We start from the raw sequence: 72,089 nt of genomic DNA on the forward strand, positions 1-72,089 counted from the left end.
TTTCCACAGAGACAGACACCAAGAAATCTATTTCCCCCTAACACACACACCACACACCCAGAAAAACACCACAAGTACATAATATGAATGTACCTGAAACACCAAGAACAGGTCATCTCCAGCTGAGCTAACAAATCAGGACAGCTGACACCATGCTGAATCACCACAGAAAGAATGGCAGACACAGGAAGATACAAGAGACCCAGAAAGGCCATAGCACAAAAGGAAAATTAGGAAGATGGCCCCTATTGACACTCCAAACAAAATTTTTAAATCACAATACTGTGAATGCTGATGCCATACAGTCATGCAGCCGCTGAGCACATAACTATTGCAATGGCAGCTGCCAGTGCTCCTAAGCTCCCAGACACGGGAACACCAAATCCGCGAAGGCCGCAAATCCACAACTCTGCCTAGCTGTAAAAACAAACACCTGAATGCAGCATTGGCACTTCCCAACTCCCTCCTTCTAACACCAGAATTTAGAGTCAAAGCCTCAAACCTATCTAGAAGTGCCCTACCATGTGGCACACAGACCAGCCAGTCACTACCCTCGTGAACTAAAGACCAACCACCTGCCAGTTCCTCCAAACTAGCCTACTAAGAAACAACCTGGCAAAATTACACCTCAACAGAAAGACCTCTCTGTGTCACACAAAATAACCCCAACAGGTAAGTCCCTCTCTCACACACTGTACATTAGGGAGCAAACACCTTATACATCCCATCTCCCTCACAGCCAACCCACTCTGCCCACGGTCGTGCAGACAACTCACCAAATGGCAGCCCAGCGCTAACTACTGCTCCACACAGGGGACTGTTGTGCTGCCAGGCTGTTAAACCTCCACAGAAGAGCCCAAACTGCTCCTCTCCATTGCAGTCTCTGCTTAATCAGGCAACAAATCCAGCACCTGACAGACAAATAGCCTGTCCTGACTAAAACACAGACACAGAGAAGGTTAACAAGGCAAAAAATTATCTTACTCAAAATAAACCAAACTTCCTAACATTAAAATCACAATGAAGAAGAATATTTTTAGTAAGAATTAATATACTCTGAAGAGAATAATCTTTTCCTGAAGAGACTACTCTACTGTTCCCCTTTCCTCACAGAATTCACTCCAGAGTGCCACAACATCCAACCAATCACGTGACTGCTCCACCCCATCACCTTAGCAACCTCCCTAATCATTTTTCTTTCTTACAAGCTCTATCTATTAACCCTTTCTTACCTCCTCTTATAAAATTGTCAATCCTTATTCTACAGACCCTTGATAACACCTCATATATTCCCCTCACTATCTGTCCCCCCTCCCATTTTACCCACACCATCATTCAATAAATATTACCAGCCGGTGACATCAGCTCAGCTAATGTTATATCACACCAGATGAATCTGGTGTTCTTCTATATTCTAAAAGTTATATATTTAAGGGGAGCCTGTAGCAGTATAAGTGAGGGTGTGGTTGCAGAACCTCAACAGACACAGTCACTCAGAGAGGTGAAAGTAAAACAAAACACTTTCAGCCTACCTGGATACGTCCCACTGAATATTGACCCCACGGTAATTAATGATTACAAAAAATTGTTAATAATGATCCACTGATCTGGAGAAGTGAAGAAAACAAAATTAAAGAATGATTAAAGATTCTTAAATGTAAAATACGGTTAATCTTTAATATCTTTTACCTGAAGTTTATTTTCAAATCCTTTTTATCTCCCTCACCAAAGGATCATGGATATGAAATTCTTATAAACTAAGAAATGCAGTGTGGACTCTGAAGGGCAATTGCACCAGTTTTCAGGACTTGGCAAATCGGTAAATTACTTCTCAGAAATGATGCACTTAGATGTTGTTCTTAAAAACACTTGCAATTTCATTTTAGATGTAATGTCATACCATTAGATAGGAATTGTTCTATTTCTGTCTCCCACGTGCCAGATGATACTATGCTCCTTGATTATTTAACAGAAAGAACCGATAAAGGGTGGTGTTTTCTGCCTCCATCGTGAAATCTTTCTTTGATATATCAAACTCTTTATCAGATAAATGTAGGAAGCTAAGAGGCTGCAAACCAGCACACAGCACAGGAAATTTACAAGACATGCATTTTGTAAAAATCTCAAGCACAGTCAAGCTGATAGGTGAATTTAGTCTCTTAATTGTAATTAACATTGAATCTAAAGCTGAGTGAATTTTCTAATTTCACATACTCATGGAGCCTGCCTTACTTATGGAACTAGTACACTAATCACTAATCAGCCAAATTAGGAATGGAAGAACATAGAAAACTCAATGTAAAGGCTCAGTGAGCACAAGAAGAGTTGAAGCATATGAATGCAAAATAATAGTAAACCAGAAGAAGATAATCCAAGATTATCCTTCATGAATAATGATTTGATTTTAGTAATACCTTTAGTCAGTTTTCAGAGCAGATACTTTAACAGCCTCAATCAATCAAGATTAGTTTTTGATTATTATAATATATGAGGTGTGTGATTCTATAATGACCTACTTTAGACGCAGCAAATCTACTGGGACCTTTGAGACCTAGGGCTCCTTTTACTAAGGTGTGTTAGCGGTTTTAGTGCATGCATAGCGCGCGCTACAATGCCACACGTGCTAAACGCTAATGCCTCCATAGAGCTTGCATTAGTATTTCTCGGTTAGCACGCGCTAATCTTTAGCGCACGCTAAAAACGCTAGTGCACCTTAGTAAAAGGAGCCCGTAGTACCTAAGGCAGTGGTTGACAAATATAGCTCTACAATCCACCCAACAGGTCTGGTTTACATGTTAACCAACACTAAAAGATCCCCAGGCTATTAGAACATAGTTAAGTAACACTAGACAACAATTTTTTCCAAACATCAAAATAAACACAAATATAATTTCCCATTGACTGTATCATGTAATAATAATAATAATAATAACTTTATTCTTGTATACCGCATTACCATGGAAGTTCTATGCGGTTAACAAATGAAGAGACTGTACATTTACAGCCTGGGCCAATCAGGCCTTAGATTTAGCGGGGATGGGCCGGGAAGGGGCGGGCCCGTCTCATTTCCACGAGGCAGGCCCGTCGGCTGGACGGCAGCAAGACCCGTCCAGCCGACCAACATGTAAAGGTTAGTTTGGGGGGGTCGTCGGGCTTTCCGGCAGGAGGACTGGGCATCCTCCTGCCTGCGATTACCAGTTTGGGAGGGAGGGGGGGTTCCAGGGGGGTTCCGGCAGGAGGACTGGGCATCCTCCTGCCCGCGATTACCAGTTTGGGGGGGAGGGGGTTTCCAGGGGGGTTCCGGCAGGAGGACTGGGCATCCTCCTGTCGGCGATGGGACAGGCGGCCGCAACCGCGGCTGCTATACATATTGCAGCAGGGAGATCCCTTGCTGCCATAAGTATAGCAGCCGCGTCTAATTTAACCCGATTCTCTAACCGGCGTCTGTACCATGGACGCCGGTTACAGAATCGGGGTTTAGTGTAGGACCGATTCTGTATAGGACACCTCTCCTGGGCGTCCTATACAGAATCAGGGCCAAAGAGTCTAAAAATCTCAATGTTTTCCAAATAAAATGAAACATTTTGTTATTTTTATAAATTTTTGGAAGTCCAATACTTAGTAAATGTTTGAAATGAAAAGGGGCCATAAGATGTTATTCAAGAAGAAGACAGTCCGGCAAATTCTCCTTGAGTTCAGGGAAGATCCTGTAAATAACTTGACGCAAAATATAAGGTTGATGATACCTATAAAAATTTGGGAAATTTATTCCTCCCGTAGACTGAGACTTTTGCAAAGATATAAAAGAAATTGTGGGAGTTTTATTTAACCATATAAAATCTGATAAAATTGTATGTAATTTTTTATAAAAGGATGCCTGAAAATATATAGGTATCATACTCATCTGGTATCAAATTACAGGTGCAATCATCATTTTAATAGTATGAACTCTCCCCCACCAAGATAGATGTAAAGGTTCCATCGCTCACACATTTCCTTGGCCTTTATCAATAAAGTTCTTTCATTTACTAGTATAGTGTCTTTCAAATTTCTTTGAATAAATATTCCTAAATACCTTATTCCATCTTCTTTCCAAAGGAAGGGGAATGGATCTAGTAATCCCTTTAAGTTTCCTTTTTTTTTTTTTTAGGGAAAATGATTTTATTTTCAATATAGTGATTGAAATGTATCAGTTTTGAGAATTTATGGGCTCCTTTTATCAAGCCGCACTAGCGGAGTTAGTGCATCGGACATTTCATCACACACTAACCCCCGTGGCCGGCGAAAAAACTAACACTTGCTCAATGCAGGTGTTAGCAGCTAGCGTGGCAGGCGGTTTAATGGAATCAAATAACTCTGAATGCTCTAACATCAGCTTAGTATATAGTAAATATAATTCAAGTTTCAAGTTTATTAGGATTTTTATATACCGCCTATCAAGGTTATCTAAGCGGTTTTACAATCAGGTACTCAAGCATTTTCCCTCTCTGTCCCGGTGGGCTCACAATCTATCTAACGTATTTGTAGTCAATTAGCTATGCTAGATCTTTTTCTTCAGCAAGCAGTGTATTACGGAAACTCAAATAAGGCAGGGAGAGTGTTAGCAAATTATCTTAAAAGTGTAGGGAAAAGATTACGGTGATCAAAGATAATAGGAGCAATGTTTATACGAATCAACCTGATGTTTTGTCTCAATTTCTTTCATATTATAAAAAATTGTATTCATCAGATCTAGAGAAGGGAGAAAATTTTTTACAGTTTATTCTTGGATCTAAGATTCCAGAACATATCAAGAAGTCTTTAGATGCACCTATATCTTTATCTGAGCTCCAGGCAGTGTTGAACTCTCTTAGAGTTGGATCTGCTCCGGGTAGTGATAGTTATACTGTGGAGTTTTTAATAAACTTTTTAAACAGCATTACTACCTTATCTTCATCATGTAGGAATTGTGAGAAACACAATGGTATCTGTAATTGACTATAACATGTTTTAAAGCACAAAGTTTCTGATAGGCTGTGATAGTTCACCATGGCTGATTTTTGTTTGTACTCAGTGTCTAGTGCATATCGTTGCAGTGTTCAACAATAGTCAGCCAGCATTGATGGATTCCAGTTGCCCTGATATCTTTTTTTTTCCTAGTGGCAAAATCCTGGTGAAACCTTGTGTCATGTTTGTCGATGACCAAGATTTATGAGGGAAGAAGTCCAAGTGTGAATGTAGAAAGTGCATCTTCATGGTTTTGTATGGTCTAAGAAATTTGTCAACCAGTTGAATATGCTGTAGTTTGATGTTTTGTAACTGCCAAGAAAATTCTCAACAACATCCTTGAATGCTCTCCAGGTGATTTTCTCTGTTCAACAAACAGATCTTCAAATCTATCATCACTAATGACGTGTCTGATCTGTGGACCGACAAAAATGTGTTCCCTAATCTTGGCGTCAGTTATTCTTGGAAATATCTGTCTTAGATAAAGAAAACCTTTGCCTTCCTTGTTCATCACTTTTAGAAAATTTTTCATCAGTCCAAGTTTTATATGAAGAGAAGACAAAAATATCTTTGTTGGGTCAACAAGTGGTTCATGTACCACATTTTTCTGTCCTGGAACCAAATTATTATGGAGTGGCCAGTTGTTTTCCTTAAATGTAATGCAACTCTTTTGTACGGCTGTCCTATTCATAAATGACACAATACTTGGTATATCCAAGCTACATTCCAAGTAGCAAAGCTACTATTTTAAGATCACCGCAGATATTTCAACTGTACTTTGTGTTCTAGATATGCTTTAACAGCAGTTCCATGTTTACATATATTTCTTTCATGTGTGCAACATAGCCAATTGGTATTGATGGATAGACAGGTACTTTTTTGTTAAAATGGTACATGATACATAATTTTATATGTGATTTTCGTGATCAGCAGCCAAAAATCTGTAAGATATACCCAAAAGTGTTGAAGAAGCAAAAACTTTGTTGTCCAGTGTAATTATAGGGTTCATTTCTCTCCTCCCCCCCAAAAAAAAAAGTCCAAATAAAGACATAATGGGGAGATCGATGAACATCTGGGCGCAAAACATCTAAAGCATATAATCAAAACCCCACAAAAAAGTGCTTTAGCGCTAGTCACCAGAATCAAGATATGTTCAACGTGGGCATTCCATGGGCGTGATGTAGGCATGACATGGGCAGCATCAGGGAATTTGTGTCCTGCTATAGTACCAGATATCAAAATAATTTATTTGGGTAACCCAAAACATGCCCAGACATAGATCTGTTTTAAAAATGAATAAGGTACAGAACAATTTGTCTTTTGGCCCACTAACGATTTGGTTGTTTTGAAGATTGGAGTTTCAAGTTTATTAAAATTGTTAATCCGTTTATCATATTTTTAAGTGGCTTACATAAGTTTAAAATCTAACTTATACATTATAGGTGACAGAGACAGATGTACATTGACAGACAGTGGAGCAGGAGGGAGAACTACAATAATGAATAGGACGGAGAGACGTCCCATCTGTGAAAAGTAGTGAACGTTTGTCTGAACTTCTGGAAAGTTGCTGAATGCTGTATTATCTGTCTGTGTCCCTGTCTGATCCTTCACCTAACCAATCCTGCTCCTCTATTTGCCATCTCTGTCATCCCTCACTCATACCTGCCAGACACCAGCCACCCCTTTCTCACTCCTGTTAACTGCTTGTTGTCTCTTTGGCCACTCCCAGTCATTAACCATATTCTGTGTTGCTGCCTTGTCTGTGTGTGTTTGCTCTATGTGCTGTGAGCTGGAGAGTGTGTGCTGATTGCTGCAGCTGTGTGTGTGTCAGGAAAGTATGCGGATATGGGGAGACTGAGTGAGTACTGCTGTTGCTATGTGAATCTGAGTGCTATGTGCAGGGCAGGATTAACCAATAGGCCAAGTAGGCACGTGCCTAGGGCCCAAAATGGTCAGGGGGCCCAATGAAGGAAGGCATCAACATTGCTTTTTCCAAACGGCGATAAGCCCCTCCAGTATTGATAGGCAACACGGGCCTCCCACCCGATAGGCAACGCAGGCCCCACCCCGATCGGCAACGCGGTCCCCCCATTGACGGAAAGTAAGACAAGCAAGCAACGCAGGTAAGAAAGGCAACGGGAACTGTAATTGTGCTAGTGGTGCTGCTTGCCCAAAGCTTCCCTCTGATGTAGCTTCCTGTTTCTGCCTGGGCGCATGGTGGGGTGGAGCAGGGCAGGGGGCCCAGTGTACTTGTGTGCCTAGGGGCCCTCGACGAATTAATCCTGCCCTGGCTATGTGCCAGGGGTGGGAGAGTGATTGCCTGGGTGTCATCTGTCTGGGGAAGGGATCTCTACTTGTATGTGTATGTGCATACAGTAGTGTTTGTGAGAATAGTGGGGCACCACCTTTGGTGGTAGGTGATGAATGATGCAGGTGGAAGAGAGTGATGAAGGAGGGCCCTGCAAGAACAATTCCATCCCCATGCAACTAAAGGTCACCATCTCCTTCATATTCCTGACCGCCGGAACCTCCTAACAGCCAACACAGGCCTCATCCAGCTTGCTATCTCCAACTGCCTCACCCAGTTCCTCCAAGTGTTCCTCATTCACACCTTGGACTATATCACCTTGCCCAACACTCCCAGGCCATCTAATCATCTCTAAGCTTTCCATACAGGACTTGTATGTTTATCCCTTGCATTTTTTAATTCCATTACCGATTTATCTCTACCACCTTCCGCAGGAGGGCATTTCAGGCATCTACTACCTTCTCTGTGAAAAAGTACTTCCTGATGTTATTCTGAGTTGCCCCCTCTCCCCTGCAATCTAAATTTGTAGGGACAGGTAAAAATAAAGTGGAGAAAGCAGGTTAGAGAGAAAAGATGTCAAAGGAGCATCCTTGGTATGACATTAGCAGAGACACTCTACCTATCGTTAGGTGGGTGGAATGAGGTTCATATCTTGTATAGGAATAATGGGTGTTTCTCCATAAATGTTTTAATCTATTGGATATTTACAACACTAGGGAGTCACAGTTCTTCACACCAAGTCTCTGGAAAAGTGTTTCTATACACTATTGGCACCTTTGTATCCAATTTCTTCTGCAAGCTCCAAGGCCAGTGATTTGAAATCATTCTCCAAGTTCCCAAGTTTATAAAAAGTGTGATATCCTGCAATACAGTTAGAACCATCTAATCAGCTTACAATCTAATATCAAATTAACCTACTAGAAGATAGTGTTTCTTAAAATAACACAATACGTGAGGGTCATAGGGAGAACTACAATTTAAAATAGGAAAGATGGAATTGGGAAACACATAAGGATTAACTGATTGCCTTCCAGAAATTTCCTCCTGCTGGAAAATTAATCCAATTTTAATTATAGGCATCCTTAAATAAAAAGTTTTTAACTCTGTCTTAAATCTATCCAAGAAGTTTGTAACCTAATAAACAAAGGAAGTGAATTCCATAATGAAGAACCCTGTACTGAAAAAATTGATCGTCGGACATGTTCATGAATAATTATTCAATACGATGGTACATGTAACTGATTTTGATTCATTGATCTATGAGATCTTGTTGGAATTAAGTGACATGCTAAATAAATTGTTTCACCAAATTTAAGAACTTTGTATACCAAAGAATTATCTTATAGCTAATTTGATGTGGTAAAGGAAGCCGATGTTCTTTTTTCAATAAAGGAGTTACATGATCTTATTTCAGAGCATTATAAATCAAATGTACTGCTATATTTTGTGTAAGTTGTAACCTTTGCAGATCTTTTTGTGAAAGGCCTATATAAAGTGAATGACAATAATCAATCTGTTGGATTACCAATGAATGAATAAGAATGGTTAAAGCAGATGGATAGAAAAATGACCTAACAGATCTAATCATACGGAATTTATAGAAAGACCATTCAACTATTTGACTGAAATTAGAGTGAAAGAAAAGATTCCTTTATATTTGATGGCCTTTCCTCTAAGAAATTAGATCACAGGGTGGATGTCTCATCATCGTTGTAGTGCGGTTAAAGTTAGTCCAGTACCACCAATTTATGCCAATTTGACACAGTTTAAAAAGTATTTGAAAACACACCTACTCGTATTTCTCCTTGCCTGTCTTTCTAATTAAGAAAGGTAATTAGTAAAGTTTGGAAAGGTGAAACAGCATATTTTATTCAGCGTATGTGTTTTATGGACTGTTATATGCTGGTATTATGATTGTTTTTATTGTGATCTATCTTTGTAGGTGAAATATAAATAAAAAATATATATATAAATAAATTTGTTTTCAAGGAAAGGATAACCAACCAGATGGGTACCTTGGAACAACTCCCCTCCCCCTTCCCTGTAACAATTTATTTATTGTCTTTGCAAATTAGGAAATATACATACAGTTTTATGGTCAGCTGAAACTTGATGTAGAACACATCCAAGTGAAATTTGTGCATACCATAGGGATAGAAGTATAGTCTCATGTGTCTATTCATACATGCAAATAAGCTATTTACACATACAAATAGCACCTAAAGCTTTCTGAAATTGCTTGCTTTTTATCTAGCACACTTAGGGTTAATCCCATGGTCAGCACGCTCCCCTGGTTGGGTTTCAATCAGCAGTCAGTAATCTGTTTTATCCTTACTCAATTGAGAGATTAGACAACACAGTAATAGCTCTTGTTCTATCAAGAATGAGCTATCAGTTAAGGAGAGAGATTAGGTTTTTGCCATGCAACAAAAGACAAACAATCCCACCAGGGAGACATAAGAAGGGAAGCAACAGATGCTTTCTGAGCAGCTGGTAGAGTAAAGAGTCTTCAGATGATAGAACCAGGATGAGCTATTAAAATCACCTAATAAATGATTTAAATGATTCTTTTGTTTCACAAAGAAGTGCCTTAGCATCGAATTGGGAAATGTAGCAAGCCTCTAAAGTTTCTAAAGACTGGCATATTCCCTTGTTCTCTGTTGCCTGTGTTCTTGTTAAGAACAGGACTAATTGACAAAAAAAAAAAAAGAAAGAGAGGAATCAGTTTTTGAGGTGCATTCCATCTGTTGACCAGACAGGAAATCTCGGGAGGTGTGCTATCTGCTTGGTGCCAAGATCCGAGATACTATAGAAATAATGTCAACACTCATCAAGCCTAATGACTTATCCAATACTGCTCATCCATGTGTGCCTGAATAATACTGCTAAGTATTTCCCCAAATGTATCAAAAAGGACTTTGTGGCTCTGGAAGAAAAGGTGAAGTAGAAAAGCACACAGGTGTACTCATTCTTCCTAGTTAAGGATATAAGCAGAGGCAGAGAAGCTCAAATTCTTGAAATGAATTCATGGCTCTCTGAAGAGTGTCAACGGGAGTTCTTTTGCTTACTGAACCATGGAATGATTGTTTGGGGGCTGTCCAGGGACAGAATTTGTCCCCATCCTGGTGGTTAATCGTGGGATACCATTTCCGTGCCATTCTTTAAGGAGAGAAGGAAGAATCAGTAGAAGGATTGAGGTAGAGATAGACACTAAACAATGACATGGGATGGTTTACCGCAGTTATATGCAGGGACAGGGATGGGGATAAATTCTGTCAATATATCAGAAAAACAAAATGGGAGCTAGTTAGTCATACAAAAGTTCCTACCAAAGAAACTAACTAAAAAAACAATGCATGCTACAAATGTTTTTTGAAAAGGAAACAAAGGATCTCAGATAAATCCTGTCCCCATGTCAAATGATTGATACCTACCTATGAATGAGTGAAGTGTCTTCAGGAACAGAATAGATAACCCACTGAGGAGGGCATTAAACTAGAAATAGTGGGGATAAGTGGACAAAACCATCAGATTAATAACAATCATAATGGTAAGTACAAAATTAAGGGAGAATATTATTAAGATGTGGAAAATATGTCATTCTAATATAGCTTACAAATAATTTACCACAGGAGTTTTTAATGTGCAGTAACTCAGTACCACAGGTTAGTGACTCCTTCAGTAAATGAATAACACAACTTGTGAACAGCTTGCACTATTCAGCTTTCTGGGAGGTTTTCTTAAAGAACTGGAGCTGAAGATCCTACAGACCCCCAACAGGCCTACTTCTGACAATACCTGGTGGTCAATCAGGGCCAGGGCAGTAGTTATCCACTGTCACTCCTGCCCCTGTTGGCACTAGGTTCAAAATGGTGTAAATGTGTTCAAAATCCTGAGTGGTGTAGAATGGATACAAGTGAATTGTGTTTTTTTACTTCATCAAAACTTATAAAGATTAGGGGACACTCAATGAAGTTACAAAGCAATATTTTTAAAACCAATAGGGGGAAATTTTGTTTTCACTCAGAGTATAGTTAAGCTCTGGAACACACTGCCAGAGGATGTGGTTAATGTCATTGCTAGGTGACCACAATTAGGGCACCTAGCGACACTTAATATAGGCATCCTATATAGAATCATGGTCTTACTGCCTACAAAATAGGTATCGGTAAGTTCTCTAGTGCTAATGGAAACTCAGCTTTTTGCCAGCTGTGTTAAAAATAACCTTAGTACTTGAGAAAAGCACAAAATTAAAAAAAAAACCTTTACACTGGGATGTTTTTTCCCTTTGTCTCAAAAAGTACCCATAAAAAAATGAGTGTAACTATGTTCAATTTGAAAATTGCATACTGTATTTCCTTTTTGAAAATGGCACAAACTTCACAAATATAAATGACCAACAGATCTTGCCCTGAGGCAGTTTGTAAATTGCCTCCATAATAATCTTAAGATGTTATTATGGGGCTCATTTTCAAAGCACTTAGACATACAGGGGCTCATAATCATTAAAAAAAAAACCAACACGTCTAAAAACTGGCCTAAATCATTACTTGGACAATCAAAAAGCCAGATTGTCCAAGCACCGATAATCAAAGCTGGTTTTAGACGTATCTAAAACCAGCTTAGGCCTTTCCCTTGCCTCTAAACACCTAGAGCGAAAAGAGGCATTTTTAGAGGAGGGGAAAGGGCGGGAGGTGGGCTAACCTAGACTTAGTCGTACAGCAGGTATAACCAATAGTTTTAACAGGTTGCCTAGTCGGCACTTAAACGTTTTGACTTAGACCAAATCAAAACAGGTATAAGTGCCGAAAAGGGGCCGCTGAGCTGATCACTGCTGCCGTGATCAGCTCAGCAGCCCTAGCAACCAGCCCACCCCTCACCGCAACAATCGCGGGAGAAGAGATGTCTCATCTACCCTGCCGCAATCCTCCCCCGAAGTGCCGCGGTTCAGAGGGGGTGGGGGATCGCCATCACGGTAGGAGAGATAGCCAATCTCTCCTTCTGAGATGCGACCCCTCACTCCCCCGATCCGATATAAGCAGGAGGGATCCTAGGCCCTCCTGCCCATGACTCACCCCCTGACCGCTCCTCTGAACCCCCGATTGGCCCCCAAACCCTTGATCGGGGCCCCCCAACCTGTGACCTCGCGACACCCCCTTACCTAAAATCAATTGGCCAGATGGGTCCCAAGCCCATCTGCCCGGCAGTCCTGCCATCCGCCGATTGGCGGGCCTTAGGGTCTGATTGGGCCTGGCGCCTAAGGCCCCACTCACAAGAGGGGCCTTTGGTGCCTGCACCAACTGGAATTGGCCCAGTTGCCTTAGGCTACTCCCATGTGCCTAAGGCCCCATCCACAGAAGGGGCCTAAGGCAACTGGGCCTGGTGCCTGGGCCAATCAGGCTCTAAGGCCCACCATTCGGTGGATGGCGGGCCTGCCGGGTAGATGGGCTCAGGACCCGTCTGGCCAACTGTCTGTCCGTCTAACTGATTTTAGGTAAGGGGGGGTTGGGGTGGGGGGGGGGTGTCACGGGGTCGCAGGTTGGGAGGGGCCAAATGGGGTGTTCGGAGGTGGTGGTCATGGGGGGATGAATCATGGGCAGGAGGGGTTGGGCTCCCTCCTGCCCATATCAGATCAGGGGGATGGGGGGGCTGTGGGACACGAGGGGTAGGGCTCCCTCCTGCCCATATCAGCTCGGTGGGAAGTTGGGGGGGGCAGATCAAGGCAGGAGAGATTGGGCATCTCTTCTTCAGCGATTGCGGTCATCCCTCTACCCGAACTGCCATGAACCGCGGCAGGAGAGACTGGGCATCTCTCCTGCCGCGATCGTTATGGTGGTGGGTGGATTCTATAATCGGTTACAGAATCCTATAACCAGTTACAGAATCCAGCTTTTAGGTGAAGGACTGGCCCCTCCTTCGCCTAAAAGGTCTGGTTTTGGGCGTTTGGGGCTTAGGCTGTTTTGGGGTTGATAAGGTATTGTAAATGTAGACATAGTGGTGGTATTGCCGTTTAAACTTCTGAACATAGAGGTAGGCCATTCTCAAAAAAAACCCTCATTTTTGACGTTTATTTTTTTGAGAATGGACATTTTCCCTGCTTCTATTTTTAGCATTTAGGGCTTAGGCCCAAAGGGGACTTAGACATTTTTTTTATTATGCCCCTCACAAAGTAAAACTAAAACCTATGCTACTTTTAGGGGCATTTTCAAAACACTAACACAAAAAATGGCATAAATCAGCCCATGCACATTTTTCTCGCCAAAATATCCAAGTGCCAATTTTTGAAACTGTTTATTTGGATGTCTTGTAAGATCCTAGCCACTATGCATCCAAAACTAAAGGAGGGCATGTTGGAGGTGTGTCATGAGTGGGCTTTGGGTGGACTGTAGGTGGGCTTTAGGCAGACTTAGATTTAGACATCTTGTGGTAATAATCAAACCTTTCCCAAGACATCCTGGAAGGAACTTAGACGTTGTGAGCTAGACCTGTTTTAAAAGCATCTAAATGCCAGAAAGTTAACCAAACAAATTAGCTGACCACTAGAGGGATTAAGTTGTGACCCTCCCCGCTCCCACATTCCCCCACTGACCCTCTCCTATCCCCACAAAATCTGGATGAAACAGTAGATACCTCTCTCTAGAACAGCAACGTCTGGTATGGGAAAGTCTAGTAGAGCAATGCACCTAGCGGGCTAGTGAGCCATAGAGAGGAGGACCTAGGCTCTTAAGTCACTCTGGCCACTACATTTATGGTGGAAAGTGTTAGGTCACCAAAACCCACCAAAATCCTACTATACAGCCATATACGTGCCACCTGCAGACATAAGGGCTATTGGGGTGGTAGACAGGTAATATAATAGGTTTTATGGGAGTTTTGGAGGGCTCACCATACATTATAAATGGGTTAGGGTGAGATATACTTCTGGCACCCTTTATGTGAAGTTCACAGCAGTGCCCTCTAAGGTGCCCCACTGCTCTATTGATATATCTTTGTGGCCAGTCTATTATAATGCTGGCCCTTCCCACATCCAAATGGTCTAGATTTGGACGTTTTGAACATGGATGATTTTGTGGTCAAAAAATGGTGAATAAAGTTGGATCAGAAAAACCAGGAGAAAGTTCTCCACAATCCAAGCAGGAATAAACAAACCACAGTGGAGATATGCAGTAGTGTTGGTGTGCAATTTATTCAACATTCATAAAAAGTCTGTGCGATGGCCTGCCTCAGAAGCCTTATTCAAAATATTTGTGAATGTAGAGACTGGCACGGTATCTTCATTAGAATTCATAATACATGGATGAGGTGTTTCATTCATTGTAGGCTACACCACTCAAGTAATTGAATATTTTGAATAAGGCTCCTGAGGCGGGCCATATTGGCTGAAACACTTGTGTGTCGAGCCATTGCACAGACATTTTATGAATATTGAATAAATTGTACACCAACAATACTGCATATCTCCACTGTTGTTTGTTCGAACAAAGTTGGATGTCTTAATGTTGGAAGTCCCGGTAACCAAAATGTCTAAGTAGATGATTTTCAAAATAAAATAAAATAAAATAAATGGATGTCTTGCAGTGTTGCCAGTTTTGAAAATGGCATTTTTCCTTCTCTGACTTTGAACATCTTGTGGGAAACTTTCAAAGTCAAACTTAGACATCCTATTAAAAATTCCACTCCATGAGTGTCTAAATGCTTTGAAAATATACCTCTATATCAACTATCTCTTTGTTCCAATCTGTTTATTATATTTTGATTTGCTGACCATTGTGCCCTCCCCCATCCTTTTAGTAGTTGATACACTGGCAAGTATACAGGCAAAAATATGAAGAATTTAATTAGATATAAAGATATGCTTCATTTCCCCTCAGTAATAATTATATGCCAAGCTAATTTGTTTAAGTACATGCCAAAGATGTATGGACAGAAGATTCTCAATATGCAAAACAAATATAGAATAATTTGAAGTCTGTCTAAACATTATTACAATTTTCATCGAAGCAAGAATTTAGTGGTATTGTTGCTTTTATTTAAACACACACACTCACACAAAACAAATATCAATTACAATCTAGTGCTTCAAAACTGCTTAAAATCATTCATATATTGGATTACATTTAAATGTACAAACATTCATATGAAAGATACAGAATCTGCAAAAAGAAAGATCACATAAGCACAATAAAATATGAATGCAGCAGGTTATTAAAAATTGACTTGCTGATCAAAAATAATCTGTCATTCCCTGAAACACTTCTTTACAATAGCAAGAAGAAGATAAAGTAATTTTTCACCTTATATATATAGTGACATTGCATATTTTGCTCCAATTTTCCCAACGTGGACTGTCACATACAATTTTTGTGATGAAATTTATGGCTGGGAAAAGCACCACTTTTTCTGACTTATCTAAGTCTTAACAGAATTCAATGGATTCATCAGAAAATATAAAAACAGGCAAAATGCTAAATTATGTCCAGAATTACTTTAAAATGTGCTGTGATATGGTGGTTCAGTTTGCAGACAAAAAAAGACTCATAATATAAAGACTCAAAATGAATAGCAGGCAATTGTCACTCAAACTACAGTATGGGCCTCTTTTAAAATGCCACAGTAGTGAGTCCCGCACAGCAAATGTGACAAAAACCATTCCTATTGGCTGCATTGCATTTGCCGTGCCAGGACTTACTACTGCAGCTTTGTAAAAGGGGTCCTATATTTAAATAAAAAGATAAGACTGAGAGGAAACTCATCATGCAGCACTGGGCTTCTTAGCATTTAGTATGCATTAATTCTTTTAACATGCGTTAATATCCTAACGCCCGTGCAAAGGTCCTAGTGCTGCTTAATGAATTTCTTCCTTAATGGCTTGGATAGCACATTTAACACCTCTGTCTTCTAGTAATGTGTCTAAACTTAGCTACATAACAGTAAATTTTCAAAGATACGGCACATCTAAACACAATACTGAAAATGTTTAAAATTTAATTATGTATACCCATAAAAATTATCCTAGTGTTAAAATAAGTAGATGTATGTGTTCTAGGGAGATAGGCTTCCATCAAATCCAGGGAGGCCAGAAATTCCCTTGGTGCTACTAACGCAATGACCAACCACATGGTATCCACACTGAACTGTGGCATCTTCAAGGGCACATTTACAGATTTCAGATCCAGAATCAGTCTTCAGTTTTCTGAGTCTTTTTTTGGCACTATGAAGTATATAGAATATCTGCCCAAGCCCGATTCAATATGGCTAACAGCTTGTTTACTGTAGCATGGACTTTGACCTCCTTTTCTGCCTGTCCGGCCGATGAATTCACAAAGTGGTCCACCAGAGGGTAGTTGAATTCAAGTTTTATCCTTTTCAGATTATGTCCCACACCCAGCGGTCCAAGCTGAAGCATATCTAAGCCTCTCAGTAATCCATTAGTCACCCTCCTACATCGCTGGCATCATTGGGAATTCTTGGAGGTTGTAACAGAGCGTGGTCCGGAGAATTGAGAACGTCTAGAATTATCAAGCCTTTGTCTGTAACCCTGAAACATTCTCTGAGCAGACGATCCTCCTGAGTACTGTCAAAAATACCAGGAGCCATGAAAAGTATTCCAAGAAGACACTCAAGAATTCCAAGGTCTGGGGACGAGATCCAAGATGGCTGCACGTTAGTACTGGTTTCTCTTACCTCTGCCGTGGAGCCGGCTAATTCCTCTGCAGTTTTTCTATATCATGATTTATTCACGGTCTCTTCTTTTCCAATGCCTCATACCAAAAGGAAGGGAGTTCTGAGAATGGCTCCCTCTCAGCTCAGAACTTCCACACCAGTACAGCAACAAACCCAGGAGAGATTTTTGAGCCACCTCATAACCCCGTTGCCGGGAGAAGAGGGCCCTACTGAAGGTTTGTACGATGGAGCGTCAAGCTGTCCCCTCCGGTTTCCAGTGAGCCACCATGCCCAACGTCAGCATGGGCTGCCCTGGCAGTGACTCCAGGGGCAGAAGTCGCAGATCTGGATCTGAGCCTGGAGATAGGTGCGCCTGTGGGAAAGACGGTCGAGCAGCCAACTTTGGGAGTTTCGGCGAGTTCATTGCTGCTTTCAACCCCCCTGGTGGTGACATTAGAGACCATTTAGCAGGTCTTGCAGAGGCTCGACAGTATGCTGACGAAATCAACACAAGAGGTACTCAATCTCTCAGGGAATTTTTCTAAAACTATTGAACAGATTAAACATGATTCTGCTGAACAAATATCTTGTATTAAAACTGAAGTAAAAGATTTAAAGGAAATAACATCAACTTTGGTTAAAGATAAAAAAGTTATGTTCATTGCAAATTGGAACAATTTGAAAATTTTAATAGGAGGCTAAACTTACAAATACTAAATTTTCCTAAATCACCAGCCTTAAATCCTTGTGACTATTTTTAAAAATATCTAATGCAGATTCTCAAAATCCCTCAACAAGCTATTCCTCCTCTTAATAAGATATATTATATTCCAAATACTACGACTAAGGCCACTGAAGAAGGAAATTTGGTAACTGAGAAAGATTTGACTGCAATTTTGGAGGAATCACTTTCCGATGTGAAGGATAGGGGAACGCTCCTAGTCTCCTTTGTATTTGACCAAGATTTAAACTCAGTAATGAAACTTTACTTTTGAAATTCACACCAAGATTTCTCTGGACAAAGAATTTGGAACTTTCCGGATGTATCTAAGATAACACAAGACCGAAGAAAATAATTTCTTTCTATGCGTGAAGAAACAAAAAGATTGGGTGCTTCTTATCTTCTAGCATATCCCTGTAAATGTTTGGTCCACTAACTGGGGATTAAGTATACTTTTTTTCTACCATCAGAATTGAGAGCCTTTCTAGACCTTAAAAAGATCTCTGGAGATTTGTAATTCAGATGATCAGCTGGACTAATAATTGTGTGGGGTTGTTAATCATAGTCAGCTTTCCTAATAATTAATTTTCTTGATATATTTCTCTCCATGGAATTTAATGGATCTCTCCTTCCCCCCTTTTTTATTTTTTAATGTGGTCTAAGAAAGATAATAATTTGAATTCCACTGTTACAATGTTGTACTTTGACAATTTTACTTTCTGTATTTCTGTAACAAGTGTATTACTTGTGATGTATTGCAAATCTATAAAAATTCCAAGGTCTGTTATCCAGAAGTGTATTCGGTCAGCAATCAGCCACACTGGCCATAAGATCTATTACTACTACTATTTCTTATTTCTATAGTGCTACCAGATGCACACAGCACTGTTCATTAAACATGCAAGAGACAGTTCCTACTTGAAAGAGCTTACAATCTACTTATGACAGACACACTAGACAAAAATGGTGACATGCAGTTCATGTAGGGAAATGCAAAGGGATGAAGAGGTAGAGAGGGTCAGGGACTACAGGGGGGATGATAGACAAAGATGGTGCTTTATAAGTCGGTGTGGTTAAGATTTAAACACAGGTTTTAAAAAAGTGGGCTTTTAGCTTGGATTTGAGTACTGCCAGAGATGGATCTTAATGTACTGAGTCAGACAGGTTGTTCCAGGTATACTGTACAGTGCAACAAGGCAGAAGGAACAGTCAGGAGTTGGCAGCAGAGAAGAAGGGAACAGACAAGAGAGATTTGCCTGATGAATGAAGTTCCCAGGGAAGAGTATAGGGCGAGATATTGAGCATCTACAGAATCGATACACTTGTAGGTCAGTAAGAACTCTGGGATTAGCTCCATCAACACAGTCACCTTAAACATACTGTCAGGTCTCTCACTTCCATTTCTGTGCGAGACACCAAATCCCCCAGGAGGGATGGTTCACTCTGGGAAAGTAAAGGCATGGAATCCAACTTCCATTTCCCTCCCCCCAGCCTTTATCTGACTGGTCCTCTGGTTCCTGCTCATGAATCTTTGCCAGAGAGAGTGAATTTGGAGAGGACAGGTCCCCTTGTGGGGCCACCATTGCTCCCTCACCAGTTATAGGACTTTCTTAAGAGATCAGACTCCACAGGTGACCCTTGAGGAGAGGAATGCTGGCCCAGTGCCTAACCCTCAGTAAGCCTGGTTCTAAGAGAGAGGTTGTAGAGGCTCTGCATTAAAGATAGTTTTCACAGCAACCTATGAACTAAAATATATAATTTGCATAGATTTGCTGTTGAGGAAAGGTTCTGGTGTTAATTTAATTCCCTCTTGCTCCCCCCCAAGGCAGAGATTTTTGATTTATAGGTTCTTCAGCCAACCAGAAAAGGGCATTACTTTGGTAGGATTTTTCTGCCCTTTCTTTATTCTTCCAGGTGTAAGTACTTCTGAGAAACATTGCATCAGCAAAGCTGCTGCTCAGATTACTTCTGTCTCTATGCAGATAGAAAATGTTACCCAGGCAGAGGGAATGGTTCCATGTGCATGTTGTCTTCAGCCTAAATCTCGCATGAAGGAAATAAAGGAACTGAGAGAGGAGGTGGCAAGACTGAGCAGCATCTGTGAGAATGAGAGGTACATCGATGAAGTGGTTCATGAGGCATCAAAGATTTCCAGCAGTGGGGAAGAAGAGGCTATGCTGGGGGAAGACAGCTGGACTCAGATTATGGAACCCTGTGTAAGGTAGTGGTAGTTGGTGATTCCTTTCTGAGATGTACAGAAGCATCCATCTGCAGACCAGATATGATGTCACGAGAGGTATGCTGTCTACCTGGTGCCAAAATCCAAGATGTTATGGAGAGCTTGCCAAGACTCATCAAGCCTGATGACTATTATCAAGTGCCGCTCAGAGGGAAGGCCCCCGAGGGGCAGGCCAGGAGAAGTCTTTTCAAACCGCTGCATCTGCCAAGCTGGTTACCGCCACTGCTGCTGCTGCTACTTAAGAGAACCGGAGTTATGCCTGGAGTCAGGACTCACTGAATCGGTGAGTGATTAAAAAAAAAAAAAAAAAGTGAATTGATTTGAATCGTTTTGAATCGCGAATGGGGTAGCACTATTATATACCACAAGATGCCAGAGTGTGTCCTGCAGTAAGCCTTTTTAATCTGCAGTAAGTATGTGCTAGTGTTTACTGCAGCTTAGTAAAAGGGTCCCTTAGTTTGCTACTTGGTAATCTATTTGTGTTCATTTTATTTGAACAGCTGATATCATAGAAAAAGCAGTTTAGGGGATAGGGGATGGGGCTATACATTCTCAGCCTCAAGTCTGCTCCTTTCAGAAGAACTCACATTTCTTATGGCAGGCTCTAGGCAGAAGGGATTTTAATCAAAGCATAGCTTTTTTTTCTGAACTTGAAATATATCCCACTGCTCTCATTAGCAATAGGATTTTAAAAGGATGACATTTTATCTTTGTTTCAACTCTTTGAAAGTAGCTGAAATGTTAATAGGGAAACAAAAAAAGTATGTTATCTAGTCCTTGAATTGTTGCCTGACTCCTAGAGCTCTTTTAGAAGAGAGACTGCTTAAAAAGATATGGAACCACGGGGTACAAGGGGAGGTCCACCGATGGATCAAGGTCTGGCTGGCAAACAGGAAGCAGAGGGTTGGCGTAAAGGGCCACTACTCAGACTGGAAAGGGGTCACGAGCGGAGTTCCGCAGGGGTCGGTGCTGGGACCGCTCCTGTTCAATATCTACATAAACGACCTAGAGGCGGGAATCAAGTGTGAGGTCATTAAATTTGCAGATGACACCAAACTATGCAGCAGGGCTCAAACCAGGGAAGACTGCGAAGATCTTCAAAAGGATCTAACACAGCTGGAAAAGTGGGCCGAAAAATGGCAGATGAGCTTCAACGTGGGGAAATGCAAGGTCATGCACGTGGGGAAAAAGAACCCGATGTTCACATACAAAATGGGGGGAACATCACTAGGGGTCAGCAACCTGGAGAGAGACCTGGGAGTGATGGTAGATGAAACACTGAAGGCATCAGCACAATGCGCCACGGCCTCAAGGAAAGCAAACAGAATGTTGGGTATCATTAAGAAGGGTATTACAACCAGGACGAAAGAAGTCATCATGCCGCTATATCGTGCAATGGTGCGGCCGCACCTGGAGTACTGCGTCCAGTACTGGTCGCCGTACCTCAAGAAAGACATGGCGGTACTTGAGGGAGTACAAAGAAGAGCAACTAGACTGATAAAGGGAATGGAAAAACTTCCATATACCGAAAGATTGAAGCAGTTGGGACTTTTCTCCCTGGAGAAGCGAAGACTTAGAGGAGACATGATAGAAACCTTCAAGATCCTGAAGGGCATAGAAAAAGTAGACAGGGACAGATTTTTCAAATTAAGGGGCGCCACAAGTACAAGGGGGCACTCGGAGAAATTGAAAGGGGACAGGTTTAGAACAAACGCTAGGAAGTTCTTTTTCACTCAGAGGGTGGTGGATACGTGGAACGCGCTTCCAGAGGCTGTTGTAGACAAGAAAACATTAAATGGTTTCAAAGAAGGTTTGGATAGATTCCTAGAAGAAAAAGGGATTGAGGGGTATAGATAGGTATAGACCATTGCTCAGGAAATGGGCCTGATGGGCCGCCGCGGGAGCGGACCGCTGAGCAGGATGGACCTAGGGTCTGCCTCAGCGGAGGCAACTTCTTATGTTCTTATGTTCTTACTTTAAACCCTGCTCCAAGAGTCACTCACAATTTTCACGGCCACTCCTGTCATACCTCAAATAGTTACCAATTTATCATGGACTAATCAAAATCTATAAAGCTCAGAAAACTTGCCATGAAATTTTTATGGACTTTCAGAATGTGAGCTGATTTCAGATTATATTTTATGAATTCCTCAAATGCATGTATTTAGAAGCCAAGGAATGAGAAGGGAAGCCTCTGTCCAGCTACAGAACATGGAACATACTCTTTCTAATATAGTAGATGATGGCAGATAAAGACCTGAATGGTCCATCCAGTCTGCCCAACCTGATTCAATTTAAATTTTTTAAAATTTTTTCTTCTTAGCTATTTCTGGGCAAGAATCTAAAGCTCTACCCGGTACTGTGCTTGGGTTCCAACTGCTGAAATCTCCTTTAAAACCTACTCCATCCCATCTAAACCCTCCCAGCCGTTGAAGCCCTCTCCAGCCCATCCTCCCCCAAATGGCCATATACAGACACAGAGGCCTAAATTCTCTATTAGTACGTTTAACTTAGGCGTGCTTTGGACGTCCGGTAAACGTAAATACCAATTAACTATATTTAGGCGTGAGATAGACGTCCCGCAAAATAGACGTCCCGCAAAATAGACGTCCCTCGTCGCGCAAAATAGACGTCCCTCAAAATAGACGTGCGCAAAATAGACGCAGGTTTCTGAACCGTCTCTAATGGACCCGTGATAGACGTGAGTACGGGTTTGTTTTTTGTTATTTGTTTTTTTTTTAAATTATACTTTATATATACTCTTTATTATCACACATTCAGCATTGATAAGTATAGGATGATGAAAAACATAACTAAAACACTGTATCAGAATTGTACAATTTACCATTAATACAAGGAAAAGAAATATGTTATGTTTCAAAGGAAAACTAGAAAATGAAACGTACCGAGTGGGTGTTGAACTTACATTATCAGTAATGGAAGGTGGGAACCAGTAGATGTGTGCTACACAGAAAGCTATACAGGAATGTCATACTCACCTCCTATTAGAAGTGGAAAGGATAGGACTTTGAACACCATATAGACTTTTTATAAACTTCGTTTAACTTCCACAAAGACTGGCAGGAAAGGCACCCTAAGTCATCCAATAAGCTTTCTCTCGATTTCACAGAGACATTATTTCAGAGAGGATAGTTTAGAAGTGATATCTTGCTCCAAAGAACACTCTCCTGGTCTTAAAACATTCCTACTATCAGCTCATTCTTCACAACAAGAAACACAATCAAAACACAGATTAAACCTGAATGTGGCTTCCAGTTCACAGGAAGAGGAAATAGCAAGCAGCACAATGCTGATCTCATTGTGACATCATCAAGGTGCACCTGGAAGGTAGATATGCCACAAGTAAAAGACAAGCCGGGACTTGAACTCACAACCTACAGATGATCAATATAGTGCTTTTACTCACTAACCTACACTTGTGTCTCTGGTTCCCCTGTCAAAGCATACCTTAGTGATGCAATGATTACCCCTTGTCAAATCTTGTACCTAAAGCCATTTCTGGAGACTCCCATTCCCAAGTCCCCACCATAGCTCAGTGCTTAAAAGCACTGCCTGTATCTTCCAAAGGTCAGGAGTTCAAGTCCTGACTAAGGTTACCAAAGACATAATATTTTTTTTTTCCACCCACCCAAACATGCATAGCTAAGCATGTGAACCTCACTTCCCAATCTTCACTTATTTAATTTGTCATTGTGTTTGGTGGAGGTGGTTCATTCTGCTGTACTTTTTTGTATAACAGCGATATCGGCGTGGTTTAGGATGTAATTAACAGTGTTGATGTAGTGCGGAACTGCCACCGCAAGCACGCCCAAGCGGCACAAACACGTCATCGCGTTTTTTTGCGTTGTGACATCATAGAATCGGCTGTTCTTCATACGCAGTTATTTCCTCTAAAATGGCAGCTAGGAGACAGCCAAATTTCTCCACAGAGGACTCCAGGCTGCTGGCCAGGCTCTTTTTAGGGCATGAGCACCACTATTTTAGAGTGGCAGGCCATCGCAGGTCATACCTGCAGTTCAGGGACTCCTGGACCCGCCTGACCCGGCGGTTCAATCGTAGAGCCTCCTGTCCCAGGGAAGTAAGTATTCCAAGTCAGGCCCTCACAAATAATCATGTAAAATGTAATGATGGAAACCTGTCTCAATCAAATTGTTCATGTTTTTGTGGGCAAATTTTGATTCCTTTTAAAAACTACAATTGTGCATAATAAATCTTTTACATTGAATACTGAAATTAAAGCACATCCCAAAGGAGCAGTAGTAGGATTTCAAATGTCAAATTCAGCTCCTAGAAGGCATCTATTCCATTCACAACATGCACACAACTAATTTTTGGGTCACAAGCTTCGCATTTGTAATAGAAACATCTTGAAATCAACTTTGCCAAATTGCTGCTATGTCATTTCAAATACCTTCACCTTTCCTGGATCAATCTGCTGGTCTAGGGAGATAGTGGCATGACGTTTAAAGTGACAGCGTCAGTACCCTGACGTCAGGGGTTTCAAGCCACGCTGCTCCTTCTGACCAAACTATGTTATTGCCCCTGCTGTATGATTGTAAGCTCACCAGGACATGCTGTAATGTGGGGCAGTGCTGATAGGCTACAGCCTCAGCACCCTGGGGTTGTGAGTTCAATCCCACACTCCTCCTTGTGATGCTGGCCATGTCACCTCAAACCCCCCCCCCCCCCCCACTGTCCCAGGTACAGTAGAGAGATAGCGATGCCTCCAGCACAGAAAGGGGAAAGAGCTGGAGTACGTGAATACATTCATGTAAAACATGTGGCAGAAGGGGGTAGAGGCAGGCAGCAAAGCGGATAGCGGCTCTTGGAGGGCAGCGTACTCCATTTTTATGTGCTTATAGAGGTCAATACTTAAGTAAACATGTTATGCCACAGTGCTAGATGGCACTCATCATATCCCTCCCTCTCTGTTCTTTCTCTCTCTCTCTATTATCTAGGTTGAGGATCTCAGGAAAAGGGGGCGGCTGCTGAGGCGCCAGGAGCGGGCCTTCCTTGAGGGGGTGAGGGAGGAATTGCGCGCTGAAGCCGGTGAGTAATGAGTCCAGCGTGTGTTTCTTTGTGATCAGCCTACCAGAATAAATAGATGAAAATGCTTGAGTAGCTGTCAACCATTCTTAATCATAAAATCTGCAGTAAAGCTGCTATTGTGATATCATGTCACAATGGCTTTATGGTGTTCTACTTGCCTCACTTACTTACGCTACATTTTGATGTTTACAGTGGAGTAGGTGCTTTGCATCCTGTTATTAGCATTTGAAGAAAATAACGTAGTAAATAATGTCATGTTCAAAAGTGTTGTGGACATATCTGACTGTATCCTATTTCTCTCTTGTCAAGCAGCACCGCAGGCACCCCCTCAGGAGGCCCCGCAGGTGATGGAGGGAGCCCCACCCTGGTCCTCAGCAGAGGAAGAGGAGATGGAGGAGGAGGAAGAGGAGGAGGAGGCCTGGCAGCCCTCAGGACCGCCCACACCACCACTGCCCCCTGGACCTCCACCACTGCCACCTGGACCTCCACCACTGCCCCCACCACTGCCCCCTGGACTGCCTGCCCCACCACTGCCCCCTGGACCCCCACCGCCTGCCCCACCACTACCTCCTGGACCACCACCACCATCCCCTGTTGGACCTTCCCCTTCCCCCACCCACAGCCCTTCCCCTCACTCTCCTGCCCTTCCTGTTCCCATCCCACCCCCTTTCCTTGCTGTTCCCCCCCAGGAGCAGCCCGACCAGCCTCAGGAGGGGGCAGCCAGGGAGATGGCGGCCTACTCTGCCATCTTGGAGGAGGTGCAGGTAATGAGAGGGTGTGTGGAGAGGATGGAACATGCCCTCTTGCGGCTGGTAGCCGAAAGAGGGCATGGTGCCAGCAGCCATACACCCTCTCATTGACTGCACCTCCTTCCGCCCCCCTCGCCTGAGGTAGCTCAAGCTGCTCTTGGGGGGCACCTACCCTCTTTCCCTGTGTTATGTGTATGTAAATAGTTATTTAAAAAAAAGTTTTAAGTTTTTAAAAGTTTTAAAAAGTTTATATTTTAATAAAAAAGTTGGTTATAGTTTAAACTTTCCTGTGTGGTTTTAACCATGTAGCATCAGCAGTTTAGTGGACAGAGTCCAAGGTAGATAGGGGTTCAGGAGGGACTGCTGAATGGGCCCTTTTCAATATACAAGAAGGTGACATATAGAAAGTTTGACAATCTTTATTGGGGTCTGTCATTCATTCTATTACCTGCTAGCCACTCTGATGTCAAATCATTGCAGAATCTAGGAAAAAAGTAAGTGAATGCAAGGGTATATGCAACTATAGGTAGATAACGACATCTCAGCTATGATGTGCAAAATAAGGCAGTCCCTGTTCCAAAGTAAATGGCTACATAAGGAAGAAAATATAAGTCACTGTGGTAGATTTGTTGTTAAGGAATAGGGTTACTGCTACTAAGAGTTGGCTCCACACCAGGAGAATCCAAATGAGACATGTGGGTTTTTCTTCCTTTCACGGAAGGTGATGGAAGTAAAGGCCACATACCTCAATCTATCCTCCTGGTTCTTGAGCTGCACTATTTTGGTTAAGCAGGTGTGGAAACCACAAAGATGCTCACAGCTGCACTGCTCTCAGTAATACAAAACTCCATCTGACAATACTGCAGTTGCCTGTTTAAGACACCTGAAAACAGAAAAGAGGAGAAGCTGGTTTACACAAGGTTCACAAACAGGGGGTTCAACCCCCAAGGTCCATATCTATCCTCCCTTCCCTGAAGCAATGTGTTAACCTCATTTATGTTGAGCTGCTGTTTGTGTGCATATAACAGCAGGAATGCGTGCCATGGTGTTCTATGAGGCCAACATTATCAATTTACTATTGTTCCTGAAAGTCATCAAGGATACCTGTGTGAAGAGAACAATAGAAGTGTGAAACATTTATTTCACTCATCAGAAGAGTGACTCAAGTGAAGAATAGTAGAGTATCATTCTCACCTACAACTGTTTGGCTAGGTGCAAGCTGGTGTGCTGAGCTGATGAGCAGAGTTAACCTGAAATGAAGAATAGAGAAACTGTTAACAAAGATCTATGTCTCCAAAATGAAACACTGAAGTTGTGGCAGAACACACACCTAGAAGTAACAGAAGTGCTAACATACCTTTAGACTCCTTATTAAAAATGGCAGCCATTAGCCACTCATTAGGAGTTTTCCACCTGAACCATGTACACTGATTGGATGTCCACTGAATGGCAGTGTTCCCCCCCCCCAACACACCCAACCTGTTCTTATCAATGAGTTAGTACACAGAACCATTCCTCACCTGATTTTAACTTGCCTGTAATTTGATTCTACAAAGAATTAACTTTAGCTCTATGAGTAAACCCTCTCAGATGTATGAACACATCCATTTTACTTATATATCCATATTTCTACCAGCAAAATTTCTACCAGCATGGTCTTTATCAGTCTTCTCAGTCATTTTTGTCAGCCCTGTGGAATGAAGAGTAAGAGATATCAGAAATAAAATAACTATTATAAACAATAGCACACAATGAAAGCCCATAAAGAGAAGTCAGTTTTTGCTGGTTGGTTTCTTTAGTTCTATCATAAGGACACCTAAGTAGCTTACAAAATATCATTCTCACCTGGACTTACTATCTGAGCTACTTCTAGAAAAGATAAAACAACATATTAGAATGACATGTAGCTTGTTAATGGCTCTGTGGAATAGAGAGAAATGGGAGGCAGAGATAGGAAAAAAAAAAGTAAAAGACTAAGACAGAGTAAAGTCTCAAACATCTGCATAAGGAATAGAACAGAATAGAAAAGAAACACTGCTCACCTGGACCTTCTTATACCCATGCACGCCTAATTAACGTCTGACGTCAGTAGGACGGGAAAGGTTTCTCAATGCCTATTGGGCACCGTTCGGGTGCGGTTCCTTGGCCCGCTTCCTAACCACGCCTATCACACCTCATTGGCTATTCTATGGGGGTGTGTTTGAACGTGTTCTACAAGTAGCCTGAAAAGATATCTTCACCTTACAACATGGCTCCAAAACGGAAATCGAATTTCTTGCATGGAGAGTTGCAGATATGGAAAATGGAAGTGGGGCAGACCATGACATTTTGAAAGCAGGGAGAGTGGTGGGTGTAGGCATCTGTGTGTAACCTGGCCTGGCCCCTTCTTTTCCCTAACAATTGATTCCCCTCCACACTTAACACAAAATTTAAGTCCTCAACAATCCCTCACACCAACACCCAGAAAAATCCATAAACGAAAGAAATACAGATAATGGGGGTGGGGAGGAGTGTCAAAGGCAGAAGGGAGTATAAAGGAGAACAGGCAAGTTTCATAGCACAAAGTTTCATCATTGAGGAAACGGAACACCACAAACACCAACTCACATGAGGGGGTCTTACATAGGGAAAATGGCTGTGCCAAAGCTTTCTATATACTAAGCACGCCTAATTAGCGGCGGACGTCATAGAAACCGTTAGGATTCAAATCTAATTGGATGTGCATTGGATGTGGTTTTGCAATATACAGCTGTAGTGACGTTGTAGTCATTTCCTTCACATCTCTAAGCTCTATGTTCTAAACAAAGTTACCTCTATAGCTCTATGCCTTAAGGCATTGCTTTTTTCATCGTCCATACATCAGGGGGTTCAAGTCTTGAGTAAGGTTAGCAAATAGGTTATATTCATTTCTCAGCCAGGACACCTGGTAACTCTTTAGCCTTGCCTTTACATATCAATATTTTGCTTCAGCTTTTATTATGTGCAGCCCATTGTCTAATAGTTAATGCAACCTGTTCTCTCTCATGCTGAACACCCTCCCCCCACCAAAAACATCCCCCCCTAACTGGATCATTCTTCAACACCTGTCCAAGCCCTCTGAAGTTTGATTTAACTCATAGAAAACAAATATGAAATATGTATTAAAGAATTGCAGCACAAATAACGCCTAAACGGAACCGATTATTTACAGTCCTATATGCATTAGTACAGTGCTTAGAATGAAGATTAGCGTGTGAGAAAAACGGAGCTCCACCTCACATGCATTCAAGCACACTTGGGAATATGGGTTTGGGGCTCAGTGAAAGCAGCCTACTATGACATTATAGCTAAACTCCTTTTCCCTTAGCACTTCACTAAGATATGATATGACAAGGGAACCAGAGGAATTGGAGCTGTGGGTCAGTGAGGAAAGGCACTCTCTACCAATTGTCCGGCCTTTGAGGGTTCAAATCCCAGCCTGTATTTTACTTGTGGCGTATCTGCCTTCCAGGTGCACTTTGATGATGCTTTCCACTTCTTATAGGAGTTGAATATAACATTTCTCCATTTAAACATGGCATACGTTGTTAGTTTTTATCGTGGTAAAGTATACATTTCTGAAATGGTGAAGAAATGGCAGAAAGCGGTATAAGCAAATCCAAACTGCTATAAGCACAAGAAAGCATTTGTAGCTCAACACGCTAATGCTCCTTTTCTGAGCTTTGCCATCTAAAACTCCCCAGTTCGACTCCCACCTTTGCTAATTTTAATAAGGTCCTAGTTTTTTGCTATTAGCTCTTATAACATTTCCCTTTGCAGGCAAACCTATTTTCAACTTACCATGGCTCGGACATCCTAAGCAGTGATGAGAGACACCTTTCCTCTGACAGCAAGATGACATTTGTGGATCGCCTGGTTAATGTGCTCTCATCACTGCTTAGGATGTCCCAGCCATGGTAAGTTGAAAATAGGTTTGCCTGCAAAGGGAAATGTTATAAGAGCTAATAGCAAAAAACTAGGACCTTATTAAAATTAGCAAAGGTGGGAGTCCAACTGGGGAGTTTTAGATGGCAAAGCTCAGAAAAGGAGCATTAGCGTGTTGAGCTACAAATGCTTTCTTGTGCTTATAGCAGTTTGGATTTGCTTATACCGCTTTCTGCCATTTCTTCACCATTTCAGAAATGTATACTTTACCACGATAAAAACTAACAACGTATGCCATGTTTAAATGGAGAAATGTTATATTCAACTCCTATAAGAAGTGGAAAGCATCATCAAAGTGCACCTGGAAGGCAGATACGCCACAAGTAAAATACAGGCTGGGATTTGAACCCTCAAAGGCCGGACAATTGGTAGAGAGTGCCTTTCCTCACTGACCCACAGCTCCAATTCCTCTGGTTCCCTTGTCATATCATATCTTAGTGAAGTGCTAAGGGAAAAGGAGTTTAGCTATAATGTCATAGTAGGCTGCTTTCACTGAGCCCCAAACCCATATTCCCAAGTGTGCTTGAATGCATGTGAGGTGGAGCTCCGTTTTTCTCACACGCTAATCTTCATTCTAAGCACTGTACTAATGCATATAGGACTGTAAATAATCGGTTCCGTTTAGGCGTTATTTGTGCTGCAATTCTTTAATACATATTTCATATTTGTTTTCTACTTGAAAACGTTCCAAATCTTTAGGCATTCCTTTGCTTAAACTTATTTGAGTTCATCCTGATATGATACCTAATGAAGCACGGACAGTTCAGTCAAGCAGCTGTAGCTCTATCGGTTAGGAGCCCAGCCTGTGCTGCTAACATCCAGAAGTTGTGGGTTCAACACCCACCATGTCTTTTAATTGTGGCATATTACTGGAAGATGCAGATTGATGAGGTCACAATGAGGTCAGTTTTGTGCAACTGAACACCTCCATTTTGCAATGAGGGAAGCTGGATTGTTAAGGTGTGTATCTGTTTATTCTCTTTTTAAGTGCTGATAATGTGTGCTGGTTTTTCTTTGCTTTCAAAAGAGAGCCGATTGCAGTGCTGTTTGTTGAGACAAAAAAGGGGGTTGTAAAAGCCATGTGAAAATTATATTATGGTTTGGGATGAAATGTGGTTTGTTATCCATGCAATATAATGTGTTCCATTGTTATGGTGTCATTATATTTATTCGGACAGAGAAAAGATGAAATATACCTATTGAAATTCACTATTGGAATTATTGATGAAAAACACAGCGGACGTCTGCCTCGCGTCTAACAAAGAGCCGCAATTACGATAGTTGAAACGGCATTGAAATCCAAGCTAGACCAGGGTTTCTTACGTCTACATAATTCACGAGATTTAGACGCACGCGTTCGCCCAAGTAGCGCCTATCTAGCGTCCCCACTTGGCACGCCCAACGGAACGCCCACGGAACGCCCACGTCCAGAGCTGCAGACGGGACTATGCGTTCAATAGACGTTAGTTCGTTATGTACTACCTAGGGACGTCTATGTGTCGTTAATTACCCAATTAACATCAATTAAGACCCTTAACTCCGTAATTATTCACTTGCAGCGGACGTCCAAAGCACGCCTAAGTTAAACGCAGTAATAGAGAATTTAGGCCAGACTGTGCAAGTCTGCCCAGTACTGGCCTTAGTTCAATATTTAATATTATTTTCTGATTCTAGATCCTCTGTGTTCATCCCACGCTTCTTTGAACTCAGTCACCGTTTTCCTCTCCACCACCTCTCTCGGGAGCGCATTCCAGGCATCCACCGTACAGTAGAATTTCCTAACATTGCTTTTGAATCTACCATCCCTCAACCTCAAATTATGTCCTCTGGTTTTACCATTGTCCTTTCTCTGGAAAATATATTGTTCTATGTTCAAGTATTTGAACATCTGAATCATATCTCCCCTGTCCCTTCTTTCTTCTAGGGTATACATATTCAGGGCTTCCAGTGTCTCCCCATATGTCTTCTGGAACAAGCCTCCTATCATTTTTGTCGCCCTCCTCTAATAATATGTTAACTGATTCCCCTTTTCCCTCACCCCTCTCTTTGAGTGATCAATCCTTGTTAATTCTTATTTACTCCTCAATTGGATAAAAAGAATATTTTAAAAAATCTGGACCATCCTTCCAATATTATCTCAAGATTGGCATTTTAAGGTATACGAGGAGCCACTGATAAATTCTCAGCCTAACCAAGAAGAGAATGATGTGGAGCCATGAAACCTACAAGTTATTCCACACTTTTCTTGACTCTTTTTGTTTCAATATTATGAAATGAAGCGTAGAGTATTAAGAAAAGTATGGAATAACTTGCAGGTTTCATGGCTCCACATCATTCTCTTCTTGATTAGGCTAAGAACTTTTCAGTGGCCCCTCGTAAGTACCAGCCCCAAAGACCTCGAAATTTGAGAGGGTAACTGTGCCCAAGGGAATGAGTATACAGTACTTTCAGTACCTTGCCTTATCCTCGCTTTGTCTTCAGTAGTGCTTCTTATTTAAATTTTTTTTCTATTAGGCAAAAATCATTGACCACATCAAGATTAAGGAACCCTTTTGGTGCTATGAGCTTTGCACTTATCACAAAAATCCCATGTGGTAAATGGAAAGGCTGTGTGGTAAATTCAAGCTGTGTGGCCACCATCTCCACCGGATTTACTGCACAAGGCAAATGGTTTCTACAAAGACACCACACTACATACAGTGCCTGATACCTTTGGTAGTCCCCCCCAGTCCAGTTCCATTCCTTTCTCCTGTATAGCCCTAAACCCTTCCTGATACCTCAGGATGTCAGTTCAGAACCCAGTCTTCCTCTTGACACCCCAACACACCAACTAACAGCCCAATTTCCTTCCTCCCAACACAAGGCCATCCATCACCCCTTTTAAATCTGCACTGAAGACCTCTCACACACAAAGTGAGAATCATTCCCCTAGACCAACCAGCCACTCTGCCCCTAAAATAACTGATTTTTAGTTCAGGACCATCTGGTTATTCTCAGTGGCACTAAACAGTTAATTGCTAATGAAATTTAGGCCTGAACAGGTGATTTAATTGGCCAGGAGCAATTTCTGGACAGTTAAATCATTTGAATATCAATCCCTTAGAAGTTTTAGAGCACTACTAAAGAAATGGTGAATTTAGTGATACCTTCCCCCTTTTTAAAAATCCATAGCGCGTTTTTTAGCACTGGCTGTGGCAGTAATAGCTCCGACACTCATAGAATTCCTTTGAGCGTTGGAGCTATTACCGCCGTGGCTGGCACTATAAACTACACTACGGTTTTGTAAAAGTGAGGGGGTGGGGCTTGTTTCTAATAATTCAGTTATTCAGAGTTATTGTAAAGAATTTGATTCCTGGATTTATTCAAGTAAAAAGGGAAGGGGATTTGATATACTGCATTTCTGTGCTTTTCAAAGCAGTTTAAATATTATATACATGCACTTATTTTGTACCTGGGGCAATGGAGGTTTAAGTGACTTACCTACAGTCACAGGGAGCTGCAGTAGGAATTGAACTTGGTACCCCTGGCCAGCAGACTACTGCACTAGCCATTAGGCTACTCCTCCAATAACAATTTTGGGAGCAAAAATCATTAGCAAAAATATGTTTATTTAAATTTTTGTGGATTGCAACCAGGCACAGTAGGTGCAATATTTAGGAAATCCAGAGAATGTTAAAGTTATCCAAATATTATTATACTAGTCTTATAGCCCATTACATTAACGGGTGCTAGAATATATGTGTGTGTGTTTGTCTTTATTTCTTTCTCTCTCTCTCTCTCTCTCTCTCTCTCCTTAGCCGCTTTCTGTATTTCTGCCTTTCTTTCTTTCTGTCTTTTTTTTTACCTTGGCAGCTCCCCCTATCCATTCTCCCTTCCTTTTACCTCCCCTGTATTCACCACCACCCCTTCACTGCTCCCCTTAACCAGCAGCAGCCCTTCTCCCTTTGTTTTACCTCCCCCTGTCCAGCAGTAGGCCTCCCTTCTTTTTTCTTCCCCCCCTGTCCAAGAGCCTCTTCCCCTGTCCATCAACCCCTCTATCCTGCTCCCCCTGTCCAGCAGTACGCCTCCCTTCCTTTTTCTGCCCCCCGTCCATCAGCACCTCTTCCCCTGTCCATCAGCACCCCTTACCTCCTTTAGCATCTGCCCTCACCAGCGCCTCTCCGCGAAGCCTCGGCAGAAGGGGAAAGGGGTGTGGCACAGGGGCGGGGTCTCTGCAACCCGGTAGAGCATTTAGCAGTGGCAGGAGGCCCCTGTTCCAGCAGGCAGTCCCCACAGATGACAGCTCCTCATTCATTGCCTCTCCCTGTCCCTCCCATATCCTCTCTGCTAGGATCAGGCTCCTCTGGCTACGGGTTTGCTGGTTTTAAAGCGATCCTGCACCCTGTGGGGAGGGGGGGCAATTGCATTTCGGGATGAGCTGTACCCGTGCCTTCTTTGAGCTGTTCATATCGCTGTCTGTGCCTTTGCTTTTATTTTCGGAGTACTGGGCAGTTTCACCCTGAGCCGCGGCCGGCAATCGGGGCAGTGAGTATGCAGCTTAGGAGACTAGGAAGACGTTAGCATCTGCCCTCTGCCGACAACCACCTCCACCGACATCTGCCTCAAGCCTCTGTGGCCTACAGGCACCGACAGTCTCTGCGGCCTGCCCCATTCCCTCCTCGCCGTCGCACGCCATTCCTCCCCCGGGGAAGTTTTGTGCGTTTCCGCCGCGGCTTCAGCAGCCTCCTGTCTGTGGGCCGGCTGCCTGTCTGTGCGAACACATCTGCGGGAGGAGGAGGAGGCCGGGGCTCGCGGGATGGCGGGGAGGCCGGGGGTTGTGCGGAGCAGCAACGGCAGCAGTTCGGCCGTGCAGCCAGCACTAGATAGAACCGGGGTCAGGCATGGACCTTGCACCGCCCGGGCAGGCTCCTCACTTCGCTCATGGAGGCGATCGATGGCTGGCTGCGGTCCCCGGCCCGCTTTCAAAGTTCATTTTTTAGTTCAAAGCCGACACCACAGCTCCTCTCTCGATCCCTGCCTGGTGCGGTTTGAGAGAGGAGCCGCGGCGGCAGCTTGAGATAAAAAATGAACTTTGTCAGGTAATTGCAAGTGTTGAAGCCCACTGCGAGAGAGAGATGGTGGTAAGCGCGCATCCCGACAGATCAGGACTCAGGGAACACGGGATAAGAGTGCACATGCATGCTAAGCATTTTATTATTATAGATATAAATGTTCCCTTAGCATATGCTGGAGTGATCTTTAACCTCTTTGCTTCTGTTGATATCACTAATATTTTATATCACTAATATGTTTATATCACTAATATAAAAGACTGGTAGCTATACTTACTGCTGTAGCAAACCAAACATTTTGAAAACCCGGAAAAAAGCGTCCTTGTTATCTTTCCAATTTTGGTGGAATTCAGTGCGTTTAGTTGGGAAATATGAGGCGGTCATAATGGAGAAGAGAGATAAAGGGGCCAAATTTAGATCATTATGGGCACCCACACAAGAGTTTGCAGATAATAGTTGAATTATAGTAAAAGAATGGAGATGTATGCATGTAGATATGGATGTATGTTGGTTTTTCACCCTCTGCAAATGGGATGGGTGGGTGGGGGTGGGGGGAGGGAGTTTCATTTCAAGGATTTTATCTTTTAATATCCTAAGTTTTGTGTTAATAGTGTTATGAGCAATCTGTTTAATATGTTTCTCCTGCTTTATTGTATGTTATTATATAAAATTTCAATAAAATTTTGGAACTAAAAAAAGTTATCCAAATAACCATATATTCAGCTCCAGACTTAGGCCCTGTTTTACAAAGGTGATTATCTTTGCAGGCCGCAGTAATCGCTCCGACACCCATAGGGATTCAGTGGGCATCAGAGTATTTGCTGCGTGGCAGCCACTACTGTGCCTTTGTAAAAGGGAGGTTAACCAGATAAGGGGAGTAGTTACTAAGGTGCATTAAAACAATAAAGCATGTGATATGCCTCTTAACACACATTAGGTTACTATGGGAAACAAATAATTAGATGCAAAGCATGAAAATATATGCAGAACTCCTTATCATTATGCAAGTTAAATAGTGTAGCTAACATTGAACACCACAGGCTGGATTATTCTAGGAAAAATAATGCTTGCTCAAAACTTGTGTTTTCCCTTTCTAACACATGAAATTATATTTTGGGGAAGCATTTCTTATGGGGGTCTGATGAGAGAAGAATAAATTGCTCCCCCTTTCTTTAATGAAAATATACCAGACCCTCTCTTATCCCCCGCCCCCCCCCCAAAAAAATAAAAAATATATATATATACACACCTTCCCTTGGATCCTACCTTAAGGCATTATAGTGGACTAGGGTATGACAGGCAGTAATGATCCTAGTTGCTCCTGCCTTCTGCAGGTGCTGGCTCCAAAATGACACCCCCCATACACCCCTAGCAGTAGCCTTGCTGTATTATCACCAGGAATCAAGCAGAGATGTGCAAAGGAAAAAAAAGAAATCAATTCATTTGGCATTTTTCCTTTTTTTCAAACTTTTTCTGTTCATTTTGTGCACACTAGAATTTTAAAAGACATGGTGATGAACCAAATGTTTGCTAACAAATGCACATCAATAGGAACAAGTTCTTTTAAGCCTCAGGGTTTATCTAGATCAGTGTTCTTCAACCTTTTTATTAATAATAATTTTATTCTTCTATACTGCCATAATCTTGCGACTTCTAGGCGGTTTACAATCAAGATAGCTGGACATTCAGCGAAATACAGTATGCAGATAATCAGATGAAATACAGAGAGCAGAGACTTTAAGAAAGCAAGAGTATAGAAATACAATTTTCTGTGCAAGAGTATAAGATGTACATTTTGGTAGGTAATGTCCAACAGGACCTGTTTGGAATAAATAACGAAAAATTACGTTAAGATGTAGATAACAGTTAATATGTATCACAGTACCGTCAAATTCAGGTGGGTTAAGGGGGGGGTTAAGGTAGGGGGCAGGGGGGACCGTTATTGGGGAGAGAGAGGGGAGAGTGGGTCAATTGTTTAGGTATTTCAGGAACAGGTATGTTTTTAGGCGTTTCCTAAATTCCCTGTAGGTAGTGGGCGAGAGTAGTTGATCTAGGTCTTTACCCCATAGGGCTGCTTGGTGAGAGAGAAGGTGTTTGTGGTGTTTTTTCAGTTTGCAACCTCTAACTGGAGGGGAAATGAATTTTGAGTGTGTGTTTCTCTTGCGTTTGTTATTAGAAAATGAGAAAAGGTCCATTATGTACTTGGGGGTAAGTCCATATAGTACTTTGAAGCAGAGGCAGGCGAATTTAAATCTTACTCGGGCTTCCGTTGGAAGCCAGTGCAGCTGCCGATAGTATGGTGTCAGGTGGTCTAATTTCTTCAGCCCGAACATAAGTCTGACCGCAGCATTTTGCATTATTTGAAGATGTCTCATATTCTTTTGTGAGATTGCTAGATAAGCGATGTTGCAGTAGTCGAGTTGACTCAGTACGAGGGATTGTACTAAGATTCTGAATGCTGAAGTATCGAAGTATGATTTAATGGATCTGAATTTCCAGAGAGTAAGAAAACCCTTTCTGAATAGGGAGTCCACTTGTTCCTTCATAGTTAGGCATTGGTCTAGAGTAACACCCAATATCTTCATGGTGGGCTGGATAGGGTAGTTGAGTTTATTGATGCATAGTGGGGTTTTAGTGTCAAGCGGGTGAGGGGAGGCAACAAAGAATTTTGTTTTTTCTGGGTTGAGTTTGAGCTTGAAATATGTCATCCATTGTTCCATCTCATTTATGGCATCGGATGCCTTGGGAATGGTTTCCGAGATAGAGTTGGCGAATGGGATGATGATCGTAAAGTCGTCTGCGTAGCTGAATAATTTTATTCCCAGTTGGGTTAGTTTCACACCTAATGAGGACATGTAGATATTGAAAAGCAGAGGGGAAAGCGGTGATCCTTGTGGCACTCCAGACGAGTTGCTCCAGGTATCGGAGTGATCGTTGTTAAAGCGTACCTGGTAAGAACGGGATGTGAGGAAGCCATGAAACCAGTGGACCAGCATAAATAAAATAATTATTTTTTGGACCAGCACCGGCAGTGGTCCGCAGACCTACGGTTGAAGAACACAGGTGTAGACTCAAATGCCACTACTAAACTACCATAGGAAATGAGAATGTATAACTTTTCCTATTAGGAGGCTACAAATAATTTTTTTCTTTTAAAGCAATTTTCCAAACCCGCCACAAATGGCGTAAAATTCAGCAGATTTTGAGTAAAATCTAAGTACTGATTGGTCACAAAATTAAATCTTGTTTTGATCAGATGTCGATCATTTTGAGATTAGAAAAAAGTACAAGTTTTCTACTTTTTTTGGAGCTTTTTTCATTAGTCTTTCATTACTAAAATAATAGTCCTTTTAAAGACTCTCTGAAGGCTTGACAAACCTTAAAAAGAATCGTCAAGGATGTTTTTTTAAGAAATAAAAGAACAGAGAGAAAAAAATCCCTATCTTTCCCACCCCGAGTACTAAATACAATATATAACTTTAGGAGAGCATAGTCCCGTGCTGTTCGTGTAACTGTCAATAAATGCTGCCACCAGACTGGTCTGTTCACCGGTCCAAGGAGTCTCTAGTCTCCAGCCAACACAATCGGGACTCCACCTTCCTGAGAAGTGCAATTGAGTAGCAAAGGCCTGTTTCTCCTCCTCAGCTTACCTGAAAGCTTGGGAAGTCACATCTCGTACTCTCTATCTTACTGCTCCAGCAACAGCAGGACCTTCATTCCTTTTAGCCAAGTCTGTGGAAGATCTCCTTGCTCTTAATAACAATAATAATAATAACTTTATTTTTTCTATACCGCCATAATCTTGCGACATCTAGGCGGTTCACAGTGAAGAGAGCTACAATCAGTGAATCACAGTGTACAAATAGGGAAAGATGTCACTGAGCAGTCAGTGATTATAGAGTACAAAATAGTAAGAATGATAATATTTGTATGTTACAATATAATATTAACATGTTACAGTGAAGGGGGCTGGATAGCCAGCAAATTTCAGAGTACAGTTCATGAGGAAGACACTGAACGTTCAGTGAATACAGGTATAATTAGAGAGAATACGCAGTATCAAGATGATGAGTATTAGATTTAAAAAGGAGACAGCCCGAGGAAGACCGGGAAAAGTGCGGTGGTAACTTTCCATGCAGCCTGCAGCAGCTGCCTTCAAACAGTGCAGTCGGCGGACTCATCATGTGGTTCCCGCTTCATGCGCCTCCCTTTCGAGGTGTGCGCCTCTGGCTCTCCAATAGCCTTCTTTGATACAAAATTACCCATCAGCCACCACACCAGGTTCACGCGAACTCCCCCTTAGCAGCCCCGGCGCTGCCTGGAAATGTTAGCGCAAGTAGTCCACGAAGTAAGTAAGCCGCCTTTTTTCCCAGCTGATCCTTCACGGACCGGCAGGAAATGTTTGCGGACTGGCACCGGTCCGTGGACTGGCGGTTGAAGAACACTGATCTAGATAACTACTCTAATAATCTAAACAGAGCCTATGGATACCACCAATCTCTCATAGAGGAGGAAGTTATCTACATGTGTTACTGTTAAGATGGGTTACATTACCACAAATCATGCATGCTATTTTAGCACACAGTCCCATTTTATGCAGTAAAACCCTAAAATAGCACAACTTATGGTAAAATAACATCTTAATGGCATCCCACATTGATAACTCCCCCCCACACACACACACACACCCTCTCTAATATTGATATACAGGCGAGTCTTGTGCTTAGAACAGCAGCCCGATGATCACAAAAATCAGATCTTGAATCCCATTGATGTGCTTTCTTGGGCAAGTCATTTCTCCCTCCATTTCCTGACATCAATGATCCTTCTAAGATTTCATCTGCCTTCTTACCACTGGATATGGTGCTTCAATATTACTATTTAACCCCCTCCAACATTCATAGAATTCCTATTAGCATCATTTCAACTTCGGTTCATTTAGTGCACTGGGCCACAGTAGAAACTTTTACCGTGGTTTAGTAAAAGAGGTCCTTACATTTGAAGAGTAGACAAATCTCCAAAAGAAACCTATACTTGCTCTGGAATTAATCAAAATTTTATGTAATTTCATTCTACCCTAATTTAATATTAGTATTAATGATAATTTATCACAGGAAAAAATTTTAGTTACTGTACTTTAAACAAAGCCTTCAAAATATATTTTTCCTTTTTATCTATATTTCTTATTTTTATCTTTTCCATTCTATTACCTGTAATGAATTCTCAGGTCCTTCCTTCCCATATATGTATTATCAATAATTCACATTAGTGTGGCATTGAAAGAACAATTTTCTTTTGAAAAAGAAATAGAGAATGACAAGTCTTCTCAAAAGGCCTCAGAAAATGTTAATTAAAATGAGATTGAATGAAAGTACACTAGTTGAATATTGTAAGAAGGAGCAGATCCCTAAGGGTCTAAGAATGAAAAGAGAACTATAAATGCATGGTGAGAATGCATAGGTTTTGAAAAGTGCTCCTTAAATCTTAATGGTACTTATTATAGAATCGACCAAAGAAACAATTTCATCTTTAAAACAACAAATTGAAGATTATTTTCACAAAGCCATGGTAGCAATGCTGCTACGGTAAATGCCCTGAAGCCCATAGGAATTGAATGGCTTATGGGGCATTTACCATGGCAGCATCACTACCGCAGCTTTGTAAAAGGGGTGCTTGGTGTTCTTTGAAGTCCTTCTTCAGCCAAGATCTATTTGGTGTCCAGTATGAAAAGAAAAAAAATCTATAGAATATGAAAAGAAAAAAAAATCTATAGAATAATGCATAAGGTAAAAAAATAAAAATATAAAAAAAACACAGACCACTGCAGTTAAAGCTCCAACACTCAGAATTCCTATGAGCATCAGAGCTTACCACAGCAGTCTGTGATTAAAAAAAAAAAAAACCTACAGTGAATGAGTAAGATTAAATAGATGGAAGAGAAAGAGCTGGTGATGCTGATAGGAGGTAAGTGGGATGAGAGAGGGGTTTTTGCAGAGGTCAATGAAATGTGGGGAGACAAACGGCAGTGAGAAAATAAGTAGGGAGGTTCAGATAGAGATGGTCAGAGTGAGGGGGTGCACACAAGAAATTACACACCCTTCCATTACCTGTACAGAGGTCGGCACACACTCAGGAACAGCTTAGACTTTGTGGAAGTAGGTCTAACTGGAAACGCTACTTAGAACGCATAGAGCAAACTGATTTAGCTTTGCATTATCGTATTTGTACGTTTGGGGCCTAAACCTGCCCTTGGAACGCCCCGATGTTGTACGACTTACGTTAGATGTTTTGTGGCATAGGACATGCAGCTGGCCGACTTTTGATTATGGTCGCTTGTACGTTTTGCCAGGTAAAAAGTCCAAACTCTGACTTCTGCAGTTTTTTAGACATCTTTGATTTTTTATTATGAACCCCATAGTCAGTTTGGGTACCTTTTTGGCACTTAGAAGCTTCTAAAACAGGTCTAACTCAGAACATCTAAGTTCTGTCTAGGACATCCTGCAAAAAAAGTTGATTATTGACATAAAATGTCCAAGTCTAATCTGGCCCACAACCTACCCAAATCCTAATGAAAGCATGCCGTAACACACCCCTTTCTGAGTTTCATGTTTTGAAGGGTGAACATCCAGCAAAATGTCTAAGTTCTTTATTGTGATTATTGGTACTTGGATGTTTTGCAGAGAAAAATGTCCAAATGCCAAATTTTGGAAGTTATGGGGCTCATAATCGAAAGAGAAAAACGTCCAAAAACTGGCCTAAGTCAGTACTTGGATGATCATCAGTCAGAAAAAAATGTCCAAGTGCCGATAATAAAACTGGGTTTTGGACGTATTTTAAAATGACCTAGGCCTTCACAGTGCCGCTGAACGACCATAGCTAAACGGGGCATTTCAGGAGTTGTGTTGAGGGCGAGATGTGGGCAGGCTTAGACTTAGTCATACTGCATGTATAACCGAAAGTTATAAAGCACAGCATAGACGGAACTTGGACATTGTGACTTAGACCAGTGGTTCCCAACCCTGTCCTGGGGGACCACCAAGCCAATCGGGTTTTCAGGCTAGCCCTAATGAATATGCATGAGAGAGATTTCCATATAATGGAAGTGACAGGCATGCAAATCTGATCCATGCATATTCATTAGGGCTATCCTGAAAACCCGATTGGCCTGGTGGTCCTCCAGGTCAGGGTTGGGAACCACTGAAAACATGGTTTAAGTCACAAAAACCCACCTAAAGTCACAAGATAAGCACTGCAGACATAAACTACAGACCCCCAAACACTACCCCAGTGATCACCGACTCCCCCCCACCCCATAAAAATCATAATCACACCTTTAAAATTCAGCCTCCAGACCATCATCACCTGGCAGTCTGGCATAGGAAAGCCTAGTCGACCTGCACAGAGGTGGCTTAAGTCATATTGGGGGTGGGTTAAGGACCCTTGGAGAGGAGGACCCAAGCCCATAAGCCACTGTAATCACTGCATTGCTGGTTAAACATGTGCACTCCCGTAAAAATACCCCAAACCCTTTTGTACTGCCCTATAAGTGGCTTATGCAGCCATAAGGACTATTGGGGTGGTAGATAGGTGGGTCTACGGGATTTGGGAGGTGGTTTGGGGAGCTCACCATTATCTATAAAGGAGCTGTAGTGAGATGAAGACATGGAATCCTTTTTGTGAAATTCACAGCAGTGCCCTGTAAGATACCCCACTATTTAGGTGCCATGTCTGGTTGTCCAGTCCATCACTTTGTAGAACTCTTCCACATCTAAAAGGTCTGTTTCTAGGCATTTTTACTTTGGACGAAAAGTTGGATGAAAATGTGGTATAAAGATGGAGATTTAGCAACTTGGACGAACAGATCGGCGGGACGTATAGTTAGACGATTTTCGAAATGGAAAATAATTTGGATGTATTTTTTGAAAATGTGTCCTAAACTATTTTTTACTTTGGACGACTTGCGACTTGGACAAAAACAGACTTAGATGTTCCTTTCGATTATGCCCTCCATGTGTTTTAAAAATGCCCCTAAAATTCATCTGAAAAAACTTCTTAAGACTTAAACTCTGATGATCCAAGATATGCAGAATGAGCTGTTGGAATCTGTCTCTTTACTACTGGTATGCTAAATCAAATCTGAAATATATGGAAATAACAACACATACTATGCAGTTTTAGGTGATGAGTACAAAGATCTCTCAAAATGTGAGCTTGCTGCAGTATGCATCAGATACCTACACACGGGGGTAATAAAGGAAAGGGCAGTTTGATTAATTGGCACTACAGACAAAACTGCAAATGGGATTTCAGATAAAATAATAAAACTGCTTGAATTAAATCCCGAGTTATGCACTGGCTTCAGGTTTGATAGAACATCTGTAATGCCTTGGAACAAAGGAGGTGATCATGTGATTGTGAAACATACATTTTGGTGGGCTGTTTATGTGCATCATAATTCTCATCACCTCAATCTGGTCCTGTACACAGCATCTAAAAAATGTTCCTCTGTTAATCCTTTAAAAAAAAAAAAAAAAATCTGAACTCCTTGCATGGTTTTATGACAGGTATGAACAACCATGCTTGTTTTTTGGAAGTACAAAACCAACTGCATCTTGATATACAATGCCTTGAATTTGAATGATTGGCAGACACAAGGTGAAGGTCCAAATCTGGTACTGTAAAGCAGTTATTGATATTTTATGATGTTATTCTTGAAGTGCGTGCTGAATTATCCAACTCTGCTGGACAGACAAAACTAGAATCCCTATTTCTCCTACAACAAATAGAAACATGATGGTAGATAAAGGGCAAATGGCACATCCAGTCTGCCCATCTGCAGTAACCATTATCTCTTCTTCTCTCTAAGATATCTCATGTGCTTATCCCATGCTTTCTTAAATTCAGACACAGTCTGTCTCCACCATCTTTTCTGGGAGACTGTTCCATGCATCTACCACCCTTTCTATAAAACAGTATTTCGTTAGATTACTCCTGAGCCTATCATCTCTTAACTTCATCCTATGCCCTCTCATTCTAGAGCTTCTTTTCAAATGAAAGAGACTCAACTCATGCGCATTTACACCACGTATGTATTTAAACATCACTATCATATCTCACCTCTCCTACCTTTCCTCCAAAGTATACAGATTGAGATCTTTAAGTCTGTCCCCATATGCCTTATGATGAAGATCACACACCATTTTAGTAGCCTTCATCTGGACCGACTCCATCCTTTTCATATCTTTTTGAAGGTGCCGCCTCCAGAATTGTACATAATATTTTAAATGAGGTCTCACCAGAGTCTTATACTGGCCATACTTCTTCCTATGAACTCTAGCATCCTTTTAGCTTTTGTCATCACCTTTTCAACCTATTTGTCCACCTTAAAATCATCACATACAATCACAACCGAGTCCCGCTCTTCTGTTGTGCACATAAGTTATTCACCTCCTAAACTGTGCTGTTCCCTTGGGATTTTGCAGCCCAAATGCATGACCTTGTATTTCTTAGCATTAAATTTTAGCTGCCAAATTTCAGACTATTTTTCAAGCTTTGCTAGGTCTTTCTTCTTGTTATTCACACCATCTGGGGTGTCTACCTTATTGTAGATTTTGGTATAATCCACAAAGAAGCAAATCTTACCTGACTGCTCTTCAGCAATATCGTTTATAAAAATGTTAGAAAGAAGAACAGAACCTTGAGGCACACCACTGGTAACATCCCTTTCTTCAGAGCGATCTCCCTTTACCACTACCCTCTATCATCTTCCACTCAACCAGTTCCTAAGCCAGCCCATCATTTTGGGGCCCATCCTGAGGGCACTCAGTTTATTTATTAGATGGCTGTGTGGAACATTGTCAAAGGCTTTGCTAAAATCTAAATAGTCAAACCTCGGTTTGCGAGTAACGCGGTTTGCAAGTGTTTTGCAAGACGAGCAAAACATTCCTGCAAATCATGCCTTGCAAACTGAGCATTGACTCCATTTGTGAGCCCCCTCCCCCCGATCCAGCTTCCCCCCCGGTGATCTGGCATCCCCAACCCACCCACCCAAACACAATCCCTTACCCCGATCTGGCACCATCACCAGTACCAATGCACAGGACATGCCGATGCCAGTGCCTGAAGATCCTCCCTCTTTTCTGGGCTGAGCCTTAAGCATCTGCGCATGCTCAAGGCCTTCTGGTTCTCGCTCTTTCTGAGATTCTTCCTTACTTCCACTTTTGAGTATAGAAACCACATCCACCCTTCTCCAGTCCTCTAGTACCACTCCTACCTCTAAAGAATCCTTGAAAAGGTCAATCAGCGGAGCCACGTGAACTTTCCTAAGTTCCTTCAGCACCCTTGGATATACAGTACATCATCCGGCCCCATCACTTTGTCTACCTTTAATTTAACTAGCTCCTTATGAACACAACCCTCTGAAAATCGATCAGGGTCTACCATTACTCCATCCCTATTCATGTTTATCTTCTGTCACTAAGGGTCTGATTCTGGAAATGGTGCCTGCCTTGGTAGGTGCCTATAAAACAGGCACCTACCACATGTCTATCACCGATAGGCAATTCATCCAAAATCACATCTATTTTTTATACAGATGCCTTATATGTAGATGTTTGACTCTCACCTACATAAGTGCCTAGGCATGCCTACAGATACCTATGGCTACTTCCAGCTTAAGCCATTCCTATGCTGGTCTTAGGCATCCATAGGCATGCCTAGGTTCTTCTGAGTCAGACACCTACATTTTAGGCATGGTTTTCCGCATCAATTTTTTTTTTTTTTAAATGTATCTCAATTGGTCCATTAGATGGTGGTAGGATGCCTACTACTGATGCTTGAGAATCAGGCCTGTCTAAAAGTAGCTTGTTCATTTTAGGAAGAACACATCAAATGATGTTGACAAAGTTTAACAGATGAGCTAATGTAAAAATATTGAAAATATCTGAAAATGCAAAGCTACCTGCAAAGATTGGTGAAACATTCGTTTTTTCCACTTTGGGTAAATCTTCTTGTATGCAAATCAATGAAAATTTCAGACATCTGTGGAATGAGATTCTTGACTGCCAAAAATCAAATGGATGCTAGGAATTATTAAAAAAGGGATGGTTAACAAGACTAAGAATGTTATAATGCCCCTATATCGCTCCATGTTGTAACCTTACCTAAGGTATTGCATTCAGTTCTGGCCTCCTTATCTGAAGAAAGATATAGCAGCACTAGAAAAGTGACTAAGATGATAAAGGGGATAGAGCGCCTCTCGTATGAAGAAAGACTAAAAAAGTTAGGATTCTTCATCTTGGAAAAGAGACGTTTGAGGGAAGATATTATTTAAGTCTACAAAATTCTGAGTGGAATAGAATGGATATAAATGGATTGTTTTTTCACTCTGTCAAAAATTACAAAGACTTGGGGACACCCAATGAAGTTACAGGGAAATAATTTTAAAAACAATAGGGGGGAAATATTTTTTCAGTCAGAGAATAGTTAAGCTCTGGAATGCATTGTAGAGGTTATAGTAAGAGTGGATAGTGTAGCTGATTTTAAGAAAAGTTTGGACAATTTCCTGGAGGAAAAGTCCATAGTCTGTTATTGAGAAAGACATGGGGAAAGTCACTGCTTGCCCTGGGTCAGTAGCATGGAATGTTGCTACTCATTGGGTTTTGGCCAGGTACTAGGGACCTGGATTGGCCACCGAGAGAATGGGCTACTGGGTTTGATGGACCATTGGTCTGACCCAGTAAGGCTATTCTTATGTTCTTATGAACTGAATAATTGTTTTCAAGATGATACTTATGGAATGATGACTGCTTCTGCTGCCTGTATACCAATATCTGAGGCCTTTGGTCCAAGAGAGAATTGACAGACTATTACAACTATATATCACTTATATAGCACTGAAAGGCATATGCAGAGCTGTACATTTTGACACCATGCACTTTGCATGGCATCATCATAGAAGAAACAGAATTATTAGTGTTCATTCAACATCATAAACACAATGAGGCAGAAGGTAAAAATTATCCATCATTAATTGAAGTGCTAGATAACTACAGTCATCAATGTCAGTCATTCTGCCAATGACAACCTGCACTGTGAAATGACTCTTTTCTACTGTAAACATGATCAAAACATCATGCATAATCACCTCCATAATCTGTCACTTTTATCATTTGAGAGGGAACTGTGTGATTCATTGGACTATGAGTGACAGCATTATTGACACAGTATATTCAACAGCAAAAAAACAATGTCTCCTTCTTTTAGTGAGTATAATGTTTCAACAGTATAAACTATCAATCAGTTTGCCACATGAGCACCAAATTTTAGTTTACTTTATTTAAAGCTTCATTAGTCCTGCCTACCAGACAATTTAGTAAGAGCCTTTGGGGCTCATAATAAAAAAAAAAAACTAAACTATCCACAAAAGCAAACACCTAAGTCAGCACTTGGACATCCTAATCGCTATAACGCCCAAGTGCCAATAATCAAAACCCTTTTCCTGGACATCCAGTCAGACATTTCTTCTGCTGTGCATCCAGAGTTCCAGGGGGCATGGTTGGAGGTATGTTATAAGCATGTTGTGGGTGGGCTAAGGGCATACTTAACTTGGACTTCTTGTGGCAATAATCAAACCTTTCCCAAGATGTCCTGGATGGAACTTAGATGTTCGGAGCTAGACCTGTCCACAAAGGTACCCAAACTGTCCAGATGACCACTGGATACATTAAGTTATGAAACCCCACACTCCCCCACTGCTCACTTATCTCTTCCCAACCCCCCAAAATCAGAATGAAAGTGTACATACCTGTCTCTAGAACAGCAGCACATCCTATGGGAAAACCTAATAGAGCATCACACAGGTGTCTTAAGTAACCTGGTGGATGGGCTAGTGAACCATAGAGAGTAGGACCCAGGTCCATAAGCCAATCTAACCACTACATCTATACCTACTTAATGCCCCCTTTTACCAAACCATGGTAGGGCTTTTTTAAAATCATAGACCACGGCGATAAAAGTTCTGGCACTCATAGGAATTCTATGAACATTGGGGCTTTTACCGCAGCAGGCAACAACAACAATAACAACAAAAACACAACCTATTGCGGCTTGATAAAAGAGGGCATCTGGTATGAGAAATGTTAGTAGAGTATTCTGATGGGCTAATGAGTCATAGAGAGGAGGACCCTAGGCCCATAAGAAAACTCTAACCATTACATTTATGGTTAGAGTTACATCTATTCTACTTCCATATAGGTGCCACCTGCAGCCATAAGGGATATTGGGGTGGTAGACAGATGGGTATAGTGGGTTTTCGTGGAGTTTTGGAGAGTTCAGCATACATTATAAGGGGTATATTGTGAGATGTACTTCTACCACTCTTTATCTGAAGTTCATAGCAGTGACCTATAAGGTGTCCCACTGCTCTTTTGGAATGACTGTGTGGTCAGTTCATTACAATGCAGGCCTTTCCCACGTCCAAATGGTATGGATTTTAATGTTTTCAACTTAGATGTTTCTTTGGTCCAAAATGGGCTATAAACTTAGGTGTCCTATGGGTTGCATGTTCTGTCAGCCTAGACATCCAAGTAGACAATTTTCAAAAAAAATCTATCTATCTATATTTGGATGTCTAGTGTTATGACTTTCGAAAATTGATGCTTTTCTGCTTACGACTTTTGACATTTAGCAAGAAACATCTAAATCGAACTTAGAAGTCCTTTTCAAAATGACTCTCGTTGTATACCACAATTATATATCTGAAGAGCTAAATGTTTCTTTATTAATACATTTTCTTTACTACTTGGCTTATGCAGAACACAGCAGTTTACAATAAAATACTATGGACTGTATAGATTATATGTGTGATAGGACCTTTGAGCTTACCTACCATTTTTTCAGAAATGAACAATGGCATTGTCAAGTTTAACTGGGTACTTTACCTCCAAGAACATATTCAAACAATGTTCATAAAGCGTTTAAGTGCAAAAGCACACAACCAATCAGTTTTGATTTGGAAACCTGAACACGAGTTCTGACAATGGAAGAAGTAATGAAAAGTAAACCAGAAAGATGCAATGGAATTTGCAAAACAGGAGGAAAGGTTCTTCAAAGCATTTGACCGGAAATACAAACTAGCTGAAATACAACTGTAGTGGGAGTTACTTCAGAAACAAGTAGATTAAACTTGTTAATATAAGCCTCAGAAAGGAGAGAAAGCAGTAGAGCCAGAAGAATGGAAAAGAAGGCTTCAAAGATATTTAGGTATTTTATTAATACAGCTTAATAAGGCATTTATGTTTGTTATAAAGTAAAGTTGAGAGATATATGTCACTGCCTCCCACCAAGCAATGTCCAACATAGTAATATCCCTGGTACTCACAATCTTTGATTACTACAATGCGATCCTATTGAGTTTACCAAAATACATGATCATACAGATCCAAACAGTATAAAACTCTGCAGCAAGGTTTTTGCTAGGTGAATCGAGACAGATAGAAACCTTCAAAATCCTGAGAGGCATAGAGAAGGTGGACAGGGACAGATTCTTCAGACTGTGGGGAACCACAAGTACAAGGGGTCACTCGGAGAAATTGAGAGGGGACAGGTTTAGAACAAATGCGAGGAATTTCTTTTTTACCCAGAGGGTGGTGGACACATGGAACGCGCTTCCGGAGGTTGTGATAGGCCAGAGCACACTATAGGGTTTCAAGGAAGGTTTAAATAGATTCCTAAAGGATGAGGGGATTGAGGGTTACAGACAGATGTAGAGGTAGGTTACAGAAACGGTCAGGAACCATTTCACAGGTCACAGACCTGATAGGCCGTCGCGGGAGCGGACCGTTGGGCGCGATGGACCTCTGGTCTGACCCAGTGGTAGCAACTTCTTATGTTCTTAGATGCGTTCCACCCCACTACTGAAAGAGTTACACTAGCTCCCAATTGAGAGCAGGGTGAAATTCAAAATCTTATTGCTGACGTACAAAACTGTTCACCTCTTAGATCCACAATACCTAGCAGCCAGACTACAAAACCATGCAACTCTACGTGCTCTGCGCTTGAGCCAAGAGTCCTTACTACAAATACTCTCCTTCAAAGACATCAAATACAAAAACACCAGGGCAAGAATGTTCTCAGTAATGACTCCAACATGGTGGAACACCCTACCGAAGGAATTAAAGCTAGAAAAGGACACTGGAGAATTCAAGAAAGGGATAAAGACTATCCTTTTCTTAGATTACTTCAACTGAAATTAGGAAGTCAACAGAGAGAAGATAGAAACTTTCAGGGATATTTGTAAATAGATTATATTTAGTTAAATATCCAACCTCCTTAGGAAGGAGTGGACTAGTGAGCTTGGATGTCACTTAATCATGCATTGCTCCATGTACATTAGATAGATTATGAGCCTGATAGGGAAAATTCTTGATAGACGGTATATAAATGCCTAAAATAATAAATAAATATAGTGTGCATATCTGCAATAGTAAACCTAGGCCCTCTTTTACTAAGGTTCGCTAACTGATTAGCGCGCGCTAAACTCTAATGCATGCATGTTAGTCTATGGATGCGTTAGTGTTTAGCGCGTGCCAATCGGTTAGCGCACCTTAGTAAAAGGGGGCTAGTTTTATATGTGCATATATGTAGGAAGATTGATTTGGTATAAATGTGTACATATAAGCAGGATGATAGATGTGCCAGTAACATAAATAGGATGATTGCTTATGGCATAACTTTGCCTGTATTAATAACTCTGCATTGTAACACCACTACAGAGCTCTGTGTATTTCTGTATAAAGCCCATGTATTGTAACACCTCGCAGAAGCTCTTTGTAACTCTACATTGAAACATCTCTACAGAAGCTCATGTACTAACACCTTTACAGAAGCTCATGTAAACTACTCTGAATTGACTCCCCAGTCATTAGTAGCGGCATAGAATCTCTCAATAAACAAACATGTATTTTATTGGGGGGAGGTGGAAATTGGATGATTAATATTTTTATTTAATGATTGGATTTCTGTTGAAGAATTGTTGGGTGGGTGGGGAAGGGTTATAATTTCTACTTTAATGGATTATATGTATAAGAATGTCAAGTGCTGTATATTTTATTAGTAATGTAATGTTTTAATATTAATCACTTGTTTGTCAGTTTTAAAATGAATAAAGAATTAAAAAAAAAAAAAAATAAACAAACATAAATTTTGCAGGATACTGTAATATATGTTGAGAGGCTGACCAGACTCGAGTCTGCTACTGTATAATGACAAAGTTTAAGTTATGGGATAATGCAACTTTATTTAAAAATATCAATGTTTCCAAAGTTTCCTTAAGTGTCTATGTATTTTATCTTGATATAGGACAGACTTTACTTAGAAATCCATCATTAAGTACACTTTAAGACATTATTTAGCAGTACACCAAGCACAACTCACATCTATACAGTATGTGTAGTGCCCTCCATGTTAACTAGCCTCCCCCCCCCAAAAAAAAAAAAAATCAAGTCTGGCTATGCTCCAAGCTTACATAATATGCTTACTTATTAGGGCCACATTGGACACACATTACCAATTAAATGATGCTCATTTTTAGATGAGCTAATATATGAAATAGAATGGAATAGGGGGTCACGTGATGGCTGGTTCCTGAGCGGACGTCTGTACACTGAGCTCCGCTCTGCTTCCCCCGACTTCCTCCCCTCCCGGCGCGCTCCTGACCGGTACATGCTCTAAAATATGTGGCGTAGCCGTTGCTAGGCACCGGGAACCGGCGGAGGGCTGAAAACGCGGCTTGCACTTATCAGCGGCGGAGTATGCCGCCAGCGATTTCGCGGCCGGTACAGACCTTGGGGAGCCCGGTGCACAAGATGGCGGGAGACCACGTGCTGGCTGGTGAGTTTGAGCACTGAGATCCGCTCTGCCTCCCTCGACTTCATTCGACTTCCTCCCTTCCTGGTGTGCTTCTGACCGGCCCTTGAGTGACCCTTAATGGCGCAGCTGTTGCTAGGCACCGGGAACCGGCCGGGGGCTGAGCACCACGACTTGCAGTCTCCAGCGGCGGAGTATGCCGCCAAAGGTTTCGCGGCCGACAAAGACCTCTGGGAGCCCGGCGAGCAAGATGGCGGAGACCCAAACAGACGCCGTGACGGCCCACTCCCCAGACGAGATGATGCAGGTCTCCATGAGGCACCTTTCGCAGCTGCTTGATGAAAAACTGGCCAAGCTGCATGCCTCTATGGATGACCTTAAAGATACCCTGGTGGGGCAGGCTGCACAACTGCAACAAGTAGAGGAGCGACTATCGGCTCAAGAAGACAGGGCTGGAATAGCTGATGGCAGGCTTGCCTCTCTGGAGGCCCGGGTTTCCCAGCTGGAGGAAAAAGTGGAAGATCAGGAGAACCGGGCTCGCAGAAAGAATCTTAGATTTATTGGAATACCAGAAACTGTACAAGATTCTGAGCTTAAGCATTTGATTGAACAATGGTTGCCCAAGGAGCTCGGCTTCCCGGACGCTGAGGGACCTGTGGTAGTGGAGCGTGTTCACCGTGTGGGGCACCGACGTGACTCGGATGGTAATAACAGACCTCGAGCTGTGCTTGCCCGCTTCCACAACTATGCTGTTAAGGCCCACTTACTTGATCTGTTTAAGAAGGCGCGACATCTGCTATACGAGGGCGCTAAGCTATTGATATTTCAAGATTTCTCTACTAAAGTGGCGGAGCTGAGAAGAACCTTCACGCCTTACTGCTCTCAACTGGTTTCCAGAGGAATTCGATTTGCCTTTCTCTACCCGGCTAAGGTGCGCTTGACCTATGAGAACCGCACCTTTACTGTATCTAAGGCAGAGGAGCTGAAGCGCTTCATTGAGAGTCTCCCTGCTCAGTAATGAGCTTGTTCTTCAGGGAGCATCCCTGCCTGAGGACTAGGAGAATTTTGCTTTGGGGGTGAGCCTTCGGGCCTACCATGCTTTCTCATGGATTCATCTAAGACAAGGACTATTCTTGCCTGTTTGGATTATTTTGCTGCCCTTTGGATGGAGCCTATTTGCTTGGACATAGTTGCGCTGCCACCGGATACGTGCTGGAGGGCCTCTGGCGGTTGGATGGCAAGATACTTGGGGAGGGGATGCTCCTACCCCTTTCAGCCGGCTTTTGAGCAGGATTGGACATTTGATAACTATTTTCTGCATCTCTCTTTGACCTGACCAGGAGAGCTAGCTGCCTTGTTTTGCTGTGCGGGGCTGGCTGTCTTGGATCTCTTCTGCTATTTTTTGACCCTCTGTGTTTGGCCTTTATGTCCAGGGGATGGGATGTTTTCCTGTCCTCTGTTCTCCATTGTTTTATTTTATTTTAGTTTGGTCATGGCTGCGACCGGTACTTGTGGTTGGAGTTGCGTGGGGGGGGGGGTTGGGGGAGGGCGCGGGGGGAGTGTGAGCATCTGTGTTTGATTGCGGTGGGTGTTGGTGGCATGGGGGTGTGGTCGCCAGTGTGGATGGGGGAAGAGGCGGTGGGGTTGCTGGAGGGGAGGGGGGTGGGTCATTTTGATTGTAGGGGGGGGGGCTTGTTTGAAGAAGTTGGCAGTTGAGTTGGTGGGTAGTTTGGGGTTTGGGTTGCATCCTAGGAATCTGGCTCAGTCTGATTTTTTGTTTGAGTGGACGGAGCGCCGGCTCGGCTGGGAGGCTGGTGCTGCCGTCCCGTATGATCTTTGGTCTTTTTTGTGTATTTTGGTTATATATGGTTATTATGTCTGGGGTTAAGATTGCTAGCTTTAATGTAGATGGGTTGCACTCTCCTGTTAAACTTAGTAAGGTACTTCAGTACTGTAGGAAACTACAGGTGGATGTCTTGCTTCTTCAAGAGACACATCTCAACGCGTCTGAGCATGCTAAGCTCCGCAGGGATTGGGTGGGTGAGCTTGTCTTTGCTTCCTTTAATAACAGACAGAGGGGTGTAGCTGTGCTTTTCCATAAGAAACATACTTGTACTATGCACAAAGTGATTTCGGACTCTGAGGGCCGGTATGTAATTTGGGCAGGGGTGTTTCAGGGAACGAAATATGTTTTTTGCTCTATATACGCTCCTAATGTGTATTCTCATCGTTTTTTCTCTGTTTTAGTTGCTGCCCTTGCTCCCTTTTCCGAGTACCAATTGGTGCTCGGTGGGGATTTCAATATTACTGCTGACCCCCTAATTGACTGTAAGCCTCCCAGGTCTCGTTTACATCAAGGGGAACACAAGGGGATCAACTTTGTTACTTCGCAGTTGGGCCTTGTGGACCTCTGGCGCACGCTCCATCCAGACGAATCTGATTTTACTTTTTATTCACCAGTGCATAAAGCACACAGTAGATTGGATTATTTGCTAGTTGCCCCACCCCTTTTGTCCGGAGTTCGGAGAGTGATGATTGAGGACGGAGTACTCTCCGATCATCACATGGTCTGGATGGAGCTTCTCGATCGCCAGGCGCCCCAGAGGACCTTGTCGGGCTGGAGAATGAATCCCACATTGTATGAGGATAAGGATTTCCGCACTTTCCTGGTAAACCAATGGGATTCTTATCTAGCCGATAACTCCTCTTCTGATGTTTCCGAGGTGGTATATTGGGAGGCTAGTAAAGCTGTTCTAAGGGGTAAAATTATAGCTTACACCTCCCATAAGCGGAAGGTACAGGATAAGGCACTGCTGGATCTGTCCCGTCAGTTGGGCCGGGTGCGGGGGGAGTTGCATAGAAAGAGTTCCACAGCCCTCAAGAGTCAATACGGGGAGCTGCGACGTCAAATTAATGATTTACTGGCGCAGAGAGCCCTACGGGATATTCAGATGTATAAATACCGTTTGCATAGGTGGGGCAACAAGGCGGGGAAATTGCTGGCCTCCTTGGTTAACCACAGGGCCCGCAGGCGACATATTCCCAAAATCTGGGCTCCTGATGGCTCTGAGGCAACTTCGCCCGAGGCTATTCAACAGAGCTTTGTACAGTTCTATCAGGCACTATATGATCGGGGGAGCTGTGACACTGAGCAGAGAGCAGAGTTTTTTCGTGGCCTTCCCCTTCCTGAGTTGTCCCAGGACCAGAGAGATGCACTTAACGCTCCAGTGCAGGGCATTGAGATCCAGAGAGCTATACGGGCTTTAAAGTTTGCGAAAGCTCCTGGCCCGGATGGACTGGGCCCCGAATACTACAAATTGCTGGGGGAGAAGATTATTGGTCCCTTTCAGGCTTTATGTCAGGCCATGTGTGAGGGGGGTTTGTCTTCACATCGGCTTACTCATGCTCATATTGTTGTTTTACCGAAACCTGGAAGGGCGGAAGACCAGCTGGGGTCCTATCGGCCTATATCTCTGTTGAATCAAGATATTAAGCTCTTCGCGGCCATCATGGCTGCACGTCTTGGCAAGGTCTTGCCCGGTCTGGTTCACCCGGACCAGGCCGGGTTTGTCCCAGGGCGGTATTCTTCTGCTAATGTTTTGCGAGCCCTATCTGTGCTACAGAATCCGGCACTGCTACGGAGTCATCCGGGTCAGGAGAATGCCCTTATTGTCAGCCTGGATGCGGAAAAGGCATTTGATAAAGTTCTCTGGGATTATCTGTTTTGGATTTTACCACAGATGGGTATCATGGGGAGCTTTCTGGCCGGGATTCGGTCACTATATGAGCGGCCGACTGCACAGATCTTGGTGAATGGGGCGCTCACCTCCTCCTTTTCCCTAGCTCGAGGCACGCGTCAGGGATGTCCTCTCTCTCCTATGCTGTTCGTATTGGCCCTTGAACCTCTAGCGATTAAGATCAGGCACACTACAACACTGCGGGGTATACATCTGGGGTCGCAAGAATTTAAAATCAATCTATTTGCTGATGATATGCTTATATTTTGGGGGGATGTAATTACGGGAGTGCCTGCACTAATTCAGATTATCCAACAATTTGGCATGTTTTCCGGTCTGAGTATTAATTTTGAAACGTCGGAAGCTTTGGCGGTCCACTCGCAATGTGCGGCTCATCATGATCCTTCTTTTCCATTAAAATGGTCTGGGGGCACGCTTAAATACCTGGGAGTGTTTTTGCATGTGGACCCTCGGGTGGTATATAGGAAAAATGTGCTAGACAAACTAGATGCGGTTGGAGCGCTTTGTAAGAGGTGGATGGACTTTCCGATTTCTTTTCTCGGTCGCGTTGCTCTTTTTAAGATGGTCCTCTTGCCAAAGTTGCTCTATCCTCTGCAAATGGTGCCTCTGTGGGTCACATGTAGAGATATTAGGAAATATAAAGGTATTGTTTCATCTTTCATATGGCGCTCTAGACGGGCGCGAATTGGTTACCATAAGCTTATTAGAGAGCGGTCTCAGGGAGGGGTAAATCTCCCGGATCTTCGTCTTTATAATGTGGCGGCTCTGCTTCGATGGGTGCACGAACTCTACACGGGTGAGACTAAGTTTGCCCCGCGGGGATTTTGGTCCATGTTGGCGGACCCGGTATCAGTGTTCAATATCTTGAGACCCGGGGCTGGCGCTTGTGCTTCCTTGTTATGACCTTTGCGGACCGCTTGGGGTTGGTGGCGCAGGGAATTAGGGGGCTCGTCGGGCCCCTCCCCTTTCTTGGAGTTCGTGGCTAACCCTGCTTTCCCTGCGGGTACACATGTTTTCTTTGTGCGGGCTAGTCGATCCGGGTGCCGATTTGTTGGTCAGCTTGTGGAGCTGGGTTCGGGGCGACTGCCGGATTTTTTTGCATGCAAGGAGCATTGGGCGTGGAGTGCAGGGTCCGCACTGTTCTATCTACAACTACGTAGTTATTGCTCTTCGCTTCGGCTGCCGTCCGGGGAGTTACCTACCTTTTCCCCGTTGGACAGGGCTTTCCTTTCCCTTTCACTTGAATTTAACTCGCTATCGGCTTGGTACAAACTGGGGAGAGACTGGAGGCCTGCTGAGGTTTTTCTGTCCCGAATGGCAGATGGCTGGAGCTCTGAGTTGGGTGAAGAGGTTACGGTTGATGAGTTGTCACAATGCTTTGTGGATGGTGCGGGGGCGACTCCTAACGTTGCCTTACATGAAATTCATCTTAAGATCGTGCATAGGGCGTATGTAACCCGCTGCGTTGGACACACTATGGGCCTGTGGCCTGATGCCTTTTGTACCAGGTGTCCTGCTCTCAAGGGGACGCTGGTGCATCATTTTTTGGAATGCTCTTTGGTGGGACCGCTGTGGGTACGTGCACTTCAAGAGGTGGAGGATGTTTTGGGGCGTTCCCTGGAATGGTCGTACAAGACTCTGCTGCTTGGTGTCACGGGTCCCCTGACTGAGGCTGGTATTACTGCGCCTTTGCAACGCTTTGTGCTGGTGGCTCTAGGGCTCGTTAAGAAGCTAATTCTGCAGCACTGGGTGGGAAGTGTGTGCCCTACGTTCCAACAATGGAGAGCTAGTATGTCCCAGATGGCGGTCTGGGAGAGGCAACGCAAGAAGGGTGCCACTAGCTGGCAATCAGTGGCTTATGTGGAGTGCTGGGACTCGTTCTAAGCTGGGTCGGTTCCTCAGGATGCAAGGGGAGGGGGGTGGGTGGATTTGGGGCGGGGGGAGGGAGGGAGGTTTGTTTTCTTGTTGTTCTGTTTCAAAAATGAAAATTGTGAACTTTCATGAGAAGGTTTTGTTTGAGTGCCTGATCTCTGGCCTAGCTGTATTGTATACCTGATTATTGTATCTATGGTGTTATTCTCTTTTGGCTTGGTTGCTGATTGTACCTCTCGTGATTGGTTCATTCAATAAAAATATATTCAAAAAAAAAAAAAAAAGAATGGAATAGCTGTAGATGCCTACTTTCCTCCAAATATGGGGCTTCTTTTACAAAGCTGCGGTAGTGATGGCTGCTGCAGTAATTGCTCTGACACCCATAGGGATTTAATGGGCATGAGAGCACTAGCCGCATGGTAGCCACTGCTGTGGCTTTGTAAAAAAAAAAAAAAGAAGGGGATAAGCGCCTCATCTCTTTCTGTCCTAATTGCCTGACTACTGGGAGCTACCTACTGTCCTTCCTGTTTGCTATCCAGATAGTGGTCTGAATATGGCTGCTCTTCTGATAAGAGCTTTTTAGCTACTTTACCAAGATAGTGATGCTGAATATTTGTGATTTATTTTAACTCCATGTCTGGTGTGAAAAAAAATAAAAAAAAGTAAACAGCAAAGGTAGAGTTTAAATATCAGACTAGCAAACCTTTCCTGTGATACTGAGCCTTGAAAAAAAAAAAAAAAGACAAACAGGAAAAGATTATAGATGGTACTATAAATGTATGATTTATTTTCCAGCACTGTTTAAGAATGTATAATTTTTATTTCCTTGGAACCATGCTACAATTCTCAGTCCAACCTGATAAAAAGAAAAAAAAAATTAGCAGCCATGCTTTTCTCTGATCACATGGCATATGAACAAATCTCTTGCACAACACACAAGGTAACTTATGTTAGTTAAATAAACTGCATCAAAAACCTACTCTAACAGAATAACTTAGATACTAGGGAGAATAGGCATCACCTAAATTAATCAATCCTTTTATCCAAAACAAGCCTCAGAGCTACACATAACAAAACAAACACACAGACAAGCCAAGTATTTAACTGCACAGTCCCGGGACTTCAATAGAAACAAAGTTTTCACATAGCAGTGCTGCAAATCACTGATATTCTCTCCTCTTGGTCATTATTCACAGTTCACAGTTGCAAATCTCCAGCGTCTCTCTTTATACATACAGTTTCACAGTTCACGAATCACAAATCACCGGAAGACTTCAAAACCGCTGAGAGCACACATCTCCTTCTTAAACAAGTAATTCAGTCCCAAGGCTCATATGCAGCGTCCATCCGTACTCCTTGCAAGTGGTCAAAAATTCAAAACAAGTCCCTTACTCTACAAGAGCCTCGTTTCACTCCATTCCGTTGCTTCAGGAGAAAATGACTAGATACACACACCCCACAATGCAGCTAAGTACTTGGCTTGTCTGTGTGTTTGTTTTGTTGTGTGTATGTTCTTTGTATTACCACATTCTTAGACACTTTGTATTACCACATTCTTAGTGCTTTTTGTTTAATTTTGTCTCTACAGCTAGCAACACCTCAGTTTTTTTTCTCCCATGGGTGGAGTTTTTTCTTGGGTAAGTGCTGGCTGTAAGAGGAGCCGGTGATTATAGCAGGTCAGCTATGTAGCTGAATACAGAGGCTCTGGCATTCTAGGCCATGTCTGTAGCTCTGAGGCTCATTTTGGATAAAAGGATTGATTAATTTAGGTGATGCCTATTCTCCCTAGTATCTAAGTTATTCTGTCAGAGTAGGTTTTTGATATGAACAAACCTAAAAGATGTACTGAGTGTGTGATAGTGGTTTTCATTTCCTGAAGTCATTTTCATTTCATAGATACCGGCTTTCCAATTAAGAAAGACTAGTTAAATTTCACCTACAATAACAGATTTTAATGCACATGGAGGGGCATTTTCAATATGAAATCTAAATTCGATTTTGGATGTTTTGGGAAAACATCCAAAAATCTAGTAAAAAAATGACCATTTTCAAACCAGAAAAAAATGTATATATATATCCTATATAATAAAAGGCTAGCCATGCATGCGCACTCAACTGCGTGCTTCTGTTTTCCCTGATCTGTGAGATGTAGGTCCGTGGCCTTGCAGGAGTGCGCATGCGCGCCTAGGGTTCTTTTCAGTTCGTCTTCGCCCCCCCCACCCGAATCCCCGTTGAGCCTCCCACCAAGGTCTGACCCTCCCATCCGATTTTCCCTTCTCTCGGTCTGGCCGGTTCCCTTTGTCTCTTGCCGCCGCCGCCGCCATCCCCTTCCCTTCCCTTCCCGCGGTCGACAAACCTCCTGGCTCCAGCAGTGGCTACAGCACTGTAAACACGCTGCTTCGCGGCCTCTGCCTGCCTGATTTGCTCTGCCGTGTCATCAGGGACACGGAAGAGCAAATCAAGGCAGTAGAGGCCGCGAAGCAACGTGTTTACAGTGCTGCGGCCGCTGCTGGAGCCAGGAGGTTTGTCGACCGTGGGAAGGGAAGGGGGTGGCAGCGGCGGCAATGGACTAGGGGAGCTGGCCAGACCGCGGGGATGGCATGCATCTTCAAAAAAGTGTAGGCGGGAGGCGCGTGAAGGAGTTTCAGCTTAGAGGAACGGCTGGAGGGTGCTGCAGGTGGCCCATGCAGGTAAACATTCTCACAGGAGGGGAAAGGGGGCTGCTTCGGGAGGAGGGGTGTGCTGGGAGGCAGATCGTTTTGCTTAGGGGGGGAAGACAGAAGGGGAGCCACGGAGAGACAGGGAGGAACTGGAGTGGGAGAGGGAGAGGGGCCTGCTTTGGGGGAGGGGTGTGCTGGGAGGTAGATAGCTTTGCTTGGGGGGGAGACAAAATGGGGGGCCACGGAGAGACAGTCAGGGAGGAACTGGAGGGGGAGAGGAAAAGGGGGCTGCTTTCTAGCACCCGTTAATGTAACGGGCTTAAACACTAGTATATATATATATATTTAAAAATAGCCATTTTCTAGATGTGTTTGCCTGCAGTGCATCTATATTTTTGAACCATTTTAAAACATCCAAATGAAAAATGCACAAAAAAACAACCACTGGGACATAGGAGGGGTCAGCATTCGTAGTATACTGGCCACACAGACATCCCAGCAGAACAACGGGGCACCTAGGAGTGGATGGGCACTGCTGTAAACTTCACATAAAAGGTACCAGGTAAACATCTTACCATAACCCCCATACATTGTATGGTGAGCCCTTCAAAACTCACTGTAGCCAACCTCATACCTCCCCAATAGCCTTTATGCCTTCAAGGTGTCACTTATATGTCAGTACAGTAGGTTTTTGGTGGGTTTTCAATCACAAGTTTACTATGTTGGAACTTTGGTCCTCGACCTGGCAGCTGGGCTTCAACACTATGAAATGCAAGATCACGCACCTCGCCAGCAGAAATTCATGCAGAACTTACACCTTGAATGGTGAGACCATAGCTAGAACTTCAACAGAACGAGACTTGGGAGTGATCATCAGCGCAGACATGAAAACTGCTGATCATGTGGAGAAGGCTTCATCTAAGGCAAGACAGTTGTTAGGTTGCATCCGCAGGAGTTTTGTCACCGGAAGCCTGAAGTCATAATGCCATTATACAGAACCATGGTGAAGCCTCATTTGGAATACTGTGTGCAATTCTGGAGGCCACACTACCGGAAAGATATGCTGAGAATAGAGTCGGTGCAACGGATGGCCATCAGGATGGTCTTGGGGCTCAAGGATCTATCATACGAGGAAAAGCTAAAAAATTTGCGGCTGTACTCACTCGAGGAATGTAGGGAGAGAGGAGACATGATCGAGACGTTTAAGTATATTACCGGCCATATCAAGATGAAAGAAGAGATTCTCTTTCTCAAAGGACCCTCAGCCACAAGAGGGTATCCGCTCAAACTCAGGGGCGGGAAATTTCATGGCGACACCAGGAAATATTTCTTCACCGAGAGAGTGGTTGATCCTTGGAACGAGCTCCCGGTGCAGGTTATCGAGGCAAACAGCGTGCAAGAATTTAAGAGCAAATGGGATGCCCATGTGGGATCCCTTAGAGCAGGGGTGTCCAATGTCGGTCCTCGAGGGTCGCAATCCAGTCGGGTTTTCAGGATTTCCCCAATGAATATGCATTGAAAGCAGTGCATGCACATAGATCTCATGCATATTCATTGGGGAAATCCTGAAAATCCGACTGGATTGCGGCCCTCGAGGACCGACATTGGACACCCCTGCCTTAGAGGGTTAAGCCAAGGGAACCTGTCACCAGGAGTGGGATCCCTAAGATAGTAGACTTGGGGGTGGGTCAGTAGAGTGGGCAGACCTGATGGGCTATGGCCCTTATCTGCCGTCATCTTCTATGTTTCTATATGTTTCTATGTTCTCTCAGAGTTTCCACAGCTGACATCATGCTTGTTGTTGGTTTCTGGATCTCTACCTGACAAGATGCAGCAAAACCAGGAAACCTGCAACAAGCACAAGTATACTAATTAATGTGGGATATGGGCCTGGGTCCCCTTCTCTGCAGTCTGCTGCACTGACCACCAGGCTACTCCAGAGACCTGCTTACTGCCCTAAAAGGACTGGCCATAGCATCTAAAGCTGGTATATACGGTTTCATTCGCATCTTTGGCATGTAGGAGGGGTCAGTAACCAGTGGAGAAGTAAAGGGGGGGCATGCCTTCATGCCTCCAGTGGTCATCTGGTCAGTTTGGCCACCTATTGGGTACTTATTCATTATTGAAACAGGTCTATCCTCAAATGTCTAAGTTTTGCTCTGGACTTTTTTCTGCAATGTTCCTTTATTGCAGAAAAACATCAAAATGTCCTATTCCCACCCAAAACACACCCATTTGAGATTTATATGCATGTCATACAGACTGCATAGAAAACCACGGCAATTTAGATGTTTTAGCAATAAAATATCCGAATGCCACTTTATGCCATCTTTTGGATGTTGTTTTCTTTTGCATACATCCGGTTAACCTGTTTAGCAGAAGATTATCACATACAGTACTAATACTTTAAAGAAACCGTCAGTAAATGATTCCTTCCTTCTGCCCCCCCCACCAAAAAAAAAAAAACCCATTGCCTTAAACTGTGCTAACTTACTAGTTGCATAGTCCCAAATGACTTGTCAATTATATTTTGTTGTAAGTTTCCTAAAATAAGGTCACTGACATGAAGGATGGACACAGTCTCCCTATTAGGCATTCTTTTCAACTGTCAACAGCTTCTCCACATGTAAATGGATTCTTTTATGAAATGCCAATTGTATTTGTGGTATACAGTAGGCCTCTCCAAATGTTTAACCTCTCCCCCCCACACACACCTTTTACAAAGTCACGTTAGATTTTATATATATATATATATATATATATATATATATAGCTGGCCATGGCAATATTAACTCCAATGCTTTTAGGAATTATTAGTGTCAGAGCTAATACTACTGTGGCCTGTGATTAAAAAAAAAGCCTGACATGGCTTTGTAAAAAAAAAAAAAAAGGGGGGGGGGGGTTAAAGGATACCATTTACACATGGGAATGCTTCTAATATAAGGGCCATGGTAAACAGTTGGGCAACTGCTCTCCCCATCAGCTGCAATAACAGTAAAATATCTGAAAACTAAGTATATTCATCGTTCAAGCTATGAATGCTTAAACAGGCCTATGGAATCTTCTATATCTATATAATATAAGATACAGAAGTCACCTGCATCTGCTGTCATTCAGATGGACAAGATTAGGGAAAGCCGCAACACATTGTTTAATGTTGATTCTTGTACTATGCTTGTCTGCTGTTGCTCTAATTTTAGTTTTTGAGAAGTTAGTGATTCAAACTGCTGGTGACATTTACAGCTATAATGGATAAATGACACCTAGGGATTTGGGTTGCAGAGGAAAACATTATTACTCCTTCAAGTGGAAAAGAGTGATAAGGCACTAAACCTGTTGGGGTTAATTGAGGGGGGCAGCAATTATGGAGTAAAGCTACAGGCAATTTGATAAATGCATTGTGTATCATGCTATCTTGATTGCTACCTTTTGAACACCAATTGAAATGTGAAAATGTTTCTTGAAAATTCCAAGAGTCTGGATCAAAATAGAACAAGTATTCCTTCTTTACAGTGAAGGCATAGGGGTTACCTAATATTTATCTACATTATATTTATTGATTTACCCATTAAGTACCAAATTTTGAACTGAAGAAAAAATCAATTTGTTTGCTTTTATTAAATTAAGAACATAAGAATATCCTTACTGGGTCAGACCAGTAGTCCATCTAGCCCAGGGGTAGGCAACTCCGGTTCTCGAGGGCCGGAATCCAGTCAGGTTTTTATATGCATGAGATCTATTTGCATGCACTGTTTCAATGCATATTCATTGAGGAAATCCTGAAAACCCGACTGGATTCCGTCTTGAGTTGCCCACCCCTGATCTAGGCTATTAGCCTGTCTTCATGGTAGCCAATTTCAGTCACCAGTACCTGGCAAAAACCCAAATAGTAGGAACATTCCATGCTAACGATCCAGGCCAAGCAGTGGCTTCCCTCATGCCTGTTTCAATAGCATACTATGAACTTTTCCTACGGGAACTTGTCCAAAACCTTTTTATAATCAGCTATGTTAACTGGCCTTACCACATTCTCTGAGAGAAAAAAATATTTCCTCCTGTTGATTTTGAAAGTATTTCCAAGTAACTTCATTGAGTGTCCCCTAGTCTTTGTAATTTTTGATGGAGTAAAAAATAGATCTACTTGTACCTATTCTTCACCATTCAGGATTTTGTAAATTTCAATCATATCTCCCCTCAGCCATCTCTTTTCCAAGCTGAAGAGCCCCAACCTCTTTAGTGTTTCCACATATGAGAGGAGTTCCATTCCATTTATCATCTTGGTTGCTTTTCTTTGAATTTTTTCTAATTCTGGTATTTCTTTTCTGAGATAAGACATCCAGAATTGAATGCAATATTCAAGGTGAGGTTGCACCATGGAACAATACAGAGGCACTATAACATTCTTAGTCTTGTTAATCATCCTTTTTAAATAATTCTTAGCATCTTGTTTGCCTTTTTGGCCGCTGCCACACATTGGGTGGAAGGTTTCAGTGTCACCCAGATCTTTTTCTTGGTCACTGACCCCCAAAGTGGATCCTATTATCTGGTAACTATGATTTGGGTTATTCTTCCCATTAGATTATAATAGCAATAGAGTTACCAGGAACTAAATTTCAAGATATAAGGTTATTAAGTTGTAATCCATTCTCTTTATAGAATAGTTGCCATTTTTGCCATTTGGTTCAGTTTTATGTGTGTGCTGGGATGGAAGCAAAATGAGCAGAGAGTGATATTGCATTTAATGCAGAAAAACAAAGGCTTTCCACTACAATCTTCATGCTGGCATCTTCTTTGTTTATCATTATGATGTATCAAATGGCCAATTCCATTGAATCTTATGTCATTGAACACTGAAGTTAATTAGCAGTCTTCTGCATTTATTTGATAAGTTGATATTGAGGTTGGATGACACAATAAGCTGCTCAAACTCCTTCTGGTCCATGGAATTTTCCATGCACGATCCTATATAAACATCAAGCATCCACTGTTGCCATGTCAATGGAATGAGTGAGCAGAGCCCAATACCATTTATTTTCTCAGATTTAAACTCCATATTTTCCAGCATGCCAGTGATGCAAATCATCACTTCCCTTGTTGGCATTGCAGTTCTTTTTCAACTTAGGCAGCATAACATGGCAAGACTAACCTTATTCCACCTTTAGCATGCTGAAAATGGCTCAACATCAAAATCTGTTGCCATTGTGACAACAAAGTTGTCATTCTACCTCACCATTAGAAATTTATGTGCAGAGTCAAACGAGGCATCAAAGCTTCCTTGTGCCTGTTTGCTGATGTCTTTCACATAAAACAATGTGCATACTTTTGTGCGATTCTGTCAGTGTTCCGGTGAGATTAATTCACATCATACAGACTGTGGTTAGCAGATTGTAACTTGTAAAAGCATTGTATACTAATACTAATCATTTCTATAGCACTACTAGACATATTCAGCACTGTACATCAAAACACAGAAGAGACAGTCCCTGCTCAAAAGAGCTTACAATCTAGTTAAGACAGACAAACTAGACAAGAATATGCTGTGCTAAGGTGAGGGGATTACAGAGGGAATGATAAGACTGATATTGGTGCTTAGCAGGTAGGTTGGAGTTTGTAATTGAAAGCAGCTTCAAAGAAGTGGGCTTTGAGGCTGGATTTGAATACTGCCAGCGATAGAGCAGTTTGTTCTTGTCAGTTCTGTGTAGTTCAATCTGTCAGAAGACAGACTGACTCCCAGAAGAGAAGGTTCGAAGAGGCAATGCTGTCTGTTGAGCAAGACCTTCTTGTTTTCCACAATATAACTGAAACTTGAAACAGTAGCCATCACTCAACCATAGAGCCCCAATTATGTGAGATCAAATCACATTGGTTTTCCTTGCATAAATTTTTTTAGGCCATTATGACTATAGTACTAACAATCATTTCATTCATTAAAAATTCCAAATTTAGAAACATTTGCATTCAAAGAATCTGAAATTGGACAGATTTTGAATGCCAGGTCATTAGCATGCCAGGGTACAGTGCTATTGTCAGCAAAATGCAGTAATAACTTCAATTTCATGTAATGATTCCTGGGTTTCAGAGACATGGAAATTGGTTTTACCTGTTAAAGTCTTTTCACTGGCAGATGATGGTTGAATTCGACAACTAGATTGATACTTCCCTATGTTGTTATCCATGGATGGTTCTAAAACTCTAACAAATTGATCTGTCTAAACAAGCATTGTTAAAGACGGAGGGTTCCATAAGTCTCTGACAACTTATAGGGGACATGATCGAAACATTCAAGATATTGAAGGGAATTGACTTAGTAGAGAAAGAGAGATTGTTCACTCTCTCTAAGGTGAAGAGAACGAGAGGGCACTCGCTAAAGCTAAAAAGGGATGGATTCCGTACAAATGTAAGGACGTTCTTCTTTACCCAGAGGATTCTAAAACAGGTCTTTACCCTTCAGGGATTCAAGAAAAGGTTAGATAAGTTCCTGCTGGACCAGAACATACGCAGGCAAGGCTAGACTCAAATAAGGCACTGGTCTTTGACCTAAGGGCTGCCGCATGAGCAGTCTGCTGGGCGCAATGGACCGCTGGTCTGACCCAGCAGCGGCAATTCTTATGTTCTTATGTTTACTGCTCTGGCCTTTGGCAGTAGATTTCAGTAGAGAAGTGTTATCAGAGATTTCTGGAAGTTTTGTATAGATACTGATTGATTATAAGTGCTTGGTTGATTATCATTATTTGTATATAAATTGTATTGCACTTTTTGTTGGCATTAAAAACTAAATAAAGTAAAAAAAAAAAAAATTTCTGGAACTTTCTAACAATCTTGTTTTCTTTTTATGTTGCTTCTATGGCCTTTATTTTTCAACCTGGTTCTTCTGTAACACTGTCCTTTTTCAACAGATTCTGGTTCAATATCACTTTTGTCAGCAGCTTCTGCAGTGGCATCAATACTGCCTTTAGAATAAGGTATGGGGTAGAATATTTTAATTGTTCCTGCTGTATCATCTATAACTGCTTCTCCAGTTTCTTCATCAATTCTACTACACATTCTGTGGAATTAAAGCCAAGCCAAACTCCCCTCCATTGAAACTCACTTGTAATTACCTCTATTGACTGTTGCAATGTATCAAACTTCTTACAAGGCAGTATAAAAAAAAAAAAAATGCATCAATTTTCTCTGGTAACATGCACTGGATTATTAATTGGATGCAATTTTAAGAAAGCTAGAACAGATAAGCCTATCAATAGCCAATGACTGTGCATGATAAATTATTAGTGATAAAGAAGACATTATTGGATATATTAAAAGTATGATTTTTTAAAATTCTAGTGTTGTTAAAATATAATGGCACTACATCAACATGCAGTGGAAAGGGGAATAATTAAAACTAAGCCACTAACATTGATTCCACAAAACGTGAAACTACAATCATTGCCATTCACATGATCATACTACAATATATTTTACAAGGAAACCTTGCAGCCAGTATCCTAAAATACAGTGTCTTTCAAACATTTTTAGCTCCGGCACCCTGAACAGAGCAAATGTTTATTCTTGGCACACTAAACAGAGCAAATGTTATTTTGCGGTGCATTATAATTGAAATTATAAAATTGCAAAACCAACAAAAAAATTACATTTGAGAGTTATTTATTTGAAGTTCTTTAAGCTAGGTATGTTTGCCCATTTTTAAATGTATCTTCCCACTCATACACTCTTTTCTCACCAATGCAGGCATCTCCATACTGTTACAGCATTCTTCTATAAATTTCATGAGGTTTCACACCCTCTGACCAAAAAATCTGATGACTGCTCGTTGTTCTTCTATTGTGCAAACAGCTAAGGACATGCACGCCATGCCATCTATTGAGCAGTGCCAATACTTCCTTTAAGAATATATCTTCCTTTCACGGGAGTTTGAAATGCCAGGGGTGTTCATTTCATGAAATATTATCAATCTGCAGTTACTTTTTAAAACACCATCATATATATATTTTGTGTGCCATTGTAGTATGAGATTAGAGGCAGAAGCTAACCAAAGGACATGGGATGGGGGTATAAGGGGTAATAATAACAGATATGAAGGAATGCCAGTATATAAAACTTTATGTGCTAAAGTTTCCTAAAGTGGATGCAAAAACAGATAGGCATAATAATTTCCATACTGGGACAGAGCGAAGGTCCATCAAACCCATTATCCTGTTTTCAACAGTGGCCAACACAGGTCCTAAGTATCTAGCTAGATCTCAAGTACTAAAACAGATTTTATGCTGCTTATCCTAGGAATAAGCAGTGGATTACCCAAGCTGTCTCAATAATGGCCTATGGACTTATCTTTTAGGAAATTATCCAAACCTTTTTTAAACCCCTCCACCTTCTCATCTTTGGCTCCCATGTACTAATTTTTTTGTTGTTGTTTGAACATTTTTAACCAAGACAGTAGAATGATAGATAAGAACAAACTAATTCATATTTGCTCACAATCAGGCAACCCGAGTTCTGCATGTTCCCCTTCTAAAGCTTGTTTTATATGTGGAAAAGGGCATTCATAAAATTGTGTGGCTGCATATGAATTTATATGTGCCCATGCTGAAAAGATTGCATACATTTGTAAGCATTTTCAGGTATATCACTTAGGCAGAATAAAAACAGAGTTGTGATGTACATCCATATTTTATAAAATAATTGGGCACATTTGGGAACATGCCAAAATTTGCACCTTCTTCAGAGTATATGTAAATCTATGTGTGCAAAGTTGCACATTATCGGGACTGCTTCTGGGAATCTGTTTTATATATGTACTTAGGCTCCTATACTGGTCTAGTCAACTTACATTTCTGGACTTGCCACAGAGGCACCCTGTCATAAAATTACTAAAATTACACAGACATCACTCAGAAACCATCAGAAACATGTCATCCCATTTCTCTCCTAGAAAAAAAAAATACCTTGTCTTATGAGTCCAAAGTTTCATTCTACCTCAGAAAACTAAGAATGATTGATAATTTAAGGCAACCCTTTTCACGTTGAATAGGAGGAGGCATAGGGCGCAAACTAGTTTTGTGAATTTTAGTGGGAGAAGAGAAGACCTTTTTGCAGAAAGTTTGCTGCAAGCATGAATGGTTTGATTTGCAGAAATTTTCATGAAGCTATACGAAAAGTACTAGTCAGACTTGCTATGCAGATGAAATTTGTTACGAAAAAAAAGTCATTTAAATTGCAGTTCCTTCTGCTAGATATGGCTGAATAGCTTTTAAGTCTTGATTGCTAAGCACTTCATAAGACAGAGTGTATAGTATTATCAATCAAGGCTATAGAAGAAATGTTGCTGTATGGCACTTTTGTTATAGATAATATTTTAAAGTATATATTGAGCACCTAATATAGCTGTGAAAGGAATATTTCTTTAGTCATAAGAACATAAGAAGCGCCTATGCTGGGTCAGACCAGAGGTCCATCATGCCCAGCAGTCCGCTCGAGCAGTGGCCCAACAGGTCCAGGACCTGTGTAGTAGTCCTCTATCTATACCTCTCTATCCCCTTATCCTTCAGAAAATTGTCCAATCCCTTCTTGAACCCTATTACCATACTCTGTCCTATCACGCCCTCATTTATTTAAATAATTTTAAAAAAATGAACAAAGAACAATAGCAAACATACATGCGAAGTGAGTAAACCATAAGCAAAATATTAGATTGGTTTTGAGAGAAAGACTTTTAGGACTGACCACTTCCTATTAAATTTAACAAAAGAGTTAGAACATAAGAACATAAGAATTGCCACTGCTGAGCCAGACCAGTGGTCCATCATGCCCAGCAGTCCGCTCACGCGGCGGCCCTCTGGTCTAAGACCAGCACCCTAACTGAGACTAGCCCTACCAGCGCACATTCTTGTTCAGCAGAAACTTGTCTAACTTTGACTTGAATCCTTGGAGGGTGTTTTCCCCTATAACAGCCTCTGGAAGAATGTTCCAGCTTTCTACCACTCTCTGGGTGAAGAAGAACTTCCTTACGTTTGTACGGAATCTATCCCCTTTCAACTTTAGAGAGTGCCCTCTTGTGCTCCCTACCTTGGAGAGGGTGAACAACCTGTCCTTATCTACTAAGTCTATCCCCTTCAGTACCTTGAATGTTTCAATCATGTCCCCTCTCAATCTCCTCTGTTTGAGGGAGAAGAGGCCCAGTTTCTCTAATCTTTCGCTGTACGGCAGAGAATGTGATGAAATTAATTAGCTTAACAGGATTTAAAAAGATTTAGATAATTTTCTATAAGAAAAGTCCATAAGCCATTATTAAGATGGACTTTCTAGGATAAGCAGCATACTTGTGACCTTGGCTGGCCACTGTTGGAAACAAGAGACTGGGCTTGATAAACCTTTGGTCTGTTCCAAAATGGTAACTCATGTTCTTATGTAAATCCCTTTGAATATCAGCTGGATTAGTCTTATGCTCCTGAATTGTTGAATGCTAATCGTGTAGCTCCCCCATGAGAGAATTATTTGAATGGTAAGGATATTATTTTAAAGTTCCAATGAACAAATCAATTATGCTGTAGAGAACTTAAGAACATAAGCAATGCCTCTTAGTTTTCTTAGCTATGTAGTGTTCAAATCTATATAACAAACACAATTTATTCCATCATCTATCATAAGTAACATGTGAGAGATTCCTCCATGAGGTACATATAATCTTCAAAGCTGATACAATTAGTGAATCTATAAAAGTAATATTGATATCCAGCAGTTTTGCTTTTTTTTGTCTTTTATGTGCTTTAGAATATTACATTACATTACATTAGAGATTTCTATTCCGCCATTACCTTCCGGCTCAAGGCGGATTACAAAAGAGTTATAGAAGGTGGGTTACAAAGATCTCTGGTCATTTCCAGAGCGAGTAAAGAGTAGATCAGCTTGATTCTGGGGGTCAGGAAGAAGATGGGAGGAAGGAAGGTACTCATAGTGTTAAGATTTTTTCAGGGATTTCTTGAAGAGTATAGTCTTTATTTTTTTTCTGAATGTTTTGTAGTCTGGGGTCTTTATCAGTAGATTGGAGATTTGATTGTCTAATTTTGCTGCTTGAGTGGCTAGGAGGCCGTCATATAGGGGTGCTTTTATCAAGCCGCGCTAGTGGAGTTAGCGCGTCGGACATTTCATCATGCGCTAACCCCCATGGCCGGCTAAAAAACTAATGCCTACTCAATGCAGGTGTTAACGGCTAGCGTGGCAGGCGGTTTAACGTATGGTATTATGCGCATTAAACCCCTACCGCAGCTTGATAAAAGGACCCCATAGTTTTTTCCTTTTTACTTCTTTGATTGGAGGGTGATTAAAGACTCACATTTGCATGCGTAACACCACACTCATGATTAGCACACGTATCACTGGCAATTAAGTGCACAAATGTACCTAATTGCCCATAAACATATGTGAGGCAGTTTTAAAAACAGGAAACGTGGCCAATAAGATACAAGGGGTCTTCAAAAGGTGTCCACACTTTTATTTGTTAAACACTATTCATTAAATATCTCAAAAACAAATTACATCACTTTTTCAAATTGCAATCACCCTGTTTTGCCTGCTTGACTAGTCACATAAATCATATAACAGTTATTTAGATTTTTACACCTGCATAGCACAGGCTAGCTGTTCAGTGTCTCATCTACTTCCTGCTATGTCTTCATAATTAGTGCTTTACTTTTACAGGTAATTTTCTTTTTCAAAATATTTTTGTATGGACCTTCGGGTAGCAATCAGGCAAACAGAGCCAGTTGCTTAAACTCTGCATCAGTTCAATCTTTATTCATATTTTATTAAATCTGTATTTTTCTTTTTCTTATGAATATAGGTAAAAGGAACCTCACTTAACTTATAGTGAAATGATCCTGTACTCTCCTCTCCCAACATGCATCTTTCAGAATGAAACCTTTCTTCAGGGTCGAGGAATGCTATAAAATAAAGTTAGAGATCACTGAGCCTTGTTTCCTTCAGGACCTAACAATGTATGCAGCAGAAACTGCCTCAAATCACCTTATTTGTAAAACAGAAAAGAGTAAAAACGCTTACCATATGCGGGGGCTATCTCGAGTTTTAGACATGGCCGCGCGTTGTACACTAAGCTATTAAATACAGCTGGCCCGACGTACATAGTGAATCGTGTGACATCATCAACGCAACAGTACGTGGCACAGA

This window comes from Geotrypetes seraphini, chromosome 1 (assembly GCF_902459505.1).
Source record: "Geotrypetes seraphini chromosome 1, aGeoSer1.1, whole genome shotgun sequence".
Classification (NCBI taxonomy): Eukaryota; Metazoa; Chordata; class Amphibia; order Gymnophiona; family Dermophiidae; genus Geotrypetes; species Geotrypetes seraphini.